The 72,089-nt window shown below is 45.0% G+C and overlaps 1 protein-coding gene across 1 annotated transcript; it reads right to left on the minus strand.

Moving 5' to 3' along the window:
- Positions 1-16,943: 16,943 nt before the first annotated feature.
- LOC150018059 (maestro heat-like repeat-containing protein family member 7) lies at positions 16,944-48,228 on the minus strand. Its single transcript, XM_090267271.1, has 19 exons — positions 48,191-48,228; positions 47,759-47,888; positions 45,867-45,962; positions 45,284-45,388; positions 44,921-45,056; positions 42,029-42,141; positions 41,511-41,687; positions 41,037-41,191; positions 38,757-38,895; positions 36,503-36,693; positions 31,655-31,792; positions 29,720-29,834; positions 25,545-25,685; positions 24,638-24,820; positions 23,865-24,023; positions 23,482-23,604; positions 19,743-19,845; positions 17,686-17,748; positions 16,944-17,152 (listed from the first exon to the last, which is right to left on the minus strand). Exons 1-19 carry the CDS (start codon positions 48,211-48,213, stop codon positions 16,944-16,946), a joined length of 2,499 nt encoding a protein of 832 aa, XP_090123397.1. The 5' UTR covers positions 48,214-48,228.
- Positions 48,229-72,089: the final 23,861 nt, after the last annotated feature.

The raw sequence follows: 72,089 nt of genomic DNA on the forward strand, positions 1-72,089 counted from the left end.
GTTGAATCTGTACATTGCTTTGAGTAGTATGGACATTTTAATGATGTGGATTCTTCCCATCCATGAACATGGTATATGCGCTCATTTATTTGTATCTTCTTTAATATTTTTCTTCAGTGTTCTGTAGTTTTCCAAGTATAGGTCTTTTATCTCTTTGGTTAAGTTTATTTTTAGGTACTTTATTTTTTGTTGTTGTTGCTATAGTATATGGGGTTTTTATTTTCTAGTTTCTATCTCTGATATTTTATTGTTGGTGTACAGGAATGCCTTTGATTTCTGAATATTGACTTTGTAGCCTGCTATTTTGCCAAACTCACTTATTATGTAGAGTAATTTTTTAGTTGAGTCTATAGGGTTTTCTATGAACACTATCATGTCATCTGCAAATAGCATAATTATTTTGAAACAATTTTCTTTATACAGTAGAATAAAAGAAGTAAGAAATTGTGTTAGTTTTCAGAGTCAATAATTTCCATTGTTACAAGAACATAATTGTAATCAAATAAACAGTGATAAATGCTATAGTATCCCAATGGAACTGGAAATATTAATTTGGATTCAACATTTTAAAACATATTTCTTTAAGGCCTATTAAAATGACTTGGAGGCAATGTCATTACAGTAGAAATGAGCACCTTTGACCCCACAACTTTTTTTCCTAATGACTTCCACTAAAAGATACCAGAATTCCTTAGAGAAATGCCTGATTCTAGGTGGGACTCTGCCATAAATTCTATTTCAAAGTGGACCTCCTGGTCTAAATGTTCACTTTGGTTTTTATATTATCAGACTCTAAGTCTAAGTAAACATTTTGTTGTTAATGCTTTGTTCTGTTTTGCCTGCTCCATTTTAGTCTTTCTTTGACTCCAGAACTGACTCAATACAAAGTATGTTGAGCTCTGGAAAAAAAGAAAAAAGAAAGGAAAAAACACATGGCTACATGGCATGGAAGTTCCTATTCTTATGATAAAACCAGTTTTCTTCTACTTAAATATTAAAGAGAGCTTCTGTGATCTTAGGTTTCCAAGAAAAAGCCCCTGACTCTTTCCAATGCTAAGACTTCATGACACCGATACCATCCCACAAAAACCCTAGAGGAGGTATGAGGCAGAGGAATTGGGCAGTTTCTCCATGAAACACACTCTGGGCGCAGATGCACAGAGCTTCTCAGAGAGAAGTTATAGGCTTTTCTGTAGGTTGAGTCTTCATTTGAAAAGCATAAAAATGTTAATCTTCACTTCAAACCGAAGGGAAGGACAAGTTTTCCCTCTGCTGCTGTTCAATGTCTTTCTGTAAACCTAAAGAAAAATATAGTTTTGTATTTGTCTCTGGCTTGGCAATCTCATTACCTAGGAAGAATCCTAAGTATCTAATGTGTGCTTTCAGTTTATTTCACAATGTGCTTATCCCAATTCTCAATCCCAACCCTCTGCAATATTATGACAAAAGTGAAATGGTGAGACAGGAATGTAAATCTGATCCAAAGTTTTTCAAGAATTATCTATTTATTTAAAATTAATTTTCTTACTACATTTGATAAATTTCAATATTGTTAATTATTTTCCTATAGGAATACTGGCTAAAACACATGTATGTGAACTCTTTCTTGAATGTCAGTCATAGATCAACCTAAGGAAAATGGGAAGATTGCAATGTAGAGTTTAAATTGAATCTCTTTTCCTGGCTTTAGTCTGGCAGGCAACTTTCTAAAGCACTACAGAAGTAAAACGGAGATAAATCAGTCATGACTAAAGAAGTAATCTTAGTTAAAACTAATGAAGAAGCTAATTGGAGTCATTCATCTTCATGTCAGGTTCATTATTATACTGTAGCTCTTCTTTGTCTTAAAGTGGAGAAAGTGTCTATGTGCATAAACAGTGTATCAGGCCCTTGCATTGTTGGATTAAGGAGAATAAAATGGAGTTTACATTGTGTTAACAATTCCCTTTGACTTTTCATTTTTAAAAGTAAAACTATATTTCTACAAACTCCCCATTAAGTATGTAATTGAACTACTTGAGTTATGTGACTTTATGAAGCAATTTCTGTTTTTTAGGAATGTTGAAATCATTCTGTTCATAGATGTTGTTTTGCTCCTAGTGAAAAAGTTTTTATGTAGTATGTTAGTGGACATTATAAAATCAAATTTAAATTTGATATGCTTTTTAAAATGTTTTTATTATACATCAAAATAAAATACTTAAAGCATTTGGTTATTTTTAAAATAACTTGTTTCCTCAAAATAACATATCAGTACTTATACAAGAAAATATTTTCCCATTATTTTTGCCTCATTTTATTAAAAAAAAGAATTTTATATTTGAGTGACATTACAGATCACCTAGTAATAATTCTCTATCTTAATTACATATTCAAATCTGTCTACCTGTAAATTTTACTTCTTAATTGAACTCAGGTGTGCAGACAGATTAGTGATAATCCTTGGTACTAAGCACTTAATTATCTTAGACCACAGTTATTTATTTACTTTACTGACATAATAAGCATTATCAAATTCACCATTAAACTCCTTTTCACTCCTGTATACATATAGGCCATTCTCATACTAATACTCTTTCTCCTCCCCCTGGCTGGTTTGGCTCAGTGGATTGAGCGTCGGCCTGCGAGCTAAGTGTCGCTGGTTCAATCTTCCAGTCAGGGCACATCAGAGAAGGAAAACTCTGACTTCAAAAACCTCCACTGCCTTGCGGCATACCTCTTTAGGGGAAAGGCTAAGGGAGTAAACCCCGACAGAAAATCCGGAGCCGGAGTCCCTAAGGCGGTTTGACGTTGTAGTCAACACCGGCAACTCCTGCGGCGCACCTGAAGCCAAGCTGTATTGACTCAGTCTTTCCCTTGGACCCTTCAGCTGCGAAGAGAGGGGGCGTCTGCTGCATGGGCAACAGCAGACCCTCCATATCACCCTGCCCAGGCTCTGTAGCTTCAGCTTCACTGGAGAGGACACTCCAGCGTCATCGCAAGATGTCGATTCAACACGGGAGGAGACAGATACCGTGTCACTCCCGAGTCGGACTGCACAGCCATTTCGGCGGTGCAGATAGACTCTTAAGAAGCTACACCATCGTCTCTCGAGACAGACGGCTGCCGACGACGACTCTTTCTCCTCCACTAATAAGATTACTATTCTGGACTGTATTTTTTCACATATGTATACATTTATATGCCTAAATGATGTATATATTTTTTGTCTCATGTGCTTTTGAACGTCATAAAATGGCAGTTTTATTATGTATTTTTCTCATCATTAGAACACTAAAATTTATTGATATTATTGCATGTTAAAGCTAATTTATTTTACTGGCTAAATTATTCAATTGCATAAATATATTACATTATTTTTTCATCTGTGGATATTTTGTAGTCATTTTTGCTGCTTTTTTTCTTGTATTTTTAAATATTTTCTTTTTTTTTTTTTTTTTTTTTGCTATTGAGTAGTGCTACTATGGACATTCTTCAGCACATCTCCTTTTTACAACTTTATTTGGAAATATACTCAGGAATTGGAATACTTCTCACCAGGAACACTTCTTTTGTCAGCAGAAGAGCTAGAATAGGATGAGTGGAATCAAGAAAGGTTGGTAGAAGAGGGGGTAATGAGTATCAGTTGCAACTCTAGTATAAACTGAAGTTGTCAAGGAGAGCTTATCTTTTGAAACTATCCTTTGTAACTTTTGTCCCAGAAATTGTGAATGAGCATCATCTTGAAGAAGCCCTGACAGTACACAGCACAGTGGACTTAATGCACAATGGAAGTGAGTCGGAGAGAGGCAAAGGTTGGAGTGTAAGAGACCCATACCTGCGACTATCCTCAGAAGACTGCTATCCTAGTCATGCATTTCTTCAGGTACAGAGATCTAGAAGAGTCTGAGTCTGCACCAATCTGGAGAGCCCTTAACCAATAAATGAGTAGTGCAGAAGTAATACATTTTAGTTCATCTGTCCCTGGTTGTGTCCAAATCTAGGACAAAATTTACTCCCAAAGTCCACAGCATGATGAAGCCAAAGCTAATATTTTGCTTGAAATGACACTTTTTCTTCTTTCTCCTGCTTCCCTCACTTCTTTATGGTTTATTGTGAGTACACCATTCATGATTACTTGCTTTCAAGTCCTCACCATATAGACAGCTTTGAAGGAACTTGACTGATGGCAACATGCTAAAAAAAATTTTTTTTAAATGGATCCAGAAATAGAACCAAAAGATTCTGCTTCCCTCTTGACAGCTTGATTTCAAATGTGTGGCTCCTAGTGTGAGAACATACATTTTTGTTGTTTTAAACCACCACATTTGTGGTAAGTTGTTATGGCAGCCCAAGGAAACTAATTTAGATACCTAAACATAACAGAATACTATAGATTCTTAAAGATTCTATTCTGAGGAACATAAAGAATATGGTATCAATAAAAAAATAATAAAGAAGTACAAATTGATTGTTACATCATGTGACTATGACCATGTCTGCGAATGCATAAAAATAAACTCAATTGTGTTGATATATTATTGTAACTTGTTATGCAACATAACCGATTCTGTCATAATACAACCTCCAATAATGGAACAAGGAGATTGAGAAAAGTATTTTATATTTGGGGAAAAAATAATTTTATATGGTTAAATCAAATGAATATTAAACCACAATTACAAGTGCTCTGAGGTTTGAAATGCATACCTGATTGAACGGAGATTAAATTTCTGGTAAATAGTCGTCGTCGGCAGCCGTCCATCTCAAGAGATGATGGTGTAGCTTCTTAAGAGTCTATCTGCACCGCCGAGAATGGCTGTGCAGTCCGACTCGGGAGTGACACGGTATCTGTCTCCTCCTGTGTTGAACTGACATCTTGCGATGACGCTGGAGTGTCCTCTCCAGTGAAGCTGAAGCTACAGAGCCTGGGCAGGGTGATATGGAGGGTCTGCTGTTGCCCATGCGGCAGACCCCCCCTCTCTTCACAGCTGAAGGGTCCAAGGGAAAGACGGAGTCAATACAGCTTGGCTTCAGGTGCGCCGCAGGAGTTGCCGGTGTTGACTACAACGTCAAACCGCCTTAGGGACTCCGGCTCCAGATTTTCTGTCGGGGTTTACTCCCTTATCCTTTCCCCTGAAGAGGTATGCCGCAAGGCAGCGGAGGATTTTTGGAGTCAGAGTTTTCCTTCTCTGATGTGCCCTGACTGGAAGATCGAACCAGCGACACTTAGCTCGCAGGCCGACGCTCAATCCACTGAGCCAAACCAGCCAGGGATTCTGGTAAATAGTACTTAAAGTCAAATTCTTTGTTATACTTCTTTCCTGGTCTTCCTTTCTGCCTCTTTCTTAATGCAGTTCCTCCAAACCTTTCTAGAAGTAGTTTTCTTGGTTATGTAACGCGGTGGGTTGAGTCAGATCACTAGGGAGTGGTGCCAGAGCAGGTGAAGGGAGGGGGTTGCAGGCAGCACAGAGGCCACCTGGATTGAAATGGCAGCCTAAATCATGCGACATACTTTCCACAACCTGGGGCTACTGTAAACAAAGGCAACACAGTTGCGCAAACCAGCTTACGTTGCCCCAGCAGCTGAGCAGCTCGTGACACAGATTGCGAAGATCCAGTGCAAGCTGTGGGGGCTTATGCCCTGCCTCAGGCTGGGACGCTTGTGCACCTGTGCGTGGCTGAGAACCTTCTGCCCCCATCCGCAAAACGGTGGCCTGAAGAGAGACAGAGACACTGTGACAAATATGGAAAACATCAGCCCACATTGTCTGAAAAGCTGGATGCTTCATCATGCATGGGTTTCTGGGCTGAGGCTTAATAAAAGAATGCACAAGGAAGCACTCTCTCTTCTTCACCCCTCGCTCCTAGTCGGGATGGGGAGCAGAGTGTTTGTGGGACGCCATGGGCTCTGGCCCTTAGAGCAGCACACAGAAACGGGCTGGGGAAGTTCCTCTGCCTCAGGGGTGCAAGCAGCCTCTTGTGCAACCAGCTGGAGTAATCTAACAGTGCCCCCACCCCCGAAGATGCAAGATGTGTGAGAGAATGGCGACTCTGAGACCCACAAGTGCATACCTCAGGGAGTTGGGGAGGAGGGGGAGAGGGAGAGATCCTGAAAGCTGCAGAGATAGAGATCCGTTCATGTAGCTGCCTTGGGATCCAAAAGGACAGAAAAGGAATGATGGGGAACTTGGGGGCATGGTTTTAGATTTCCATCTTTCTGGAAACAAGAGAATTTCTTTGTTATGCTTGTACACGGTGACAGGTAGCGGGACCCCAGGCAGCTCGGTTATGGTTACAATCTCCTTTGCAGCCTCCTCCTCTGAATTGAATGCCCCTTTCCAGCCCCTACATTTGCAGAGAGGTGGTTCTTTCCAAGGAACACATCTTTGCTTTAAGTTTCTCGGCAAAACAAGATCTGAAGTTGGGGCTCTCAACTGCCACTTCCTAGTAGCACTTGCATGATTTTTGATTGAAACTATAGAGAGCAGAGCTGAGATGTGAATTCAGATTTGTCTCACTCCAGAGTCTTTCTTCTTAACCTCTGGGCTGCTCTGCGCTTTAGATGACGTTGTAAAATAGAAAATTGATTCTGTTACATCACAGTCTGTCATTTACCACTTCTGTGCTTGGTCCATGCTATTCTCAGCCTGAAATGCCCTTTAAAATCCTCTCTATTCCATTGGCTCTAACTTTTCCTCTGAAATTCACTATATGAAACTTCCCCTCCAGGAAGCCTTTACTGAATCCTCAATTAAATTGAAAGTTCCCAATATGATTTTCAAGAGCCGTCAATAGTCCTGCATATGCCTATTTTTTTTTTAGAAATTCATTGAACACATTTTTGTTGAGCACCTATTATGTACACCAGGCACTCATCTAGGCCCTGGTTTTAGAGCAAAAAACAATACAGACAAACATCTTCACCATGTGTGCAGAGATCCTGGAGTTCCCATTACAATGCAATCAAAATAAGGAAACTACTCCATAGAGAAAATGACCAAGTTATGAGCCAAAGAACAAATCCTGTGAAGAGTAACAAGAGATTCCCTTATTGTTTAAGTCATAAAGACACAATGCAGTCCCTAGGACAGGGTCCTGTTGAGGTACCCATGCCTGAGGAAGCAAGGGTTCGCTGTCTCCCCTATTCCTTTGTGTTAAGGGAGGCAGGTCCAGGCACAGGGCATTCTGGGGGGATATGTAAGAACATTGGAAAGTCTATCCCAAGTACAATAGAATTTCCAATGAAAGCATAAAGCAATGGTTGTGCAGATTGGTTTCAATGATCAAGATGATCGTCTCCAAAATGTAAGATTATCACCACAGAAATGTTTTAATCTGTATTTTTGTTACCTACAACTGCAATATGCTCTATGTTAGGGGATACAGCCGCTTTACATATCGTTCCCACAGTAAGCACTCAATGCATGCTATTCAACGGATGGGAACTATCTCCCGTCTATGGAACAATTTGTTCCTTTCTGACGTCTAGATAATGTTTTGCCTTACAGAGTGTAAAGTTCCATCAGATAATGACAACAGGATTATAAAAACTGCTTTTCTATGTCACTTTAAAAGTTTTAATTGAAATGCTCATGCAGATTTCCATCTTTGTTATTATTTTTCTGCGTCAAATCAATTTGTTTTTTTTTACTGATTTAGCTGTTGTTTGCAAGTTTTCTGCAATTGTTTAAATGTCATTGTCGATTTCTTTCTATGTAAGTGCTTTGTGCAAATCAAAGCAGAGCCATTTTATCCACATGCACAATGGTTGCTTTTCATTAGCTATTTTAGACATTTTTTCTAAAGTTTGACAGTACAGTTCAATTGCCTATTCAACTACAAGTATGAGAATTTTTCATCACTCCCTGTACTCTGAAAATATCACCCTAGGTGTCCTTTTTAGGCAAAATGGAAAACATTTTTTTCAAACTTTATATCTGAAACTTTCATTTGTCCTAAAATAGGCTAAGTCCAAAAACCCATGCTTAATATTTAATTATTTTTCCTTTCTTGACTTAATCTCTCTCTCTCTCTCTCTCTCTCTTTTTTTTTTTGTTTAACCTTAATTTATTTCACATATCCAAAGCTAAGCACCACAACTATCAAAATGGTTCCAATTCTAATCCCCTCAGTTCAATATGATTTCTTTTAATTCAGCACTTCTTGCTGGGTCCATTCCTGTGTGTAATGTCCTGTCATCATCTCTGCCTTTTGAAGTTTTTTCCATTTTCAAGGTTCAAATCAGCCTTTTTCATCTAAATTTTCATATCACCAAAACATTGTATTAAATCTCCCCCTCCCCAACTGCTGGCCTTTCTGTCCCTTTTGCTCATTACATTGCTTGTAAATTTTATAGATGCCCTGCCTTGAAACAAAATTCCATAAATGTTCCCCCCCAAAACCCACTTAGTTATATGGTAAGTTTTGTTAGAACAATTTATTTTTCAAAGAAGAGGACAATTTTTACATACTAAGACTAGAGTGATTAGATAATGCTTCACAACCTTTAAAGACTTTTGAATAAATATTATTTGAAGATCAAAAGGTGTGTGGTGTGAGCAAGAAAAATGATTCCAGGTAAAGGGACAGGACTCAGGAGCAAAAAAGTATAGTGCCTTTTAAGGAATGCCCATTAACTTATATACTCATTTTAAATACTAATAACTTTTAGAGACCTGTGTTTTTCAGTCTACTTTAATGTTACCTGATTACATGGCAACATTAAACTCCATCATCCTTCTTTCAGGGTTACCTGAAGAGCTCCCTCCCAAGGGCATAGAGAGTGTCCAGAACATTCTTCATTGCCAAAAGGAAGACACGAGACTGCCCACTTGCTGAGCCAAGCTCCTCTGTTGGAGGTTCATTTGAAGTTTTTCTTTTTTCCTGTCAAGTGTTTTTCCTGTGGTGTCTGCATCTGCCTCTGATCTCATTTTGTTTGAAATTATTTAATTTTTCTACATGCTGAGAGTATTTATTTATTCACCCACCAGGCACCTGCATCTCTTTGATGCTGTCTTTTTGATTTGTTTATCAATAGATAAAAGAAAATCCTATTGAGAGTGAAACACATTTTATGTCTCTTGAAAATGTTTGGCCATCGCAGTAAAAAGCACATTGTTTTAATTTTACAGTCCACTGAAGACAGTCGTTCATTAACAAACTTATTCAGGAAGGGAAAGAGAGAAGTGATTTGGATTGAAGATGCTGCTTTCTCCATTCATTGTGCAATAGATCTATAAAGACAAACCAGATCTCTGTCTAACCTTCTTCAACACCTGACCCTATTAAATTTCTAGTTCTCCCTCTTCTTTTGAGTCACAAGAAATAAAATATTTTTCCTGAATGGAGGTGACAAGATGAGGATCATATTTTAGGTTAATTAATTTTTTGTCTTGAAAAATGAGAACGATAAACATAAATAATTCATTCTTTACCTCTCACCCTCCTGGCTTAAACATTTCATAAGTGTTTGCTATGTGTGAGGCATGAGTGGGATGTAGAATCTGACTCTCATTTCGGTCTAGAAGATAGATTTCTAAAATGCAACTTACAGCACTGTGTGATAATTGCAGGGACAAAGTCACGTATAATGCAAAGAAGTGGGAAGGTGAGAAGATGATTTAAAAAGTCTCCTGTAAAAGTGAATATTTAAGTTAGGCACCATTTTGTTTTTCTACAGTACTACACCAAAGTTATGAATGCATATATTATGTTTTCCTGTGACTATAACTGCATGAATAGGAGATTAAAGAAACTAATAATAGCTTACATTCATAGTTTTCTATTTGCCTGGCAGTGTTCTATGGCCTTGCAAGAATTCATTTAGTTAGTCCACATAGCAATTCCATGAGGCAAGTGCTACTTATATTGTAACAGACCCCACGGGCTGCCCAAATTGAAACAGAACCCACGGGCTGTTAAGTTATGATTGCCCGCCGCCAGAATCATAACTCTCAATACCAGAATTTGGTGAAAATAAAAATACTTATTTATTTAATGGTTATATAGATTTAGATTATTTGTGGATTTCTGCCATTAAGTCTTATTTTCCTTAAAACACCCACAATCACATAGTTCTGCCTCCCCCTACCAAACCAAGCTAGTTTTAGAAAAGTCAGAGATACAGTTTCCTACTTCCCAGACACAGTTCAGTTTTACCGGCAGCTCCCAATCATTCGATCCTGATTGGGGAGGTTTTGCCTGTGTTGCAGTGCCTTCCAGCTCTTCATGCAGAACCAGGCGTCGTTCCCAGCCTCCTTGTAAACTGCATGGAGTTCTCCCTCTCCTTTTAAAGCCGCATGGTGTTCTCCCCCAAAATGCCTGCCACCTTATTTTTAAATCCCTGACTGCGTCCTGCGACACAATAGGCTGGGTGACTAATTGCAACCACTTATAGGACTTTACATAGGCCCTGTAAGCTTTTCGACACTATTTTATGATTGAAGCCCCTCCCATCTCCTTGGGGACCCTGCTCTGTAACAATATCATCCACTTTGCCAAAAAGAAATCCGAGGCTCAGGAAGGTAACATAACTTTCCCAGAACAACACCAAGAAATTAAATAGTAGAACCATAATTCAGACTCAGGCCATCTGAAATCTATGCCTTTGCTTTCAACTTCTGTGAAATATGGAAATAAGAGCTCTTGAAAAAAGGAAAATAGGAGATTGCAGAGACAGGTATGTATCCGGGTCCAGTCAGGAAACAGATCACACAGCAGTAATTAGAATAGGGAGAATTTATCATAAAGAACTATAAAATGGGGATTCATTTGTAAGAGGGGTAAAGAGAAGTCTAAAGAACAGAGGAATGACAAATGTAGGAAGCAGCTACCACATTGAGAGCTAAGTAAACCTAAGAAAAAAAATTTTAAAGGAGAACTAAAATTTAACGATCTTGCTTCACAAGAAGTTGTGTCTGAGGCCAACTGATAGTAAAGAAATTATTGGAGTTGCCATAGACAAGAGCTGGCAAACAAATCATTTGCTGGGGTGCACGTTAAACTCACTGATAAGCTACCTGCTTTGCTGCAGGAAAAAGCTTCTGGGGTTGTACACTACGGGTTCTCTTACCCATCACTAGCCAGGAAGCTGTAAGAAAAGCTACAGACCAGGTAAAAATGTTACTACAACTTGCAGCGGCCCTTCAAGAGCCTAACACTATGGCAACTAGCAAAGCAGAAATGCTTACAGAGTTCAGATACAGTGCCACAAAACGGGGTAAAAATGGGTGGATTTGGAGTTGAGAGTCAGGACATTGATAACTGATATATAATTGAATATTTTTAGAAGCTCTAATAATATGAAAATATAGTGCCTAACCATGTGTCATTCAAAATAAAAACAATACTACTTTATAAAAAATTAATAGCATATAACAAAGCTTTGAATTCCCCCAATGCCTCCATTGATATGTTCACACACACCCCATTGTCAACAATGGACAGATCTTCGAAGCAAAGAAACATCAAAGATATTGAGGCACTGAACAACACTCTAGATCAAATGGACTTAGTCGATATATATAGAACTTTTCACCCCGAAGAGGTAAAATATACATTCTTCTCAAGTGCACATGGAACATTTTCAAAGATAGACCACATATAGGACACAAAACAAGTCTCAACAAAGTCAAGAAAATAGAAATTATATCAAGCATCTTCTCAGATCACAACGGCTTAAAATTGGAAGTCAACCTCAAGGAAAAAACTCAAAAACATTCAAACTCATGGAGAATGAATAACATGCTATTAAATAATAAATGGGTTAACAATGACATCAAGGAAGAAATCAAAAAGTTTCTGGAAAATAATGATAATGAACACACAACAGCCCAAAACCTATGGGATACAGCGAAAGCAGTTCTGAGAGGAAAGTTCATAGCAATATAGGCCTACCTAAAAAAGATAGAGAAATCTCTAAGAAAAAATTTAACCCTCCAGCTACAAGAACTAGAGAGAGAACAACAAGCAAAGCCCAGATCAAGTAGAAGGAAGGAAATCATCAAGATCAGAGCCCAATTAAATGACATAGAGACTAAACTAACAATTCAAAAAATCAACATAAGTAGGAGCTGGTTCTTTGAAAAGATAAACAAAATTGACAAACCTTTAACCAGGCTCATCAAGAAAACAAGAGAGAGGACCCAAATAAATAAAATCAGAAACGAAAGAGGAGAAATCACAACTGATACCACAGAAATACAAAGGATTGTAAGAAATTATTATGAACAACTGTATGGCAAGAAATTTGACAACCTAGAGGAAATGGACAAATTCCGGGAAACCTATAGTCTTCCCAAACTGAATCAAGAAGAAGCAGAAAGTCTGAATAGACCAATAACAGCTAGTGAAATTGAAGCAGTAATCAAAAAACTCCCAGCACACAAAAGCCCTGGGCCGGATGGCTTCACAGGGGAATTCTACAAAACATCTAGGAAAGAACTAACTCCTATCCTCCTCAGACTATTCCAAAAGATACAAGAAGAGGGAAGACTCCCAAACTCGTTCTATGAAGCCAGTATAACCCTACTTCCAAAACCAGGTCAAGACACAACAAAGAAAGAAAACTACAGGCCAATATCGCTGATGAACATAGTTGCTAAAATCCTCAACAAAATATTGGCAAACCGGATCCAGCAACACATTAGAAAGATCATACACCACGATGAAGTGGGATTCATCCCAGGGATGCAAGGATGGTTTAACATTTGCAACTCAATAAACGTAATACACCACATAAACAAAATGAAAGACAAAAACCACATGATCATATCAATAGATGCTGAAAAAGCATTTGATAAAGTACAACATCCATTTATGATGAAAACTCTCAGCAAAATGGGAATAGAGGGAGCATACCTCAACATAATAAAGGCCGTATATGAGAAACCTGAAGCCAACATCATACTCAATGGGCAAAAACTGAGAGCATTCCCCCTGAGATCAGGAACAAGACAAGGATGCCCACTCTCTCCACTCCTATTCAGCATAGTCTTGGAAGTTCTAGCCACAGCAATCAGACAAGAAAGAGAAATAAAAGGCATCCAAATTGGAAAAGAGGAAGTAAAACTGTCATTATTTGCAGATGACATGATAGCGTACATAGAAAACACTACAGACTCCACAAAGAAACTACTCAACCTAATAAGTGAATTCAGCAAAATAGCAGGGTACAAAGTCAATATTAAGAAATCGAAGGCATTTCTGTACACCAACAATAAAAACTCAGAGAGAGAAACTGAAAGAAAAATCCCATTTACCACAGCAACAAGAAAAATAAGGTACCTACGAATAAACTTAACCAAGGAGATAAAAGACCTGTACTCAGAAAACTACATAACACCGAACAAAGAAATTAAAGAAGATACAAATAAATGGAAGCATATACCATGCTCATGGATGGGAAGAATCAACATCATTAACATGGCCACACTACCCAAAGCGATTTATAGATTCAATGCGATCCCTATTAAAATGCCAATGACATATTTCTCAGACCTAGAACAAATACTTCAAAAATTTATATGGAACCAAAAAACAGCTTGAATAGCCACAGCAATTTTGAGGAAAAAGAACACAGCAGGAGGAATCACAATACCTGATATCAAACTATATTACAAGGCCACGGTAATCAAAACAGTCTGGTACTGGCATAAGAACAGACATATAGATCAATGGAACAGAATAGAGAGCCCAGAAATAAACCCAGGTCTATATGATCAACTAATATTTGACCAAGTGGGAGGGAATATCAAATGGAGTGAAAAGAGCCTCTTCAACAAATGGTGTTGGGAGAACTGGACAGGGAAATGCAAAAAAAATGAAACTAGACCACCAACTTACACCATACACCAGAATAAACTCAAAATGGATCAAAGACTTAAATGTCAGCCGTGATACCATAAAAGTCCTAGAGGAAGAAATAGGCAGGAAAATTTCAGATATCCCACGTAGCAACATTTTCACTGATATATCTCCTAAGGCAAGGGAGATAAAGGAAAGAATAAACAAGTGGGACTACATCAAACTAAAAAGTTTCTGCTCAGCTAAAGAAAACATCAGCAAGATGAAAAGGAAACCAACCATATGGGAAAATATATTCGCCAATGACATCTCAGACAAGGGATTCATCTCCAAAATATATAAAGAACTCACACGACTCAACACCAACAATACAGACAACCCGATTAAAAAATAGGCAAAGGACCTGAACAAACACTTCTCCAAAGAGGACATACAGAGGGTCCATAGACATATGAAAGAATGCTCAACATCACTAGCCATCAGAGAGATGCAAATAAAAACCACAATGAGATACCACCTCACACCAGTCAGAATGGCCACCATCAACAAATCAACAAACAACTTGTGCTGATGAGGATGCGGAGAAATGGGAACCCTGGTGCATTGCTGGTGGGAATGCAGACTGGTGCATCCACTATGGAAAACAGTTTGGAATTCCCTCAAAAAACTAAAAATGGAACTGCCTTTTGAACCAGCAATTCCATTGCTAGGATTATATCCAAAAAATCCTGAAACACCAATTCAAAAGAACCTATGCACCCCTATGTTCATAGCAGCACTATTTACAATAGCCAAGTGCTGGAAACAACCTAAGTGCCCATCTGTAGATGAGTGGATCAAAAAACTGTGGTACATTTACACAATGGAGTACTATGTAGCAGAGAGAAAGAAGGAACTTCTACCATTTGCAACAACACGGATGGAACTAGAGAGAATTATGCTTAGCGAAATAAGCCAGGCAACGAAAGAAAAATACCTTATGCTGTCACCTATTACAGGAAACTAATGAACAACACAAACAAATGAGCAAAATTGAACCACAGGTATGTAAACAAGGAGTAGACTAATAGTAACAAGGGGGGAGGCGGGAGGGAGAGAAGGGGGTAAGAAGGGGAAGGGTCTAGTCAAAGAACATATATAGATGACCCACGGACATGGACAGCTGAGTGGGGACTAAATGTTGGAGAGGGAGGGAACAGGGACAGGGAAGCAAGAGGGGGGAAAATGTGAGACAACTGTAATGGGAAAACAGACAAAAAAATTTTTAGTGGGGCAAAAATGAAAATATGAAAAATGGAAATGCCAGTTTAGTGAATATTAGAAGGACAAGGAATTTCCTTCACATTGTATATTTTTCTCCCTATCTGATCCCTCCAAAGTTTGACATTCTAAAGAAGTAAGTAATAACATAAGTTTATTTGCATAAAACTAATAAGACCAGTTGTTAATAGAGGGTTGTTTTTTTTTTTTTTTTCTTTTTTTTTTGACGAAGACTGTGACTGGAATGTCAAGCCTAAAGGAGACATGCTTTGGCTCAGGTTGTTACCAAAAAGCCCTGAGGAACTGGGAATGACTTTCGAAGGTAATAAAAGCCCGCGAGATAAAAGGCCTGGTACCATGGTTGGTTGTACGGTCCACAGCAATCTTCCCAGGGAAGGAACGAAGGTTGTTTTCCTGAAGGATGGCTAGAAGGGACCTTAAGGCACAATGAAAAACCAGAAGGACTTAGAAAAGACAGGGGTGTATAGGCAAGGCTGAATGCCAGGTGTGTGGCCCAGCTTCTGTGCCCTGAAGAGCAGACTGAAGGTCACCCTAAATGTTCCTTGGGTAAGTTTCAGCAAAGAAAAACTAAAGATCATAAGTGATCATTTGCTGCTCTTGTTGTGTATATGCAAATGAACAGAATAAATTAAAAATGGACTTAATGCAGTCCCTTTAATGACAAGGAGGGTAATCTTAGGGAAAAAAACCATTATTCAAGGAAAATCACAATGATCAGCGGTAGACTATAAAGTAGGGCAGCTAACCGTCTCTAAAGTTTCTTTTCATTTAAAATATGTTTTCACTTGAAAGTTAAACCATGTCTGTGGTATCATCAAAGATATTTAAGTTACAGGTAAGAAGAATGTCAAGTGCCTTGCAACTGGATGTCTTTCCAATAAGACAGTCTTACAGATTTAGGGACTTGTTTGTAGGTTATAATACATAAATTAACATGTGTTTTCTGTTTTCAAAGGGCATAAGCCTATGACTGCATTACCCGACTGATTGTCTGTACGTATAGGCCTCACTTAATCCTGTCTGCAGCGCTGCCTCCTGAGACTCAACGGTTTGGCTGAACTAAGTGGCTGGGTTGGCGAAGAATGGGGTGGTCTGTGGGCTTCACTTTAAAACTGGTTTCTCTTTTCTATCCTAATGGCGTGGACTGAAAGGGCCCAGAGGTCGGAGAGGGGGGAAACCTAAAATATTTCCCTCAGCCAAAACTAAGTATAATGAGCAAAAGGGTTTTGGACAAGTGAGATGTGCCTAGCACACCTTCCTCCAAAGAAGCCTTTTTTTTTTTTTTTTTTTTTTTCCCCTAATGTGGAACATTGAAAAATTAATCCCTGCCTTTTGTCATCTAGTGGTTATGGATTGAATGATGTCTTTTAACCCTTTTTGCCAAATATGTTGCCCCCAGAATACAACAAGGATGCCAGCCTGTTTAACCAAGCACGCCGTTGTCCGGAGACAGCCAACTGACCTGGAGTCTGCACGATCCTTCCCCATGTGGGAAGGCCACCCTCCCCTCCACACCCCACTCTTATTAGGGATTTCTGGACGCAAGGGTAGGTAGGATGATGACCATGTCCAGCTTGAAGCAGCTAGAGGAGCATGAGACCTTCGCCCATTGTCCTTTATAAGATTATAAAGGGTCTTAATATCTAAGAGGGAAGGGTTGTTATTTTTTATTCTTAAAATCATTAATTATTTATTAAAAAGGGAAGAATAGGAAAAAGAATAGAAGGGTGAAGCAGGAGAACTTGTACGTATGAGCCATGGGTATGGACTTGGGGGCGGATTGCTGGGGCGGGGGTGCTGGGTGGAGGGGAGTAAAGGGGAAAAAGTTGGAACCATTGTAACCATATCATATCAAAACACTACTTGAAGGACATCGATCAGAAGCCCAGTGCCCGCATGATCCAGGAGCGCCGCCGATGGCAAGTGGGCAGGTTCTCATCATTAGGACTCCCGCGATGTATGATGGCTGAGTCCCCATGTGGCAGTGGCGATGAGTTCAGCCAACAGCTGGCCAGGATGTTGTCCTGGGCCTGGGCCGCACAGATACATACTGAGGCTTCTGGGTCGTGTCTCAAGTTTTTCAGAGCTGGGTCATGGGAAGGAAAGGGGCCACTTGTGAAGACCAGGTCTCCACATGGGTCTCACACCTTACCTTCCTTCTCACTTCCATGACATGGCTTCGGCACCCTTTGTTCAACCTCCCCTCATCTTACCCTCCTCTCAGCTTCTTCAACGCCTGAAGCAAAACCTGCCTCCTCCAGGAAGTCTTCTTGGAGTGCCCCAGCCTACCTTCAGTTTTCCCATCAGCTTTCCCAGTTACAAAATTAATCTGCCCCCTTTATGAGTCTGAAGTGCTTGCCCTGAACTAAGTGATTTTGAGTCTGGTTCTCTGAGTCTGGTTTCTTAGACTATAAGCTCCCTTAGGATGGGGCTATGTCCTCTGTCTTGGCGACTCCATGGTACATAACATGTACTCTTCTGCATAAAGACTTAACACAACTGAATTGAGCTGAGGACCCTTCCCTTGGGACTTATCCCTTTCCTCTTCTATGACCCACTGTGAGCCTACGCATTCTCTCACTGGCCCCTGAAATCTCACCAACACAGAGCACAACTTACCGGCGTTAACTTCATGCAGATGCTCTTCCGTCATTACGCTCTTCATGAAGGGGACCAGGGACCCTTGAGAATAATCAGAGAGGTGAGCATACCTACCTCCTTACTCTGACCCCACCCCCATCCCACCCTCGGACCAGACCTCCTCAGAGAAGCTCTCCCTTACCCTTCTCCAGCCTTGCCTATGAGGACACAAAAGGAGAACTTCATTCTGACCCTGCAACAGAGGCCCTGGGAGAGGTGGCAGGCTCAAAGGGCAGGGATGGCACCAGGACAGGGGCACGATGTGGGCTGTAGCCAACTCTGACAGACAGCCCCAGGCAGTCACTTAGTCAGACTGGCCCTTAGTATCCTCACCTGAGACTGGAGGCGGTGCTGCCCCAGCTGCCCCTTCTCTGGGGAGTTTGAACCACAATAACATGAAAGACACCAAGTGCCTGGCATACCCTCCAGGCAGGCAGTTGGCAGGGCCCATGGAGGGGCTGAGACCCAGCTCCTCAGCGATGTTATTTAGCCCTCCCCTGCGCCCAGCCTGCATGCCTGGCTCCCAAAGTGCCACCAGATCCTTAAATGGCCTATACCTCTTGCAAGGCCCTTCCTACACTTTCTTACCTGGCTAATTCCTATTTATTTTTGAATATTCAGCTCAACATAGTTGCTCCTCCAGGAAATAGTTCCTGCCCCTGCCCCCAACCTAGGTTAAATGCTTCTCTGGGTTCCCAGAGTCCCTGTGAGTCTCTCTCTATCTGTATATGGTCTGTTGTATTTTACATGTGACTTATGAATCTCCCATCAGACCAGGGGTCCCTGGGGAGAGGTAGGGCAGTCTCCAAGGATCCTAGAGCATGGGCACAATTGTATGCAGATATGCATTTTCCTAGAATAGGTGTTCCTAACTTTCTTCAGAGTCTCACAAAAGATCGGTCACCCATGGAGGCTGGAGTCCTGCCCCACAGTGGGCGCTGTCTGTGGGCAAGGCTGGCACTGCTCAACTCTGTTCCCCCAGCACAGCGCCTGGCAGAGAGGAGACTCCTGCGGTGTTAAACACCAACACTTTTAGAAGTGATTAATTTGGAACAAGATTGAGGAAGTAATGTCACTCCCTGGGAGAAGCTGCCTCTGAACAGGCCCCCACATTCTGAGGGCTCCCCCAGTCTGGGCATGACTCCTCTGTCCCATCACTGATCATGTGAACGGCATCACCCCCTGAAGGGTTCTTTGTTTCCCTGGACTAAGCATAGTGACTGACACAGAGTAGAGGGTCAACCACCATTTGCTAAACAAACCACTGAAGGGATCCACGGATGGATGGATGGATAAAAAACTGCAACTGATTTGAGGAAAGTCAAGGAAACATCACTTTACAAAGTACAGGGCTGGGAGCATCATCCTCTCTAAGCCTCTTTGCAGCAGGGCTTCCTGGTCTTCGGTGAAGGGTATGTAATTATTTTGTGGGGAGCGGGAGTATAGCTGGGAGAAGACATACCCAGCATGTCATCAGAAGGGTCCTGCAGGGGATTCTGGGTGAGGGGACTCTGCTATTTGTTTTTTCCACACAGAGACAGAGGCTGGCACTGTGGCGAGAATGAAGGTAACTAACATTGAGTGAGTACCTTGACGTGCCAGGCTTCACATTAAAAAAAAAAAAAAAATTCTTGTCTAGTCTGTGAAACAGGAGTTGCTCCCCATCTCACAGGTGAGAAAACTGAGCTCAGAGAGGGGGCATCATGGAGCTGAGATTCGACGTCACTTTTCCACGTCCACAGTGGCAGGTCCCCGCTGCGCCTGGGCCCAGGCTGCACTCCAGGGGGAACTGTTCTGCTGTGTATAGTTGTCAAGGTTCTGACCTGCACAAGGACTCCAGGCTGAATTCAGCCTGTGGTCCACGCAGTGATCTCAGAGGAGAGAAGACCTTTCTAATTTGCACCACAACTATCTGCTAACCAACCCTCAAACCCCAGGGGAGGCACCCATCCAGGTGCCCAAAGGGCTGGCAGCTTCCTTCCACGTTGGAGATTGTGCGGAGCCCCAGGAGCAGCACTAGTGCCCAGGTAGGTTACCTATGAACATGACGGAGGACTTCCGGAGAGAGGCTCGGGAATTCTTGGCGTACTCCAGGCTCTGGTTGAGAAATGTGAAGGCGCTGTCTCGGTGGGTGTTCACCTGGGACAAAGAGAACCCCCAAAGTGCTGAGCCCTCATGAGAACTAATTACTCATCCACTCCTCCCGAAGCTGGGAATGGTGACTGTCAGGCAGCCAAGCCCTGGCCTCTTGCCTCCTGAAAATCTCTGCCTGAGCCCCCAGAGGCCAGGCCTCATCTTCTCCTGGCGGATTACAAAAATCACTTTTGTGGTCTTTCTGCCTTGAGTGTCTCCTCTTCCAACCCACCCCCCTGCTGCAGCTGGAAGGAAAATTCTAAAATGCAAGTCTATTCAGAGGTGAGGATGCACATGACGTACAAGGGACATGATCGATAAGGAGAAAGGTCTGACCAGGGTGAAGGATTCAAGTGGCAGAGCAGGTGGGAATAAACTGGAAAGTGAGGAAGTTCTTAAAGGCCCTTAAAAGCCAAGCAGGCAGAGGGCTGACTTATGCTTTAGAAAATAGGAAGCCGGCATTCATTCATTTTTTTTTCTTATTTTTAGATTTTATTTATTACTTTTAGAGAGAGGGGGAGGAAGGGAGAAAGAGGGAGGAAAACATCAACATGTGGTTGCTGCTCACGCGCCCCCAACCGGGGACCTGGCCCGCAACTCATGCATGTGCCCTGACCAGGAATTGAACCAGAGGCCCTTTAGTTTGCAGGTGAGCGCTCAATCGGCTAAGCCACACCAGCCAGGGCCCAACATTCATTCTTGATAAGGTGATGGCAAAGCAATAATTTGGGCAAAATAATCTGACAGTGGTGCTTGGGATGAATTTGATCAAGTAGAAACTAGGGGGCAGACATCTTGCTAAGAGGCTGTTGTGGGAAATGAAGAGAAATCTGATCTGATCACTCCCCTGTTGACAATCTCCACATCAGGGAGTGAACTCCTGGGCATGATGCAAAGCCTTTATGATCATGTTCCTTCTCGGCCTCAACTTCCGCACTGCCTTCACCTGCCATGCACATTATGCTCCAGTCCCAGGATGTAGCCCAGTTCTCCTCAGATCTGTGCCTGATACAAGCAGTTGCTCCTAACTGCAGCGCCCTTCCCTCTCTTCATCTGAGGAATTCCCTCTCATCCCCTGAGGCTCAGCTCAGAAGCCAGCTCCTCCCTGAAGCTCCCGCAAACCTCAGGCAGAGCTGATCCCAGCACCTGTGATGTTTCTGCAGCATCTTGCACAATCTTTGTCACAGCACCTATGACATTGTGTTGCAATTATTTATACCCGTTTCCTCCACCGGAGCCTAAGCTCCCCAGAGAGAAGGAGCCGTCTCACTGCACTCAGGGCCTCAGTGCCCTGCACAGGACTTGGCATGCTGCAGGTGCCCAGAAACTGTTGGCTGATGGATGGATGAGTGAGTGAGTGAATGAATGAATTGATGACTAGGTTCCCAACCCCTTCCTAAACCAAACGGTAGAACTTAACCTTCGCGTGAGCAAAACTAGGGACAGAGAATCCTGCAGAGTCACAAGCTGGCAGCCCACGGGCCATAAGTGACCAGCCAAGTGGTGACCCACACAGTGTTTTAAGCAAACTAAACTGATTACTGATTAATGTCTTATAAAAATCTGGGTTTCACTCTGGCCAAGTAGCTCAGTTGGTTAAAATGTCTTCCCAATATGCCAAGGTTATGGGTCAGATCCCTGGTCAGGGCATATACAAGAATCAACCAATGAATGCATCAATTAGTGGAACAATAAATCAATGTTTCTCTCTCTATTAAAAAAAAAAAAATCTGGGTTTCTAGCTTCTCTTGTGAAGGTGAGGACCTGGCAAGAGTGGCTGCACAGTGAGTTGGAGCACTCCACTCGGGCTTTCAGCAGGGACTGGGCCCTGCAGGCTGCCACAGGCACTGCCACTGCCACGTCACTCGTGATGATGTCTGCCCAGTCCCTGGGCACTGCAAGTATGTGAATTAGCGCCCCGGCCAAGCACTTCCTCCAGGGCGTTTTCTCTCTGTGTAAAATGATGGTAACGATATTAGACACTGGGTGAGGAGGTTCTGAGCATTCCTGAGAATGGTGGTCCTGAAACATCTTCCCAATCTGATATTTTGTATATATTTGTTAGGTTGGTATGGGAAATACTGACATGCTCGGTCCAAATCTCCCTTTGGGTTTGAAAAATGTATTCTCCCAGCTATGGAGATTGCTTTGGCGGAAGAAAACCGTTAACCCAAGGTCACGTCCCTTCACAGGGGGGCTGGCGGCCAGAGACAGGCAGGATGTAAAGATATGACCCCCGACTCCAATTTGGGGAATCTCACGAAGTGCTGGCTGAGGCCTCCCTGCAACCACGAGGAGGCTTGACTGCTCTGCCACTCTTGCTCCTCGCTTTCCCTTCTGCAGGTGTTAACCACAAGGGTGCACCCTCTTAAACCCCGTGCGTGCTAATCTGTCTTAGAGTCTGCATCCAGGGGAACCCTGCCCATGACAACAGGGAAGGTAAATGGGACCAGATGGCAAAGCTTCCTAAATGTTATGCGGAGGTACTGGGCCATATCCAGCACTTTACTACCTTAGGATGTTCTCAGGTGTTACCTAGAAAAGGGGTTCTGTGTGGTCAGATAAGTTTGGAAAACCGTAAATTAAACAGCCATGAAACGTGCCCTTAGCACGGAACATCTCAGAGACTTCAAAGAGCTGATGGTGCTGCAAATACCCAAGAGGAAGATGACAATGCAGTGTTTCCCAAACCTAGTTTGGGACGTCTGAGAACGTCCTTTCTCCCCAGTAGGGCATATCCTATAGAACTGGTGTCATAGCCCTGGCTGCTGCGGCTCACTTGGTTGGAGCACCATCTCATAAACCAAGAGATCTCGGGTTCTATTCCCAGTCAGCGTACGTGCCTAGGTCTGGGGGCCGGGCCTGTCAGGGTGCATACAAGAGGCAACTGATCGATGTTTCTCTCTCACATCGATGTTCCTCTCCCTCTCTCTCTCTCTCCCTCCCTTCCCTTCTCTCTAAAAACCAATAAGCATGTCCTCAGGTAAGGATAAAAAAAAAAAAAGAATTGTTGTCATAGACAAGACACTCTAGGAATTACTGTTGTAGAAAAGGGAGCCGGTAAAGCCCTTTCAGCAAGATAAACAGATGTGTGTTTTCACCAGACCACTCTGGTGGCCTGAGTGGGGAACGGATTGGAAAGGTGAGATTAAAAGCTAGGAGACCCACTGGAGGGCTAGACCCAAGTCCTAGCTGAGAGACATCCATGACCTGAACTAAAGGCAGTGACAGTGGGGGTGGGGAGGGAAAATCAGATTCAGGCGTATTTAAGATATTTAAGATTGATCCAGTGTGGAAGGTGAGGGAGATGAAGGCGTCTAGGCTGATTCTGGGTTTCAGCTTTGGGGCTCAAGAGGGACAGAGCAAAATGGCAACAGGAAGTCATAAGTTCGGAAGTGACATGCTGAGCTCGCAGTGCGTGTGGTTCAGTTTGGGGTTGGGGGTTGTGTCTGGTAAACCCCTGGAAAGGGAACACTAGGAGTGAGGAGAGAAGTTAGAGACCGAGATGAACATTCAGGAGACAACAACTCATGGGTGCTATTGGATTTCCAGTCAAGATGTAAAAAAAAAGAAGAGGAAAGGAAAGAACTGCCCATCTCCAACATACTCATAAGGAACCACTGGCGTCTTGGAAGCACTCACAAGGTAGTTGCAAATCTTGGCCACCGTCCGTTGCTGGCTGTCCCAGGGCTTCTGGCTATAAGCTCTTTTTGGCAAGTCCCACGCCATGAAGCAAGAACAGCGGGACAGGGTCTTCACACAGCACTGAGGACAAACAGAAAGAGAATACCAGAGCTGTGGAGTTCCGGGACCGCCAGAACATGTTCCAGAAGAAAGTCGTGTGAAACGGCACTTTGGAAAATCAAGTCCCATTTGAAGTGGACAAGCGCAGCTGGTGTTTGGAAGAGGAATCCTGACACAGGTGCTTTCGGAAAACAGACTTCTCACCATAGTGGTTAGTGACTCCGGATCAGTTTCCATAAAGGGAGAGGCGCCCGCAGGGCCAGGGGCCTGCGCACACTCACCGGGCCCACCTTGGCGTTGCCCTCTTGCATGGTCAGCAGCAGGGGAACCAAGGCGCTGATCAGCTGTTCCTCCATGGCAGGGGTGCGGGGCAACGACCGCAGCTTCTGGACCACCTTGCCGTACAGCTTGATGCAGGAGGAGCGCACATCTTCTCCTGACTGGGAGAGACGTGGAGGCTCAGGCACGCTCCCTCCTCCAGGAGGCAGCCTGGGCCTCTGCGCCTCACAGGGACACACCCCGGCCTTCCTTCCACTCATTCTGAGCGGCCCTCCAGGCACAGGAGGCACAGAGACAGAGAACAGCAGAGCTCCCTGGTGGGCCTGAGCTGGGGCCAGTGTCTCCCTGCTGGAGCCCAGGTCTGGAGCTCCTCCCGCTCTTCCCAGCCGGGCCTCCTGCTCACCCAAAACATGTCTTAGAGTCAAGTGGGAAAATGAGCCCTCTGCCTGGACCAATAAGAAATGCACCTCCTGCAGGTGGACCAATAGCAATGAAGCAAGTCACTGGGAGACTTGATTATAAAAGAAGAGCTCCCTCCATGCAAGCCAATTAGATAGAAAAGGACCTTTCTCTATGCAAACCTATTACAAAAAGATGCAGACAAGTTGGAATGATGAATGAGGTACCCCTTCCCCTGGGCTGACTTGGCCCTGCCCACTTGGCACTGCCCAGGTGCCAGTGGGCCATGGAGGTATTGCAACCTGCCGGGCAGTAAAGAACCATCCTCTATAGCCAACTCCCACCCCTCCCACCCACACCCAAGGGGGTCCCTTACATCACTGAAGTGTGGCAGCAGGATCTGCAGCAGCTCCACATAGGCTGAGCTGTCATTCAGTTTCCTGCGGTCCAGCCCCTTGAAGATGGTCTTGAGGTTTTCGCATGCCTCCATCAACAGCAGCCCATCCACATTCTTCAGAGCCTTCACCATGAAGGGCAGATGAGCCTGCACCTTGGTGGTCTGTGGGGCAGGAGCATTTGGGATGGGGCCTCCTACTTGGGCTAACAGGTGGGAGACCCAGCCTCTGCTTCACCAAGAAGAACTCAGTGCAACAAGGCTCACTTCCAGGCCTTTGCTTCTGCCATCCCGCCGGCCTGGGACACCCTCACTCAAGCTCTTGCTGTCCCCAGAGCCTTCTTTGGCCCTGCTGACTCCTTCCTGGCCTGAATACCCGAAGCCCTTGGCTGTCTACTCCCTTCTTTGTATAATTATCAGTTAGCTTTAGAGTCTACATCTTGCCATTTCACCTGATATATATATATATATATATATATATATATATATATATATATATATATATATATATATATATCATGAGCTGTAACAGTGCTTGGTAGAAAAAACAAAGCACTTTAAGAAATGCTAATGATGTCCCAACAATCCTAGCCTTGGTTTTCTAATCTGTAAAGCAGGAATAATTACTGCCATCCCCAGCCCCTCTCACACACGCTGCTTTTAGGGACATTGTGAAAACTCTGGATTACAAACTACTTCAAAACAAATGAAGTATTTAGGGAATTATTAAGGGATATCTATTTTACAGATGGAGCAGCTGAGGCACGGACAGAAACAGGCTCCGATTCTGATTCCAGCCATCGGCACCTGAAAGTCGATGACAGCCAGCTCCGTCCTTCCTCCAACCCAGAGTCCAGCTGGGCTGGGCTTTCCTCTGCCCTAGGCTTACCTTTCCAGTCTTGCGGGCCAGGGTGGCCAGGCCTCGGATGGACAGAATCTTCATGATGGGATCGCGGTGGTTCAGGCCTTCCACCATCCGCCCCAAAGAGTATTCCTCAGGAATCTGCTGCACCTGCTCCATCTGGAGGAGCTAAGGGAGAAACAGTGATTACTCCCTGGACGGAGGGGATAGGCAGCCCTCTGGGTCCCATGCACTGATAGCACAGGCCGGATGACCAGGGGCTGGGTGTGGGGCACGAACAATTACTGCCCAGTCAGCACCGTCCAATGCAAGCCACGTGTACAGGCCTAAATTTCCTAATAGCCACATTAAAAGAGTGAAAAGAAATAGGAAACATTAACTTTACTAATACATCTTATTTAACCCAGTATATCCAAACTAGTATCATTTCAGCATGTAATCAATATAAAACTTATTGATATATTTCACACTGAAACTTGGTGTGAATTTTATACTCCGGACACATTTCAATTCAGACTGCATTACAAGGGTCAACTAGGTCCCATGTGGCTGGTGGCAACCATATTGGACAGTCCAGGTTTGGTTGGTGAGAGCCACTGGTCTTCTGTCTCCACCCAGCACTCAGTGGTGACGGCCCTGCGCCCTGTCCTTTCTGCCCACTCTTCCCAGTGAGCCCCCCATTCTCAGAATCTTAACTGCTGTCCCCGGGTAAATAACTCCTAAGTCTGTGCCTCCAGCTCAGCCTCCATCTGGAGCTTCCAATTTGGAAAACCAACAGTTCACCGCACACCTCCACCAGATGTCCAGCACCTCATGTCAGAGCTGAACATGTCACTACCCAGCTCAGAGCCCCCATTCTCCCCCATTGCCTTCCTCCATCAACCCTAATTGCTCTGGGGCCCCATTCATGCCTGCCTGCCCTCTAGCCCCACTTGCTATAAACCAGCTTCTAAACAAGCTGCGCACCATTCATGGAATGACCCAGACTGTTTTGTCCCTTTAGGGTGGACAGGATGCCCTTCTGCCACAGCAGCCACCTCCACTCTAGCCCCTGCTTACTTTGCATGACTCCATCTAGAACTCAGCCCCTGAGAAGCCACGTCTGACGGTGCCCCCAAGACTCACCTCGGCTGCTGGCTCCCTTCTCTGGGCCCCCTAGGGCCCTGAACATGGAGACCTTAGGGCTCCCCTCTGTTAATGTGTCTGCCTGCCCTCTCCCATTGTGGGTTTCCTTGAGGACACAAACAAGTGTTTCTCCTTTGGGTCCCTTTGAGACAGCTGTGGTGTGGCATATATGCTTAGGGGACACTTGTTGCCTGAAACATGAAATTTGGTTCCTTTCCTCATTAGAATTGCCCTTCCTCCTGTGTCCCCATTGCAGGGTTAGCAACCGCCACCCCCCCAATTCTTTTCCCAGCCCCAAACCACACATCACTCTCATCTCCTTCCTTTCCCTCCTCACCCTCCCCACCCACCACAATCACCGGTCTTCATTTTCTGCCTAGTTGTCCTCATAAACACTTCTCCTACCTGTTACCCTGCCCTATATCTACTGAGACTAGTGAGACCGTGTGTCTGTGTAATGAGAAGAGAGAGCTGGGGAGAGGGGCTCCTACCCATCCATACAGGATACTCAGCCCTGCTATGCACCAGGTTCTGTGCTGGGCACTAGAAATACAGAAAAGAGTCAAGATGACGATGACGGTAATAATAGCAACAGAGTTGACTCACAGAGAGCACTTCCTGTGTCCTGGCACTGTTCTGAGTGCTGGATGTAAACTCACTGAATCCTCATCGAAACCCTATGAGATGGGCAGTTCATTATCCCCACATTACAGGTGAGGAAACTGAGGCACAGGCAGGTTCAGTGACTTGCCCAAGGTCACACAGCGCCCTAGAGGAGTTCCCTGGCAATTGGTAGAAGCAAGTACACACACGACACTCACAGCATAGGGGCCTGGGGAGCCAGGTAGGAACATCTGAGCCTCATCAAAGTTCCAGAGTGTATGCAGCAGGCCTGGCTCTGGCCAGGAGCAGACCACCACCTCTTCTGGGAAGTTGGAGAGCCTAGGGGAGGACCCTTGCTCCTGGAGGGAGGGCCGCTGCTCAGGGTTCCAGGCGAATGCTGGGGAAGATTAAGTCTAGAGTGGTGAACACAAGAGCATCCCCCGAGATCTGGCAAGGTCCGACTTCCCACCCCCTCCCCGAAGAAACTGTGCAGCAGCCTCTTAAGACTAAGGCCGATTGCAATAGAAGAGCCAGTCATGCAGACGTGGTCTGAAGCTCTCTGGACTCCCTGAGGTGCGTGACCTGGAAAAATGCCCCTAAACTTGAGCCTCACAAGTCTTCCTTTGCAGCACTGCTGTGCAGATTAGAAGGGTAACTAACAAATGAAAGCAGTCAGCACAGGGTTTGGGACATAGTAGGCTCTCAAGAAATGATATTTTCCCTTTCCACACCAGAACCATGCGGAAAATTAGAAGTAAGACCCATGTTTATCATCCTGGAGGTGATGTTCTGCTGGTGCCTGCAAAACCAGGCAAAGTGTCCATTCTGACCCTCACTTCTCTATTCAATCTCCCCATCTGGGAGCCCTCCGAGGACTGGGTCTGAGGCTGCAATGCATGGCCCCTGTTCTGCAGACTCACAGTCCAGAAGAGGACTTCTGCAGAGGCAGAAAATATGCAAGGAGTACCTGGAATGCCATGCTGCCTCCTGTGCACCTGGCAGACTTGGCTCACCTGTCAAGGCCTGTCTCAAATGGCACCTCCTCCAGGAAGCCTTCCTTAACTGAGCCTCCTGCCTCTGAGCCCCACTGTACAGACCCCAGTGATAGCCCTGACCTGCCACATGACAATCAGCAGGTCAAAAGAGGCACACAGGGGTAGCTTAAGAGAGTAGGTTTTGCAAGTGTCCGTCAACCGATGAAGGGATAAAGAAAATGTGGTATATACATACTACAAAATATGATTTAGCCTTAAAAAGGAATGAAATTCTACAACATAGGTGAATCTTAAAAGCCTTATGTTAAGTACAATAAGCCAGATAGTGTAGATTTCACTTATCCAAAACCTAGAAAAGGCAGATTCACAGAGACAGGAAGTAGAAGGTGGTTGCCAGGGGCCAGGAGAGGGGGGATGGGAAGTTTCAGTTTGGGAAGGAAGATGAAAAAGTTCGGGAGATGATGGTGGTGATGGCTGCACAACACTACGAATGCACTTAATGCCACTGTGCTGTACAGTTAAAATGATTAAAGTAGCAAGTTTTGTGATATACATGGTGGGGCAAAAGTAGGCTTACAGCTGTTCATATGGAAAATAATACAATAATTAATAAATAATAATACAAAAATAATGTACTCACAAGTGTAAACCTACTTTTGCCCCCTGTGTATTTTACCACATGCACGCACACATACATACACATACACACAGTGTTCTAAGAGCTCAGATGTCTGGGTTTGAATTCCAGATCTGCCACTTACAGACTGCATGGCCTTAGGAAAGTTATTTAAATCTGTGCCTGTTTATTCCTCTGAAATGGGAGATAGAATGGTATCTGCACCACTGGATTGCATGAGGATTACATGAATCAGTATGTGTAAGGGTCCTAGAATGTGCCTGGAAGATAGTAAGTGCTCAGTACGTGTTCTATTATTATAAGTAGGTCTCCCCTTCTGGGTCTGACCCTATCCATGTCCTGACTCATCTTTCCCCAGCAACGCCCTCCTAGTACCCCCACACACACTCGCTCACTCAGCTTAGATGTCACTTGCTCGAGGAAGCCCTCCCTGATGATCCCCATCATAGCACACATCACTCTACAGCACCCCATGTTATAATGGGGATGTCCTCTCGCTCCTTTGCTGCACCAAGGATTCATTGAGGGCAGGACAGAGTCAAACGTATGTTTATACCTCCAATCTGGTGCTTGGCACACAGAAATGCCCAGCGAAGGATAGCGGTTGCCTGGGGAACAGAAGGGGTCTGAAAAGAGTGGAATGGGGTGAAGGAGTGGAGAGAGGAGGAGAAAAGGGAGGGAAGAAGGAGCTCTTCCTATTCAAGAGAAATCATGCTCACCACAGACTGTCAGTTGTTAAGTACTATTTGCGCAGGACAAAAGACCACTAATGTGAACTGAAGCCTATGCTCAGGGGAAGGCCTGGGAGCAGCCCCACCGTGCACACAGTGCCCCATTGGTACCTCCACTAAGAAGGCGGTGGCGGTGATCTTGTGCTTCTCGTCGCCTTGCTCCAGGAGCCAGATGAGCAGGCAGAGGATGTGGTACAGTTCCTGGCAGGAGCAGTGCACCATGGCCCTGCAGGTGGGGAAGGGGAGCAGTCCCTCAGGCTCTCTGGCCCCAGGGAGGCCTGCTGTGTGGGAGTCTGGCCAAGACACTGGAAACCATGAACAAGACAGGGTCACCTGGGCTTCTGCATTCCCAGGATTTCCCACTTGGACAGGACCTCAGAGGCCATCTAGTTTAACTATTTTGTTTTACAGATGGGGAAACTGAGGCTTAGAGTAGGAATGTGGCTTGCCCAACAGCACAGGGCAAATCAGTAAGACAGCCTGACTTCAGACTGCCCACTGAACAGGACCCCCCTAGGAGGAGGAGGCCGGAAGGAGAGGGTGTGAGGACCCGCTCCTAAGCGCCCGGCAGCAGCCAGGTGCTTTCACATTGTTATTGCATTTGATCCTCCCCATTAAGCCCCGAGCACATTACCGTTATTATTCCCATTTTCATAAATAAGGAGACAGGGACTTCAAGTGTAACCTGCTCAGGATCACAGAACCGGAAATATGGCAGAGCTGGCGCCCCACCCCAGGGCCCCCCACTCCATCTGCCTTGTTCGTTGTACCAAGTCAGTGGTTCTCAAAACGTGGCCCCTTGATCAGCAGTATCAGCATCCCTGGAAACGTGTCAAAAGTGCACATTCTCGGGCCCCCATCCCAGACCGACTGAATCAGAAACTCTGAGAGTGGGGCCCAGCAATCAGTGTTGAAACAAGCCCTGCTTGCTCAAGTCTGGGGACCACTGCACTATGCTCCATTATCAGCGAACCCAGGAAGTGTGGCAGCTGTGCACAGAGACTGGAGTAAGGCAGCTCGGGCTCAAATCCTGGCCCCACCACTAGCTGTGTGACTTTGGCAAGTCACTTAACTTCTCTGTGCCTTGGTTTCCTCTTTGGTAACACTGGGATAACAGTAGTACTATTTCATCGGTCACGGTGAGAATTAAATGGAATAATCCACATACATACAGCTCTTTGCACGGTGCCTCAAGCATAGTAAGTGCTCAATAAATGTGCTTGTATCCTGAGACCCCAAGGAGACCCCATCCTGGGCACTTGGTGCAGGGCTGAGGCAGGCATTCCTGCAGGACTCACATCTTTAAAATCAAGGTGTCTGTCCTCTCCTGACCCCACGGGAGGCTGTGTGTAGTTGTAGGGAAGAGCCCCAGTTGGGGTCAGCAGGTCATTTCCCAGCTTTGCCACTTCCTGGCTCTGTGACCTTTGGTACACAACTGTCCCTCTCTGGCATCCTCCTCTGCATCAGTAATTCCTGCCCCACCAGGCAGCATGACGATAGTAAGAGCTAACCTGTGTGTCTGAGCTCTGACCATATGCCAGAGGCTGTTCCGAGTGCTTTACTTAACCCTCACCCCAAATCTTGGCTGTGGGTCCTATTGTTACTTCCTTACGACTGAAGGGAAAGCCGAGACATGGACAGGGATGTAACTTGCCCTGGGTCACACAGATGGGACGCAGCAAGCGGGCATTCAGACGCAGGCAGACCACCTCCAAGGCCACACTCTGACCCTCTCAGCCATCCCATCATTTCTGTAGCACTGGGGGTATTAAATTCATGATGCTGTGAGGAAAGGTGCTTTATAAACAACCTAAGTGCTCTGCGGTTGCCAGGTCCTGTGATACCCGGTTTGCTCTGAAGAGCGTGCACCGTCGTTCACATCTGTGTTGTCTACCCACCAAGGCAGACGGGATCTGCTGGTTTTAGAGGAGAGGTGATGGACTGAGGGAAGGGTTTTGCCCAGAGGCCTGCAAACCCAAGTCTGTCTGAAGACGCTGAGGTCCCTCCCCTCCCTCCAACCCCTGCCTTGGGGGCCCCTGGCCTCACCTAGCCAGCAGGGACACTCCTCGGTGGTGGTTCTCCGCTTGTCCCAAGAGCTCCCAGCCACCGTGGTCATCCAGAAAGGCGGCCTCGGACGAGCAGCCCATCTTCAGCAGCAGGGTTTTCACCACTTTGACCACCCAACTGCCAAGATAAGGGGACTGAGACCTCATGTCACCCCGCCCCCAGCAGGCTGGGCCGCCCTCCACCCAGGACTCTCCCACCATCAGCTCCCATCTAGCCAGACAAGCTCCTCTCTGTCATGCTAATCATTAGCTAGTGGTGTCCAGTGGATCCACAAAAAGTGGCTTTTTTACAAACTATTATTAGCTTTGAGAACAAGAGTGTAAACAGAAGCAAGATGTCCCTCTCTTTGGAGCTGCTGCTTTACCCTCCCTTTTCCCCTGAGTTTCTTTACTGAATGGAGAGGTCGGATTGGAGCCTCCCGCCTCCCAGGTCCTGCCTCAAGCTTGCCCTCCACCCCCATCAAGCCCATGGCGGGGGGAGCTCCATGGGACAGTCCTTTCTGCTCCTTCAGACACAGTCTCCTGTCCAACCCTGAGTACTTCATTCGCTCAGGACACTTAAGGAGTGAGTCCCAAGTCTAGGTGCACAACAAAAGTCCCTGGGGAGCCTGCACCACCCGGGGACTATCAGGCTGGGACGCCGGTCTGTGCTTTGAAGGCCCTGGGTGAGCCTGAGGAGCCCCGGTACGAGGGAACAGGAGGAGGGCTCCGCCAGGGGCTGTCATCCCCCTGCATGCACGGCCCCGGCTGCTCATGGGTATATATTGTATATGTGTGTGTGTGCGGACATGCACGTGTGTAGATCTGTGAGTGTGTGTATGAGCCTTTAGTAAAATAAAAACTGACAATGTGTGGAATAAAGTTTACATTTAAACAGTTTTCCAGAAAGCCAAACCCTTGCTTTAAGAGTTTAAGACACGGTTTTGTGGGCATAGTTCAGCTGATGCTCAGGGCTGGTGGTTCTCAGGATGCAGGACAAGGCATCAAAGCATTTTGGAACTCAGGTGATGTTCAGGAATTTGCTCTGAATTTTTCTCTTTGGGGTTTTGTAATGAATATGAGTCCAGTGTAAAAATTCAAGTCATGCAATCTTTGTGTGGATTCTTTGAAACACATGCTGTCGGGGACAGTCCTTCACTAGCCATGCCGTTAAGAGTTTAAAGTTACACACACATGTGCATACATGCACACACATGCATACACACACACACACACACACACACACACACACGAGGGGATAGAGTGGGGCAGGCCCCAGGTGTTGTTCACCCTAACAGCCGAGGGCTCACCCTCCCCAACTCTCCCATCCACTGTCCTCCCTCTGCCCCTGAAACTCCCAGCATGGGCTAAGCTGAGACTTATGCATTTTGTTTAGAGAAGGAAGGTTATATCTTCCAGTTCAAGTATTAGCAGCACCTTTAACTAAAACAGAACGAACCACCTGCGTGTGCTCTCTGTTATGTGTCTCCATCTCCAGTGGCAGTTGGTCACCTCTCACTAACTGGTTCGGGGACGGCATTGAGCTCAAGGCTCAGAAGCTCCACAGGAAAGAATGTGACTTAGAGGTTTCAGACAGTCACAGCAGACCCCTGACCTCATCTGTGCAGCCCACAAAGAATGTAGATTTAGGCCAAAACTTCCAAACACAGAGCTACATCATTCATAGATTGTCTTCTCCCACTTCACCACTTTCTCAATAAGGCTCCAAAGTTTAACAAAAATGACCTTCTCCATCACCCTTCCTCCCCACCTCACTCCCGAAGAGACACCTGGAAAAGCCCAAAGAAGGCCGTCCTGTTCTGCTTCGTAAAAAGGCAGAGGTACACTGTTGGGAGAAAGCTGCGGGTAGGGGGTGCATTTCCTTCAGCTCCCCAAACACCAACTCTGCGAGCTTCACCTTCCTGGAAGGTTCTTGGCTTTTCCCAGCAAATGGAGCCAGTGTTGCCCTGTTCCTGCACTGGGATGGGGGGTGGGAAGCGGGCAGGGAGCAAGGATCTAACACCAGCTGCTTCAGAGCCCGAGGCTGCTGCAGAGCATGGAAGCTGAACTGCACGGGATGCACTGTCAAGCTCTATCTATGGTGTCTGTTCCAGCAGGACGCCCCCACCCCCTTCAAACCCAAGTCCGTGTGACAGAGCTGGGGCCCACACTCATCGCCTCCACCCACCTCTCCTCACGGGAGGCTGTGACAGTCTCTGTGCACTTAGCCATCTCCTTAGAGCTTTTCCTTTCCTTCACCGGGGCCTGGAGCACCCACGACCCACTTGGCTTCCACGCCCCGGTGCCTAGTTTCCTCGGGCTGCCCTAACCAACGGCCAAATAATTGGTGGCTTAAAACAACAGAAATTTATTCTCTCTCCATTCTGGACACCACAAGTCCCAAATCCAGTTGCCGGCAGGGCCCTGCTCCCTCTGAGGGTCGAGGAGAGGACCCGTCCCGGCCTCCGCCTGCTTCCGGTGACTCATGGCGTTCCTTGGCTTGTGGCTGCGGCTCTCCGGTCTCTGCCTCTCTTCACGTGGCCTTCCCCTCCGTGTGCGTCTTTTCCTCTTCGTATAACAACACTTATTGCTGCATTTAGGACCCACCTGGCTCATCCAAGATGATGTCATCTCAAGCTCCTCAATTATCTTCAAAGACTCTTTTTCCAAATAAGGTCACACTTGGAGGTTCCAGGTGGGACCCGCCATGCAGCCCTCTCCACCCAGGTACCACCTTGTGGCTTTTCTGGTCCCCTTCAGCGTGGCACTTGCCCACCTCTGGTTTTCTGTCTCAGATGCTGCCTCCTGCGAGGCAGAGGTGAGGGTGGACGCTCAGGCTCTCTTCCAGCTCCCTGGTGCAAGCATCAACAGATTGAAGCCCTCCATGTCAGGAGTTTGCACCTTCACTCGGCAGCCCAGGACTTTTCCACGATGTGTTCCTCTTCTTCCTCTTCCATTTCCCCCTCCACTTTCCTCTGGTTTTGTTTTCCCTCCAGCCACCAGCTTTCTGAGTCAGGGGTGACACCCTCATGGCAGCACCTGTGAGCGCCAGGGGAGTGAGTGCCAGTGTCCCGCTGTGATGCCATCCTATTTAGTCCTTACAACACACCTAGGGGGTAGAAATCTCTTACCCCATTTTATAGGCAAAGGAACAAGCCACCAAGACGTTAAGGTAGTTTCCCTAAAGTACAAAGCACAAAGTGGTGGAAGCCTGACTCAAATCCAAGCCCAGCTGCAAAACTGCTTGCCCTGTGCCCCTCAAAGTGCACCTCTGTGAGCATAACACGCAAGAGAAGCCAAAAAGGAAAAAGCTAACAAACTGGTCTACATACATTTAAAATTTCTGAGTGGCAAAAACAAACAGACAAAAAATAAATAAACAGTAAAATCGTTGCCCGTCACGTAACAAACTAGAATACGAATGACAAAGAGTAGTGTCCTTAATATATAAAGCACTTCTACAAATAATTAAGGAAAATTCCCAACAGTTTTGTATAAAATTGGACAAAGGACAAGAACAAGTGGCTCACAGAAAACATAAACAGCATCTCACCCTTAACCCCACTCACTATAAGAGAAACACAAACTAAAATTGCAGCAAAATACAGTATTCTCTCACTTATCGCAGGTATTACGTTCTAGACCCCCCTCCCATGAAGTAGGAACCTTACATTTATTCTACACTCTTAAATCTATGTAACTTTAACACCATACGTATACAGTACCGCAAAATCCCATGATACAGCGAAAAATCCGCGATAAATAATTAAATATAATATTTTTTTAAATTCCGCGATGCAGTGAGGCTGCGATAAGTGAACTGCGATATAGAGAGGGACTACTGTACCTTTTGTTCCCCAGTTCTCAGACTGGCTGAGATGAAAATGTTTTATACAGTATTGTGCTGGCAAAATGCGAGGAGACAGACACTCATACACCACTGGTGGCGGTGCCCTTGTTGGAGGCTATTTGGCAAGTTCGGTGCTTTAGGATATATTGCAATTCCTCTTCCATCACATCACTGGTCAAGAACCATTTTCCCCAGACATTCCTATTCCACCTGACTATTTAGATGCAGAGACCTTCTTTGCTGCAGCCATCCTGCTGTCAGGAATTCCTCCTATACATACGATCGCATGTGTGCACATACAGACATGTGGACAAGCAAACTCACTGCAGCATTGTTTGTAATCACAAAGGGCTTCAAAGTGCCTAAATGAAGAGGACTCTGGTGAAATAAATTACGGTACATTGAAATTAATATTGAAATTAATTTTTTTACATGGAAATATTATGCAGCTGTGAAAAATGATGGGTGGCACTATATGTAGTTATCTCTAAGACATAATATATGCTAAAAGCAAAAATGTGTAACTGCGTACGGGTCACAGTTCCATTGGTAGAAAAACAGAGAAATAAATGTGTGCTTATCTTTGTACACACCACCTCTGAAAGGTCATGAAAGAACTCTGTCCTTCTGGGGAGGGTGACTGGGTGAAGAAAATATCTTTTGAGATTTTTACCATGTGCATATATTACCTATTCCAATTAACCATTTAAAACTGGATGTCCAGGCTTTAGATAAAACCCCCCTGGGGAGGGCCGATTCTCTCCCGCAGCCCAGCACTAAGCAGAGTCTGACACACAGCAAGGGCTCACAAATAGTTGCTGAACAGATGATTGCCTCTCACAGAAGTTTGGTTCTGTTTTCTCTTCCAGTCTCACAGCTGATTTCTACTTATCGATTGCCCTAAAGACTTTCAGAAGGGCCCTTGGCGGGGGGGGTGGGGGGGGGGCGGGGGAGTGGGTCGGGGTGGCCCTCCCTGAGCCAGGAACAGCAGGAGCATACCACACAGGTACGAAGGCAGAGAGCTGTGCATCCTTCTTGGCGTCCTCGTGGGAACCCACGAGCTCAGACAGGTTGAGGCCGATGTGGTGATGCACCTGAACGAGCAAGGCCAGAAGCAGATGGGGATAGATGTGCCTCACATGGTCCAGGCAGCTGTCGACGGACAGGAGCTCACACAGGCCGCTGGCTGCCTGGGGGCAGAGAAGAGGCGTGTGAGAAGTCCTGGCCCACTGTCTCAGCATTGCTGGCAGGGGGTGGACTGCTTCTCTAGGAGGTCAGACCTGGATCTTTGCTCTACTCTGGCGTGGCCTGGGAAAGCCCAGATCTCCCTGAATCCCGACTCCCACTCCTGGCTTTGTGGGTGGGCCCTGCACTGGAGCAATAACAAAAGCCTGCCTCTTTGATGTTGACACACCCCTGGAAGATCATGGTGGTGGTCTTGATCCCACTGTGCCAGTGAGAAGATCAGAGGGGTGATGGGACTTGCCCAAGGTCACTTAGCCCCTGGGGTGCAGGGTTGAGTCTTGAACCTAGGGTTTCAGATATGGCTGGAGCGTGCCCTTCCTCTTCCTCTTCCTCTTTTGTACCACAGGCACACAGACCGCAAAGGGGCACCAGCTGACCCTTTACTTTGGGCCATTAAGGTGGACTGCCCTCACTGCCTCCCCATGTGGCCAGCAGCTAAAAGAAACAAGCCACAGCCTGGTGCAGGAGCCAGGAAGGACCTGTTCTGAACTCCATGACAACCTGCCTCACACACCTTCCTCGACACCAACCCTCCCAAGCCCTGGGAATTTGGCTTCGTTGGCATTTGTCCCACCAGGTTCCCAAGGACCAAATTTGCACTCACTGCTGCCCCCCTCCAACTTCCCCACCTACATTCACTCTGGTCCTGGCCTGGGCCCACCCCTCACACTTGGCCCACTGAGTCCTCCCTAACTTGCAGGACAAGGTGGGGGCAGGGAGCAGGCAGTGATGGGTTGGGGTCACAAGACCTGATGGCTCATTCTGGCTCCACCGCTCCCTGCCCCCCTTTGAGCCTCAGATTCATCCTCCATAAGGTGAGGTTACTGGGCCTCGTCCAGCCAGCCCCACAGCTGTGGTGAGAAGTGACTGAAGGAGAAGGGAGACTCCTTCCTAAAGAAATGATTGAAATCTGTGCCACCATGCAGCTGGCCCATTTAATTGTGAAGTGAAAGAGCCCATGACTTGTTCCCATGGAAATAAATGACATAATGTGGGCTGGAGGAGAACAATAAACAGCCCTTATTTGTAATTCACGGCTTAGGAAACCCTTTCACATCCACTATCTCACTCTTCTCAACAGGTAAGACAGAGAGGCAGGAGTTATTACTACTCATTTTACAGATTTTACTATGAAAGCTAAGGAGGGGGAAGTGACTGGCCAAGGTTACACAGAGAGGCAGTGGCAGAGCTAAGATGAGTCTCTTGGACTCAAAGCCTTTCCACTTGTCAGCAGCCCAAAACTAATACTTTATTCAAAGAAAACAGTCTGCGGTGTAGAGAAAAGCCTCTGGTGATGTGCCATGAGGCTCTGCTCTTGGCTTAATCTTGCTCAAATGGTGTATTAATGCCACAAGGTAAAAATCTGCCCACGCCGTATCTATGCTCAAACTATGCTTGTTCAGCAAGACGCATGGATGAGTGACTGGAGAATACATGGGAGGAGTGAATTAAATGCCAAAATCATGGAGGGCACGGGGTGCCTGATCCATAGAGCTCGATGCTGGGAGAGAGAGGCAGAGAGACCCGATGGGGAAGCACGGGATCTGGGTTTGAGTCTTGACATCGCCACTCAATGGCTGTGTGACCTTGGGCAAGACGCAGACTGTTCCTGAACAGGAGGATCTCCCTCTGTAAAGGAGAATAGCACCCACTCCTCCATTCCCCATATCTTTGCTTATTTGCTTCCCTCCCTCAGAATGTCTTGCTCTCTGCTGAGTCTCCAGAACTTACGTGTGCTCAATAAACAATTGTTAAATATATCAGTTGAAATTTCTTGAATATCTGCTCTGTGCCAGGTAAATGTTAGACGTTTACTATTCCAGGCCCCTGACGTAACTGTAAGTAGCAGCACTGCTGCCATCGATGGATCACAAACAAGAGCAGACAGACAGACACTTATCCAAGGCCACACAACTAGCTGCTCGCAGAGCAGCACCCTAGAAGCTGGGCGGGTTGAGTCTAGCAGGAGGGGGGAGGAGAAGAAAAGGGGCAGGCAGACAGGTCTCACCGCTAGTGGCTTGCTGGAGGCCCCGCCCTTCTTGGTGACAGGCTCCTCCTTCAGGATGAGCAGGAGCAGGTCCAGGAGCTTTTGGACATCACGGCTGGGCTTGTGCAGTATCAGCTGCCTCCACATCTCTGCTCCATTGCTGGGAGGTCGGGGGTAAGATAGTTATGGGGACCAGGCCCAAGCTGGGGCAACCCAGCTTCCCACTGGTACCCATGGGCATGCTAGCAAATTCCTGGAATGGTCCAGAAAACACTTCCTATGAGGCAGGGGGCTAACAGCGATACAAAACCCTATTTCCCAGGTATTATGCCAGGTGCTTTACAGACAATTTATTACTTCAGCAAATATCGATCATCTGCTATCGTCCAGGCACTGAGCACATCTCTGGGGATACAGATACGAAAAGACATTTAAGACATTCAGGGTCACTGAATTCTCACAATGACCCTCAAGGTGGGTTGTTATTGCCATTTTAGACATGGAGAGTTGAGGCTCAGAGACGTGCAATCACCAGTATAAGACAACACAGCTCATGAGTTGCATCATCAAGAAGTGACCGGGTCTGGTGTCCCAAAGCCTGTGCTTCTTCCCCCAGGCCAAGGAGCCCTTTGGGGCCTGGACCCTGCATCTGTCACATGATATCAAGAAGCCCACGCCCCTGCCCCTTGGGAGGCAGTACCCCAGGCAGGGGAAGGCACCTGCGCCAGGCGGCACCGGCCTGCTGGCATTCTGATGGGCCGGTGAGCTATAGAGTTAACCCAGCCCTTTCTACCTTCTGCAGGAACACGTGAGCCTCCCATTAACTTTCCAGCTCTGTTCCCCTAGAAATCTGATAAAGACAGTATGTCAACTATGTTGCTAGGTAACATTGTTTATGGTAAAAGTGACACAACTGGTAAATTGCATCTGAGCTGGGAGGAACTATAAATTAACTGTAAGAACCGATGGGGACATTGTAGCATTGAGCTTCCTGGGGCGACTGGGCTTGTCCCTGTGGGGACCCTGGAAGCCAAGTCTATAGAGTTGTTAGAAGAAATGCTAGTTCCCGTGTGGCCTGAGCCACTTAAGCTAAGGCAGCTCCCGCACCTTCCGCCTGAGACCCACGAGACCAACTCTTGGAACCAGGGCCAAGGCTGGGGTAAGGGAAGTGAAGCATCCAGGGCACAAAACGTAAGGAGTCCCTCACTCTCAGGCTCACACAAGTGCAGGCAGGCATGTCACCTGAGAGCAAGGGCCTCCTTGAATTTTGTTCCTGCTCCGTCTGGCCAGCTTCATGGCCTGCTGCAAGGTCTCCTGCAAAGAGGAGCCCCTGATGCCATCCTGTCCTATATCCTGAGTGACTCTGATTTCAAGTGTGGCTTCCGCAGCCTTGTGAGTCTGCATGTCTAGTGGCTCCAAGAAGCAAACCCTCTGGTGGGCAGTGCAGTCACAAGGTTTAAATTCTTGCAGGTGGGAGGACAGATATGTGTCACCCCAGCCCTCACCACTGATGTCCTTGGCTTCTGTGAATGACACCAACTCTCCTTAGAGACACACCCCATTTGCATAGCTCTGCACAATTCTGTTACCTTCACTCTCGACCAACCATCTTAAGATGTGGACCACATGCTTTCTGCCTTGATTTAGTCATTCAAAGGTGTGGGAGCATTTCCAGGGCCAGGAGGCTGCACCAGTCACACTGGTCTCTCCTGGCCATGAGCTCACCATTGGCCACAGTCCCCTCGGCCCATAGACCACCTGCTCCCTGAAGGCTGAGGACACGGTGCGCCCTCCTGCACAGGCCCGGCACAACTGGCTGCATTACTCGGCACAACCACCCATATGGAGTGGGAATGCAGGGATTATTTCTTCCTTTGGCCTGTGGGGGAAAACTGAAGCCCAGAGAGGACAAGCAGGCTGCCCAAGACCACACAGCAGCTGAAAGCTGAGTAAGGACTGTCACTCAGGCCTCCTTTCTATGGCATCATTATAGAGCTCTGGGCTTGGAGTTGGTCAGATCTGAGTTCAGGTCCTCATTTTGTTGCTGGCTTGGTGGATCCCTAGGGTAAGAAACTTCCCCTGAGCCTCAGTTTCCTCATCTGTAGAATGGGGTTATTGCACTATTAATGCTGAGCAAAGACAGCTAGCAGTGTTTGGGAAGTGCCTAATGGTTGTCGTAGTACCACAGATCACAGAAGAGGGGCCGTCTAGAAGGGCAAGGGATTCCTCTGGGTAGAAGGAGAGTCCCAGGCCAGCGTGGGGGCTGCTTCAACCCTCTGAGGCCAACCCCCACCTTGGTACCTGTCTATTGGGAGAGGGCACAGGAGCAGGGCCTCCACGACCTCGGGCATAAAGGAGCGGGCCAGGAGAGAGACGGGCAGCAGGGCCACCTTGCGGGCCTGTGGCTCCTGGATGTGGCTCAGCTGCACGTAGACAGCCTCCGTGATTTCTGGGATCTGGAGGATGGCGGGAAGCCATGAGCACGCAGAGGGCCAATGGCGAGGCCAAGAGAGTTGTGGGGGCGGGGAGACGGAGGAGGAAAGGAGTGAGAGGATAGAAGGGGACACACAGGAGAGAAATGGGGAAGTGGGCAGAGTGCCTGCTCCTTCCCTGAAAGCGAGTTACTTTGTCTTCACTGCCCACCCCCACTGCCCCACACTGGATGGGTGAGTTCTTCCTCGCCTTGAACTCAGCCACCACCACCCCTGCCTTACCTGAGGGACCAGCAGGCCCTGTGGGGTCTCCCAGCCCAGCCCCCACTCCCAGGGGCCTTACCACTTCCCGTGTCCTGTGTTTGTACCACTGCAGCACTGAGCGGAGTGTCACCTCTGAGGCCAGCCGCATCGTCTCCCCTGAGTCTTTCCCCTGAGCCTCCGAGGCACCCTTCAGCCCTTCCAGGGCTGCTAGCAACAGGTCCTTTACCTCCTCGGGCCCCAGGAAGCTTCTGAATTCCTGAAACAAAGGCACAGAGATGCTGGCACACATGGACAGACCCTGAATGAGCCATACACAGATGCATAAACACCGCCAAGCACACCCAGAGGTCAGCAGAGAGAGCCCGCAATCTCTGGGGAGGAGCTGCAAAACAAGAGGCGACGTGGCCTCAGAGCTGAGTGACTCAGCCCACTCACTGTGGCTCAGACCAGAGGGGTCATGGGCACTCAGGATGGCCCGTGTGGTCAGGGAAGCCTTCCTGGAAGATGGGATAGGAGGGGAGGGCATTGGGCAGGCTGGTGCTGCCCTTCTCCCCCATTCCCGGGAAGGCCCAGGGCTGGCAGGCAGCAAGCAGTCACCGTGATCACACGCAGAATGTTCTGGTGTGGCCTGACGGGGTTGTAGGGCCCCAGGAAACGCTTGTTGCTCTCATACAGTTCCACCTTGTTGATCTCGTTCTCATCCCTGGCTCCTGTAAAAAGAGGACCTTCTCAGTGAGACCTGATCACCCTTTCTCTAAAACTTCTTGTTAAACATAGATGTAGCAAGTGCATAAATCATAGGTACCCAGCTAAATGGATTTTCAAATGCTCAACCTATACACGTAACTGGCGCCTAGGTCAAGAAACAGAATGTGATCAGCACCCCAGAAGCCCCTCGCATGCCCTCTTTCAGTCCACTCTGTCCCTCCCCTACCCTGGGGTAACCACTATTCCGACTTCTCAGCCCACAGATTAGATATCCTTACTGTTGGACTTCTACAAATGGACTCATATATTATGCGATCCTTGATGTCTGGCCTTCACTCAACATCATGTGGGTGAGCTTCATGGCCCCTGTTGCAAGCAGCATTGCTTCATTCATCCTCAGTGCTGCCCAATTTCCCATGGTATGAATATACTACAATTTATGTATCTGTTCTACCTCTGATGGACATTTGGGTTGGTTCCAGCTATTGTGCATAGTGCTGCTATAAACACTCTAGTATGTCTAGTCATGTCTTTTGCTGACTATATGTACACATTTGCTAGGCAGATAAGTAGGAGAGAAATTGCTGTGTCCTTGGGTAAACATAGATTCAGCTTCAGGGGATACTGACAAACAGCTCTCCACGGTGGAGGCCAGTGATGCTCCCACCGCAGATCCCGAGAGCTCCAGTGGCTCAGGTTTCACCAGCGTGCGGCACCGTCCCTTTCATTTTTGCCATTCCGGCAGGCATATGGCAATGCCTCTTAATCGGCAATCCCCCTGCTCCTGGCATTCCCAATTCCCCTTTTCCACTTCCTTTTTTCTTTAGGACTCATCATCATCTGACTTACTATAGGTATTACTTTTTTATTTTGTTGTCTACTGACAACAAGAAGGTAAGTTCAACAGGGTGGATTATTTGATTAATTGAATTGATATTTATTTCTTCACTGCTGTGTCCCAGGGCATAGAATAGTATCTGGCACATGATGGTTTCTGTTTTCTACTGAAGGAAACACATTTCAGATGCATTTTATGAGCCCTTACTATGGCCTGGCCTGGGTCCTTCCTGGATCTGCCAGTGTAGGCAAGACATGGGCATGAGAAAGGTCCATCAGGTGGAGTGACCACATGAACCAAGTGTGTGGGTTTTTGTAAAGGGAAGGAGCTTGGGACCTGGAATCAGGCAAACGCACGTTTTGTATTCTAGCTTTGCTGCTTCCTACGGTCAGGGGGTCCAGACAAACCACTTTTCTCCTGCAGAATCTAACAGAGTGGATTTGGCCTAGGCTTGCCAGATAAAATACAGGATAACCACTTAAATATGAATTTCAGGTAAACAAATAATTTTTAGTGAAAATATCTCTCAAATATATAATACTTTCAATCAGATTATTCATTGTTTATCTGAAATTCACATTTAAATGAGTGTTCTGTGTTTTTATTTGCAAAATCTAGCAATACTAACTTGGTTTATGCTATTCCTGACGTTAAGGCTGATTATTGACATGACTTATATCACTTTTACCCATTACACAGGAGGTCTGAGTGGTTCCTGGGCAGCAGCAAAAATAGTCCGGGGGCCAAATCTTTGTCCCAAATGTTAGAGGTCAAGAAAAGCAGGGACACCAGACAGATCCCAAAGGCCTGAAACTAATAAGACCATCATTGTAGGCATGGAGAAAAGAAAACTTGCCCTGGCTGGTGTGGTTCAGTGGATTGTGCACCGGCCTACAAGCCAAACGGTCACTGGTTCAATGCCCAGTCAGGGCGCATGCCTGGGTTGCAGGCCAGGTCACCAGTTGGGGGTGCGCAAGAGGCACCCACATGTTGATGTTTCTCTCCCCCTCTTTCTCCTTCCCTTCCCCTGCCTCTAAAAACAAGGAAATAAAGTCTTTAAGAAAGAAAAAAAAAAGCTCTATTTGACAAGTGCCATATATGATCTCATTTAATTTTTCAAAAAGCTTGCGAGTTATATGCTATTTTACCCTTTTCTACAGATGAATAAATCTAGACCTGGACAAGGAAAGTGCTTGTCTGAAGTCATACAGCTAGGGAGGGCCAGAGCCAGGTCTTGTACCCAGGTCACTCTGCCTCCAGAGCCAGGGCAGTTTAAACAACATGCCAAAGTCCCTTGGTTTGAGGCAGTGTTGGGACTGTGGACAAAAGAAGGACACAAGTAATCGATGATACGGTGCACTTCTAGGTGCAGTGCCTTCTGGGCACCTGTGTCAGCCCATGCTGCAACACTAGCTCCCTGGAAGAACATCCCAGGAATGTTCCCCACTTACAGGTTTGAACCACTGTGGTTCTAAGATAGAATCTGTTCTTTGTTCATTCATTCCATAAATATTCACTGAGCACCCACCACGTGCCTGGCCCATGGCTAGCCCTTGGGGGTTCATTGGTGAACAAGACACAGCCTTGCCCTGTCCTCAAGTGAGATTATAGTCTAGTGGAGAAGACAGACCAGGAATTAAGAGATTAGGGCTATCATGCCTGAGTATACATGGTTCCATGGGAATGTGAAAAGGAGAGTCACAGATTAAATTTGGAAGGATGAGGAAAAGCTTAGATAGAAGGATTGCTTCAATCAAAATAGGTTTGTTTATAGCCTTTGTCCCTGGTCCTGTGGGGACTAATTCTTTGTACCTCCGCATACCCCATCAGACCCTGTGCTGGTCTCCACCATCTCCCACCAGTGCCTTACTACTACTGCCTTAGTCAAGTGCCTAGCTGAATGCCTGCTCAGAAGCTTTGCTTCAGAGGTGCTCTAGACTTACCTTTTCGGAGGTTCAGGATGGTATAAAGGATGGTGATGCCCTCCAGAGCCTCCCGGCCAATATCCTCATCGGGATCCCCGACGCGAAGGGCGAGTCTTCCCAGCACAAGCCCCAGGCCCGTGGATCCGAAACATACCTATTTGTGTTGTAATAATCTTAGGGACTGAGTCTTAAAGGTTCAATAGTGCTATACAGTAAATGGTAAAAAGAGGTGGAATGTCTGTCCCTGATAGCGGAGCCCTCTGAGGATGGTAAGGGCCACCTGGGAATCTCTGGACAGGTTGGACAGGTACACAGGCTCCCTCAGAACTGGGAATATTCTCCCCAGGAGGCCCCCCGCCCCACCTCCCAGAGGCCACTCACAAAGTAAGGCACGGTGAGAAGCGCGCACTTCAACAGAGAGACATTGCTGCTCACAGCACGAGCTCGTTCATGGGCCTTTCCAGAGTTCATCCAGGGCCCCAGGGGCTGTGAGGACAAGGGTAAGGCTCAGAGCTACAGGCTGGCTGCCAGCCCCTACTGCCTGGGTGGGCAGGCCAATCTTCACTGATCAGCTTCTGGGGAGAGCATAAAGACCACTCCCCGTAGTTCTTCTCTTCTTCTTAGAGCATAGGGAGTCATGGGGTCCAGAAGCTGAGAATAGGACTGAAAGACCAGAGGGAGGATGGTCAATGAGGAGAGAGATGAAAGATGGAGAATCGTGAGGCTCAAAGAAGAAGACAGGGGCATGAATGAACGGAGCAAAGATACGGGGGCCGCTACCATGGGAGTATGGAGGGGAGGGAGAGAGTGAAGAGGCACGGGTCTGGGACAGGGAGGCAGAACACTGGCACAAGATCACGTCCTGAAGTCAAATCACTCCTTCTGGGTCCAGCCCCCACCACCCCCTCCTCCTAAGCCAATCCTCCTTTCTTCTCCACCCTTCCCCTCCTCCCCGTCCCCTCACCTCCAAAATGCTCGTCAGCCCAGCAGCGATGGGACACTCAACAAAGAGAGCATTGAGCAGTGTCTGCAGGGCTTCCAAGGTATGACAGTAAAGGGTCTGTAGACAGGAGAAGGACCAAGCTACTAGCAGGCCTCTGGAGCAGACCCTCACCCCAGGCAACCCCTTGTGTGGACACAGGAAGCTGCTCTTTGGTCCCACCCGAGACTAACTTAACGTATGATACTGGACACATTACTTCCCCTCCATGGGTTACAGTTTCCTTATCCACAAATTGGTCGTTATTATCCCTGCACTTTTTACCTTATAGTGAAGGAAGCAGACACCCAACATTCACTAAGAATCTACCATAGGCCAAGTAAGCAACAAATGAGAGGGTGAGTGGGAAAATGCTCCAGAACTCTAAGAGCTAGGTAAACTTTTATTATTGTCTCTAGGGAAGCGCTCTGGTTCTTTTTTAATTTGCTACTCCTAGACTTAAATAGGTTTTCCAAGTCGCCTCTTCAGGGCCGCCATTTCTTCCACGCCCGGGCTCCTCCCCTGTCAATCACACCACAGGCCTGGGTTTTAGGAAGGTGCGGGCATTACACATACACAAGGCTGAGCTATGGGTTTGAGCCACTCTGGAAAGGCCCTCTCTCCTCCGCCTTCCCTTGTCCTGCCAGTTCCCCATGTCTGCCTCTCACATTGTTGTTGCCCAGGCTTCCTGAGTCTGTTCATTCACACCAGGGTTGCACCACAATCACCAAGCAAACCTCACTCTCCAGCTACGCCCCCTGCCCCGGTCCTTCTCATCTGCAGCCCGGCACTGTGCAGCGCTGACCTCTGCTGGCTGGACCTGTTACTACAAGGGGGCCTCTGTCTTCCTGGGCCCAAACAAGGATTGCCCGCCCTTCCTCTGGGTCTTATCTCAGGGCACCACCTCTGGGACCCAGAGCCCTCTTACCGCCACATGCTCTGCCCCCACAGCTCTCAGCCTCACTTCTCAGCACTCTCACCCGACCCTGGGCTCCAGCCACACCGCCTCAGTGTCATCCTTGCTGTTGCCATGTTCTCTCCATCCTCAGGCCTCTGCACAGGCTGTTCCCTCTGCCTGGCATGCTTTTCCTTCTGCCAGTGCCACTCCCTTCAGCTAACAAGCTCTTCTTTAACCTCGCAGCTCCAGCACCAAGAATCCTGAACCTCCGCCCACCTAGGCCAGGTCCCCTCCATTCCAGGCTCTTCATAGCAGCAGTACTGCTTGCTCGCAGCATTTACCAGTGTTGTAATTTTGCATTAACTGCATAATTCTCTGATAAGGTCTATCTCACCCCTGCCCTTGCCCCTACTCTATCCCACCCCTGTGCTTCTAGTAGGCCCTCCATTAATATTCAATGAATGAAAGGATGAATGAATGAATTAATGAATGAGCTTTACTCTGAGCTGAAACACCACTCCCTTGACTTCCCCCACTGACCCTACACCCTACACTAAAGGAAACCTCTGACCGCTCCTCCTAGGACAACTGCAGAGGTTGAAAGGTTTCCATGTGTTTGAGCTCCTTGAGGTCCTGCTTCTCTGGGCCACAGCCAGTCTTTCTTCCTTGTGACCTAGCCCTCAACCAGCCTCCTGTCAATCCTGGCTACCTCCTCTGGCCATGCCAATGCCTGTCCACCGGCCTCTCACTGGACAGGGCTCAGAAGTCAATAGAACCCTCCAGATGAGGGACTGATCCCTATTCCAAAAATCCGTTCACTCACCAAACATCCCTCTCACACCAAGAGAGGGTCAGCACATTGCCCCAGGCCCTGCAACTCGAGCAAGCACCCTTCCTTTCCCTGCTGGGAGTCCTACCATGTACCTCACTCTGAGGACCCTGGACCACCCTAGGACCCACCGGGGAGGGCCCTGCTTACCCGTACGGTCTCAGCCTTGGCCTCATCTTTCTCCTGCATGGCCTGCACAGAAGGCAGGGAGAACACACTCTTCACACACGTGTTTACCAGCTCTGACATTTCCCAAAGATCCAGCACAGGATGGCTGTGACTGGTGAGGAGACAGAAAGCAAAGGCATAGAGTGAGGGCAGCTGGAGCTATGAATGCAGGGCTGGGGCGAGGGTACCTCGACGGGGTGCCAGGCGTGGGCCTGAGATTCAGATCCACGAAGGTGAGGTGGGGGGAGGAGGGAAGTGGGTGTGGAGGGCAGACAGCCCTGGGAGGGACTGGGCACGGGGAGAGGAGAAGACCCAGGAGTGGGATTAGGGCACAGCAGAGAGGCTCCAGAAGACAGAGGCAGAGCCCATGGCAAGAAGAAGAGGAGATGGGGGTCGGGGAGGGGCTGTGGACACCTCAGCTGCGTCAGGGTCTCCATGGCCTGCTGGCGGACGGGGCTGGAGAGGGAATCCAGTGGCTCCTCCTGGATCTGCCTCTGAGCAGGGCACACAGAAGGGCTGATGAGGGGAGCAGGCCACTGCAGACCACCAGGGCTGCGGCTACCCCTCCAGGAGCAGCTACAGCAGCAGCCCCTCAGCCTGGGCAGAACTCCCCACCTCCACGCTCTGGCAGCCTCCAGTCGGGGGGAGCCAGTTCACTGCTCAGACCTGTCTGGAGCCTCAGTTCAAAGTCACCAAAACACCCCACGTTCTAACCAGCTGCGTCTCTGAAGCCTCATGGTGGGGAGGTTTATTTAAACCACAGACCAGCCCAAAGCAAAAACACCACAAAGGGCCCTCGAAAGAAATCCAGTTGAATTCCTTTTAAAATGTTCTTCTAATTACTTCTCACTTTTGATTTAGTACCTACAGACAATAGGTGCTCAATTAATATTAGTTAAATGAAGGTATCAAGGGCAAGGATATTTTCCCTCTTTAAGGGACTCAAAGCTAAGTATGATTTTAGAAACTTCTCTGCTTATCCCCACCCAGCACATGCTGGTGGATAACTGAGAAATGACTGTATTTAGCAAAATGATAAGAAAATTCCCCACCAGAACTAACTTTTGGTATTAAGTAATAAAACTGCTCCCAGGTACACAATGCTTTACAGTGGACCATTGGATTGTATCCTCCCCCCCCCCCCCCCCCCCAAGCAGTGACACAGTCATTGTCACGGATGAGCAGAGTGAGGCTCAGAGAAGGGACCTGACTTGCCTGGGCTCCCTCTAGACAGGCAGAGAGCAGTTAGAGGTGGAGCTGAGACTCAAGGCCAAGTGCCCTGCCTCCTCGTCTCTCCTCTCCCCGCCTAGCCCCCTGTCTCATCAGTGGGTAGACTCAGGACTTCCGCTCCTCCCACCCCAATGCCACAGACCAGATGTGGCTCTCGCACCATCATCTTCTTCACCATAGTCTTCTTCTCTCCTTCACCTTCCAGCACATCCTGGCTCTTCTGGAGGGTGACGACATTCTCAGCCTCGGGGGCAGCAGAGGGCAAAGACACAGGGTGAGAGGCGCACTGAACCCAGCTTTCAGGGGCTGTCCTCACCCCTGCATCAGCCACCCACCACCTGCAGGCATGCCAGCTTGCTCCTCGCCAGCTGCCAGCCCCAGCGTTGCTCAAGAGAAATGAGAAACCACAAAGGGAACATCTGGGGAGTGGGTGAGACTTGAGAAGGTGACCGCAGGGGTGTGTGGATAATCCTTGAAGTCCAGCGTTTGGAAGAGGACAGATATCAGGGGCTGCAGAACTCTCCCCCTTTGCCAGTCAACTAAGGGAGAAGCAGCGGCTGTGGGGACAGAAAGGGTCCCCCACACCTCAAGCTGAAATATCACCATAAGTAATACCTCCTATGGGCCCTCTGCTATCTACCCTTCTTAAGGACACGTCCTAATCAGATTAAGGCACTCTGCTACCTGAGAGAGGCAACACATTTACTAATGTCCAATTCATCTATCATTCTCCTTATCTTAGGGCAGAAGAAGGAGAAAAAAACATGAAATAAATAAAATAATGAATAAAATAACTTCATATAGTAAAGAAAGCAAAACCAGGTAATCAGATGAACAGTGTGGTGGGTTCAAGATCCCACAAGTTCTTTCTTACTCTGCCTATCAAGATGGCTCTGGGCTCATCCCACCACTCGTTTGGACCAACACAAGGCCATGCCAGTGCTGCTGTGCAGTTTCTGGCCTGACCCTTACAGGAACTGGCAACTCTTCCCCTCTGGAACCCAGCTGCCATGGAATGGCAACATCAGGTACACAGAGACTTGGGAAGATGGGGCCATCTTGGATGTTCCAGGCCCCCTCCCCCAGTGATCTCTGTCTACACCACACAGAGCAGAAGAACCACGCGCTGAGCCCAGTCACACTTTAGAATCATGAGAAATTGGGCCCTTTCCATCCTTACTTCCCCGGCTGTCAGAGTGAACTTTTAAACCACTAAGTGTTGAGGCAGTTTGTTAAACAGCGATTAATGACTTTGGCTACTAAAGTGACGGGAGAGGGATGGCTCACTTAGTACCAACTGTCCAGGAAAGCCTCTCAGGGCAGATAATATTTCGACTGAGTCCTGAATGACAAGAAAGAGGTAGCCATGTGAAAAACAAGAAGGAGCGTCTGTCTGTCTCTCCAAAGTAGAACATCATTTCGCTAGTATATCTCTAGTGCCTGAAACAGTGCCTGGCACATAGCAAGGGCTCACCTAAATTTGCTGAGTGATTGCAGTAACAAACTCTTTCTGTGCAGGGACCGTGCTCAGTGCTGTGCCTACATTATGTAACACAGACCTCACTTACTTAGGCCTATCTTATAGGAAGAACCTTCCTGACAGAATAACAAGTGCAAAGGCCCTGAGGTAAGAATGAGTTTGGTATGGAACAGAAGAAGGCTAGTGTGGCAAGGGCAAGGTGGACAACTGGAAGAATGCCGTGGGGTAAAGACAGATGCTTCCCAAATGCAAGACCTCTTCATAGTTCTGTCCCCTTCTCCCCACCCCCACCCACATGCTGCATTGAGCTGGCCTCTGAATCAGCCTGAGGGCAGGGCAGGGCCTCCCCCCTATAAGTTCTGACCTGGGTGGATCCCCTACCTCCAGACTCTGTCCGTCAGCCAGCCTTGCCCACATTCTGTGTGTCATACTCGTGTCCACCAGCCTGTCCTGTCTGCCCCAACTGGCCCTCAACAAGTCCTGCAGACACTGGCTTTCTCTGGCCTCCCGAGGCCTGGTGCGTGGCCAAGACCTGGGTCAGGCCTATGTCCTGAAACAGGCCATTTCCAGCCTTTCTGTCACCATTACAGACCCTCTCACAATTCATTTAGTTGTTTAGAAAACTTACTGAGCACCTCTGATATGCCAGGCACCACAGCAGATGCTGGGAATACAGCTGGGAATAAGACAGATGAAAATGCCCAGTGCACAGGAGATACATATAGCGAGAGAGACTGATAAAAGATGGAAAGCATCTTGTGCTTTGGATGGTGATGAACACCATGGAGAAAAGAGGAGCTGGGCAGAGAAACAGGGATGGCTGGGGCTGGGGAGTGGGGGCTGGGGCTGGGGGGCATCCCAGGAAGTCAGCTGTTTGTTGGGCAGGATGCATACCAGAGTCATTTTGTTGCCATCCTCTCCCTTCCCTGCCATGTTCACCAGGCATGAGGCCACTTCATCAAAGGCTTCTGCATGTCATTGTTTCGATGAGGGAAGAAAAGAGTAGAAAGATATAACATACCTAGGGGGCCACAGTCCCTTCTCCCCTCCCCAACTGGGCTTCTCTAATCCTCACTCTCCCGGCAGCCAGACTGGGCTCCCCCTACCCTAACCCTTCAATGGCGCCCAGTTCACTGAGCATAAAATCAGCATCCTTGTCAGTGCCTTCAAGGCCCTGCCAGGTCAGCCTCCCTGACCCCACCCCCAGCCTTACTGCCGCTGCTCTCCCTCACTCACCATGCTCTGGCCACACTGGCCAGACAAGCTTCCAGGCTCAGGGCCTTTGCACAAGGCAGTTTCCTCTACCTGGACCAATTCACTGCCACGCCCCCTTGCCCAGGTCCTACACCTGTCCTTCAGGTCTAAGCTTGCCTGCCTCTCCTCAAAGAGGCCTCCCCTGACCTTTGGGTTAATGGGGGTCCCACGGTGATCCTCTTGTGCATCATCTTACTCTCTTTTTTCAACCATTATCACAATTTATAATTAAACTCTCATTTGTTATAGTAGATACCTGCTATTTTGTCAGCCCCAGGTTTGCTCATCTTTCCTTTGGTAAAAAAGAATTCCTGCCTTCCCTGTGGGTTACCCATTCCATATAGTTAGATGAAGCTGAACCCTTGAAGCCCCACCTATCCCCCTCTTCAAACAGGCGCGGGCCTGCAACCCAAGCTTGGCCAATAAAAAGAGTCCTGTGCCCACAGCCACAGTGACTGGTCCAGGGATGGGCTCTTGGGTGAGCAGGGCAATAGAGCTCTTTATTTAAGAAAGTGTGTGTCTTCTCCTTCTGAGGACCTAGGAGAGCCTAGAACTTCAGGGCCCTCTTGGCCACCAGAGGCTGCTGGAGGATTAAGCCAAGAGAAAGAAGCAGAGACATCCCAATAGTAGTAAATACAGCCAGCACCAAGATCTTGGCTTCTAAGTACCATTCTCCACTAAAAGGAACAAGTCTCCTTGGGCTGATTCTAGGACTTGGGCAGGAAAAATATAAGATGAGCTAGAAGACAAGGAAGAGACATCTTGAAACAGAGAACAAGAGAACTCAAGCAACAATGAGGCTATGTCAAAGGGCACAAAAGCTTGCTTGAAGAGGAGTCCACTGGTCAAACTGCGGAAAGTTTCGGTATCACAATAAATAATGGCAGCAACACATGATACAGTCCATTGAATAAACTAGGAAGCCACAACTCCATACTAATATAAACAAGTAAATGAATAAATAGAAAGTTTGATGAAGAATGGGGTATTTACATAGTTTCAGATAACCTCCTCACAGGATATTTATTACGAAGGGGTAAATAGTGACTTCACAGTGGTGACCTTGGCAGCAACCATCTCACTCACGTGACTGAAGTGAGCATCATCAGTAACGGAACAAGCCAAAATCACACACCAGCAGGTGGGACGCTATGAGAAAAGGCTAGCTTCCCTTCCATGCTCTTCCTGCCAAAGGCGCATGACACGAAGGTGATCATGGGAAGCATCAGACAAACCCAAACCTGGGTACAACTTACAAAACAGCTGGCCTGTAATCTTCAAGTGTATCAAGAACACGAGTGTCAGGAGATCCAATGTGGCTTCAGCTACCCTTGACTCCTCAGAGGTCCCCTGCAGCCATAGCCAGCAAGGGCTTGCAGGACCTGAAGCAGCAAGTGGAAGGGGTAGCCCAGGCTGCAGCCATGGATGGGGTGGCCAAATACACCCAGAAAAGCATCGACAAGACTGCTAGCCAAGCCTCTGACACTTTCTCAGGGTTGAAAGGAAAAAAATAGGCTTCCTGAGGTGACAAAGGGGAGCCATGGGTGACTCCCCTCTAGGCCCTGAGCTCTGCTCAGCTGCTGCCCCCTTGGCCTGACAGCTCATTAAAGCACATGTTCAGAAAGAAAAAAAAAGAACATGGAAGTCAAGGAAAGGCTGAGGTGAGGACTGAGGAAACAAAACAAACTAGACAAAAAAGTGCAGTGAGTTATTCTGCACTGGATCTCTTTCTTCCAGAAAAAATTACCGGGACAATCAGTGACATTTGAATGGGGTCTGCAAATTAGATGGTAACAGTGTATTAATACCGATTTCTTGATTTTGATGGTTAACCTTTGTTCTTTTTTGTAAGAAATAAAAAACAAAATTCAGGGATGTGGGACATCACTTGGCCACTTCATCAAATTATTCACAGACAAAAAATTTTATACTGTGCTTTCAATTTTTCTTCAAGTTTTCATTGTTTTAACATTTTTTAAAGGAATGAAAGAGAACTAGAGGCAATTTTTTTCAGACAAAAAACGATAAAAGTTTACAATCAGCAGAATTCACTAAAGGAAATTCTAAAGTATGCTCTACAAGCAACAGGAAATCAATGTCAGATGGAAGGTCTGAGATGCAATAAGCAATGAAATAAAAGAAAGATTAATATTTGGGTAACTATAAGAACATTAACTACATAAAATAATAATAATGTTATAGGATTGAGAAAATAATGAATATGCATTACCAGGACAGCATATAAATTAGGGGGAAGGAATTAAGTGGGGTTACTGTGTTTCAATCACAAAGGACCACATATTTATATGAAAAGTCCAAAACAGGTAAATTTATACAGGGAGTAGATTAGTGGTTGCCTAGAACTGGGGGACAATGGGTTTGGGGTGATATCTAAGAGGTTTGGGTATGTTTTTTTGGGGCGGGGACGTTGATGAAAATGTTCTACAATTGATTGTGGTGATAGTTGCACAATTCTGTGTGTATTTTAGTACCATTAAATTATACACTTAAAGTGGGGAAATTTTATGATATCTAAATTATAACTCAATAAAGTTGTATTTTAAAAAGTTCAACATACAGAAACAAAATTTCTCTACACCATCAAGCATCATCAGTACAAAAGAGGAATTGTATTAAAAAATAAGATATGATTCATGCAAGCAATAAAAACTATAAAGTACATAGGAATTAACCTATCAAAAAATACAATAGATCTTGATGGAGAATTTTTCAGTTCTAGTAAAAGCTATATCCTATATAAAGGAAAACTTCAATAGATGGATAAATCAATAGCATTCTAATAAAAATGCCAGCAAGATTTTTCTGAAGACCTAGACAAACATATTCTAAAATATACATGGACCTTGCCCGGTGTGGCTCAGTGGATTGAGCACCGGCCTGCAAACCAAAAGGTCGCCGGTTTGATTCCAGTCAGAGTACATGTCTGGGTTGCAGGCCAGGTTCCCGCTTGGGGGCATGAGAGAGGTAACCACACATTGATGTTTCTCTCCCTATCTTTCTCCCTCCCTTCCTTTCTCCCTAAAAATAAATAAATAAAATCTTTTTAAAAAGAGAAATACTTTTAAGAAGAGAAATATCTACAGAATAGAGAAAATATTTGTAAATCATATATCTCACAAGAGTTTAGAATCCACCACTTGGCATGGTGAATACACAATACAATATACAGTTGATGCATATAGAATTATACACCTGAAACCTATATGATTTTATTGACCAATGTCTCCCCAAGAAATTCAATAAATAAATAAATAAAAATATAGAGAGAAAATTAAAAATTAAAAAACTCTAACAACTTAACAACAAAAAGATAAACAACCCAATTTTTAAATCAGCGAATGACTTAAACAGGACACTTCTCCAAAGGAAGTGGGGGGGTGTATATACACACACACACACATACACATATATACTTGAAAAATAGTCCGTCTGGAAAAAGTCCAGCCATGGTTAAAGAACAAGAAAGGTTTGTGCAACATCAATGTAAGCTGGTAGCCAAGGCAAGTGGACTGGAATACACATGTGTAAATAATGACGACTTCACTGTACTAGTCAGTGAAGGTGGTAGCCACCGCTGAGGGAGCATGTGTACTGCGTGGCTGTCACATCCAAAGGGACTGAGCGAGTAGAGCATGAATCTGCATCGGTTCTGCATTCAGCTTGAACACGCCTCCAAAGAGACTATTCAGATGACTCAGAAGGCTGCGGCTACGAGCGGCAGGTGATTGCAGCTTCATGAGGACGATGTGCTCGCTCATTCATCACATCCTGTGCAGAGTTTTTGGTGAAACATCAAATCACCCAGGTGACCCGGCCCCACTACAGCCCAGGTTTGGTACTTCTGGCTTTCCCCAAAACTAAAACCAATGAGTTTCAGGAAAATACCACAGGGCAGCTGATGGTGATTGGGAGAACTGTGTGAGGTCCCAAGGTGCCTACTTTGAAGGGAACTGGGGCATCATTGCCCTGTGTACAATGTCTCTTGTAACCTGTATCTTCTTCAATAAATGTCTCTGTTTTTCATATTACATGGCCAGATATCTTCTGAACAGGCCATATATATAAAATATTTTTTAAATATTTTATATATATATATATATATATATATATATATATATATATAACCAACAAGCACATGAAAAGATGCTCAACATCATTAGTCATTAAGGAAATGCAAATCAAAACCAAAAACAGATACTACTTCACACCCATTAGGATGGTTATAATTTTTTAATGGAAAATAACAAGTGTTGGCAAGGATGTATAGTAATTGGAGCCCTCAAATTGGATGTGGGAAATTGGAATCCCACTGCTGGTGGGAATGTAAAATGATGTAACTTCTGTAAAAACCAACTGGGTAATTCTTCAAGAAGTTAAGCATAGAATTATCATACAATCCAGCAATTCTACTCTTATGTATATACTCAAAAGAATTGGAAATTGGTATCCCAACAAAAACTTGTACACACATGTTCATAGCAGCACTATTAACAACAGCCAAAGGTAGAAATACCCCTAATGTTTGTCAGCTGGTGAATGGATAAACAAAAATGGTATATCCATACAATGGAATTTTATTCAGCCATAGAAAAGAATTAAATACATGCTAAACATAAACTTTGAAAATGTGCTAAGTGAAAGAAGCCAGACACAAAAGGTCACTTATTGTATGCTTCCGTTTATATAAAATAACTAGAATAATCAAATCTAGAGATGCTGAAAGCACATTAAAGCAGACAAAAAAGTTGCCAGTGCAGAGAAAGGAGGGACTGGGAAGTGATGCTTCATGGGTACACAGTTTCCTTCTGGACTGACAAAAAACATCCTGGAACTAGGTAGTGGTGTTACCCAACATTGCGAAGGTACTAAATGTCACTAACAATACATTTTATGCTAAGTGTATTGTATCACAATTTTTAAATGCTTGTAACAGACAACAGGGGATAGACCCACTTTTCCCTACTCCTGCCTCCTAAATACAACTAAATACCCTGAAAATAGCTCAACAGACAAGTCAGTGAACTAGCTAGAAACCTCAGGACTTAAGGGATGACATGATAGTGAGTGCTCCCAGGTTTCCTTTTTATCTCCCATAAAACCCAGACAGTTCTGCCAAGAATGCATACAAACACACACACACACATGCACACAGAGAGAGAAAAAGGAGAAGAAAAGCTTGCTTTCTGGCCAAAAGATCAGGAAAGGAGAAGTCCAATAGAGGGGAAGTCCCAGTGAGGTGCCCCAATCCCCACTCTTCATCTACATGTAGGCAGTGACAGGCCAATCCAACTTCAGTGTCAGTGTTAGCAGAGCCCTGCATCTCTGGGCCCTCCACCCAGTGGCAGAGAACTTGCCAGGTCCCACAGTTCCTGGATCTCCAAGGACAACATATGTCCCAGGGAAGCACCGTCTGCCCCTACAGGCAGCCCCAGCAGTGCCAGAAGAACAAAGCAGACCAAGGTTGACTCCCTGCTGAAACAGAAGATTCAAGTAGGGTCGAGAGCCTTTTTATGTCCAAAGCACCAACGATACAATCAAAAATCACTCATCATACCAAAAAATAGGAAAATCTTATCTTAAGAAAAGGTAATCAACTAATGCCAACACTGAGATGAATCAGAAGTACAGAATTTGTGATTTTAAAAGTGTCAAAAATGCCTCAAAAAGCAATTTTGAGTATTCTTGAAACATATAAACATACAAAATCTCAATCAGTAAATAAAGTTATTAAAAATACAATAACTGGAATTAAAGTAGAAGTTATTGTAAAGGCACAATAACTAAAAAAGAATTTTTAACTCACTAGATGAGCTCAATAGCAGAGTAGAGATGACAGAGGATAAATCAATGAACTTGATGAACAGATCAATAAATTTACTTAATTTCATTGACAAAGAGAAAATAGGCTGAAGAAAATAGAGACTCAGAGATCTGTAGGAGGAAATATATATATATATATAATTTTTATCATGAGAATTCCAGATGGAGAAGAGAAAGAATGCTGAAAAAATTTTTTTCCTAAGAAATAGTAGCTGAAAATAAACCAAATTTAGTGAAAGATACAAACATACAGATTCAGGAAGGTGAGAAAATCCAAAATGGGATAAACCCAAAGAAATCCATTTCAAAACATCATGATTAAACTTGTGACAACTAAAAGAAAAAGAAAAAGAAAAGAAATAAAAAACATCTTCAGAGAAACCAGAGAACATTACCTATAAGAGAACATCCCTTTGAATGGCAGTGGATTTCTTATGTGAAACCATGAGGCCAAAGAGAAGTGCTATACATTTTTCAGCTGCTGAAAGAAAAGAACCGCCAACTACAGATTTTCTGTCAAGACTCTTTCAGGAATTAGGTGGAAATATTGATATTCTCAAATAAAGAAAAAATGCTTGTAAATCCAACTACACCATTTCCCTCTCGTACTTCCTCTGTGACTTCTCATAGGCTTTCAGATTCTGGGGTGGGGGTATAGTTTATATATTTTTTAAAAAGACAGATTGCTGGACCTTGCTCTCAGAAACTCTACTTTGTAGCTCTGAAGGGGCCCAGGAATCAGCCTTTTTATCAAGCTCTTCCCTACCTCCTCTCCCCAAAGTGATGATCACATAGCTGGTGGATGGACACCCTGATCTGCTGTCTGATATGTGTATCCTTTACCAGTGAGCTCTGCCCATATGCCTCACCCCTCCATCTCTTCAGCGACATCCATCCCCGTCCCTGGTGCAATCCTTGAGTCATTCTCAATTAAGTTGCACCCCGTGCTCAAGCCATTCACAACTTCTCCCAGTGCCCCAAGTGCATTGACTTGGGGACTTTGCAAATACTCTTCTTTCTTCCTATAAACTTACCCAAGGCTACCCAACTAAACTTCCGTCACTTCCCCGGCTAACATATAGTCACATATTAGATGCCAGCTTAAGAATCTCTTTCTTCAAGGAGTCTTCCTGAGACCCTCAAATGTGGGTGAGGAACCTTCCTCACATGAGCGACTCTCTTATCAGAGGATTGCTGTTTATTTACTTGTACATATACTTCTCCATCTAGAAAATGAGCTTAGTGAGTGTCTAGCTGTCCAGTTATCCCTGTTCTCCCAGAACATGACATAGTGCCTAGCACACAGGGGAAGTTCAGAAAATATTCATAAAATAAAAAATTGAATGAATGAATGAATGACAGCTCTTCAAGGTGTCATTAACCTTATTTACTGGCATATTAATTCAGACTGTTCACAGATATAAAGTGATTTTTGCAAAGTCCCCAGCAAGTGGCAGAGGCAGGATTCAAGCCCAGGTCCTCTAAACTCAGGTTTCCCTACAATATTTCAGAGATTCTCCAAGCATGAATCACTGAGTGAATCTATGTCTTCCCATTTCTCATTCTCTAATCCATCTGCCACTATTAGGCCTCTATCCTAAAGGAAAAGACCAATGAAAGCAACAAAACTCTCCCAATGCTTATAATACACAAACCCTGGGCTTTGGAATTAGATAGACCTGAATTCAAAACCTGCTCTGTCTCCCACCAGCTGTGTTAGCCTGGGCACGTAGCCTTACCACAATGAGCATCAATCTTAATATGCAATCCACAAGATTACTGTAGGGAACAAAGTGAACAATGCAGAGAGTGATGCTCACAGGGCCTGGCCCCCAGTAGGCCCTCAATAAATATTCATCCTCACCATCTCTTCCTCCCCTTGGGTAAGGGTACAGTGGGGGCAGGGGGACTTGAGAAAAAGACCAAGACTTGCTTCCAGGTTGTCTGCCTTCTCTGTCCCCCAACCTATGGTACTGCCTCCTTGAGTCTTCTTCTCACTCTCTTCCCCCTCACCTGCCCCCAACTCCCACCCACCACACTCACAAAATTTTCTCCCTGAGCTTTAAGTTCCTGGTGTTAAGTTCAATGCGTTACCTCCATCTGGAGGATCCATGTGGTAACAGAAAATTCAGCTTTAAGACAAAGGTATGAAGTTCCAACTGTCGAATTAAAATCTCAGGAGAGAGACTTTTACCCAGGAAGGGTGGGGTTAAGTCCTTAACTGCCTTGTGAAGGCTGTGAAGGCTGCCCCCACTCCTGGAATGTTTCCAGAGTCACCTCTCAGGTTACCTAGGCTACCCCAAGCCCAGGCCAGTATTACAGTCTTTGTGAGGTCGACATGATGACACAGGAGTTCCCAGCCAATGGGGCCCTTGCTCATGCCAATGCACCAGTGAAAAGCAGTTAAGGGTTCCTCTGAGACAGGCTTGTAGACCAGGACAAGTGGAACAGGCAAACTGAGATAGTTAAATGACCAAGCAGTTTACAGCCATCTGGTAAATCGTGAAATCCTTGGTTTCCTAAGCAGAAGATAAATAACTTAAATCACCGTACTCACAGAGACAGATAACAGAAATCCAATTAGTGCCAACCACACCCAAGGACAGATGAAGTCAGGGGAATAAATCTCATCTTGGCTCCTCAGCAGAAAGCTAATGAACATTCTATTGAGATCTCCCCTAGACCTCCCCCAAATCTCCCAGCCTTTAAAACCCTCAAGAGGAAGGACCCAGCACACACTCTCCCACTGCTGAGTGGCCCAGGCCTTTTCCTTTTCCCTCATCTTCCCCCTGTAAGGGATAAGAAGCCAGTGACTCTCAAACCAGTAGGAGATAATTAACAGATGAATCGTGAAAACAGGGAGAGGAAATGACATTCCGAAGCTCCTCACACCTATCTCTGGGATCAAAAGGAGGAAGATTGTCATCACCAAACACAGAGAAATAGGAAGATGTAGCTACATAACTGCAAATAAGTTGGAGATAGACCTATAAGTAGATTACCCTTAATTAATCACACCCTGAGTTAAGTAGTTAATTGCATTAGATTGTGAACCCAGATTAACCAGTAATGGAGAAACAGGGAAGAAGGAGAAGGGTGGGGGAGCTAATCGCGTTAGGGAGGGGAGCTAATCGCATTCCTATAAAACCAGTTTTCTTTGTCTACTTCGCACGCACAGGCTCCTGGCTGGCTTTGCACCCGACTCTGCAGACTCGTGAATAACTGCCTCACTTAGCTGCTGAAGTCCTGTGTCCTGGTGTTTTACTGTGAGCCTTTCTCACACCCCTCAGGTACCGTACCTTTTTGCCTTTCCCTCTCCTAAGCTCCAAGGGCTCTTCTTTTGCTTCTGTAACTTGTTTTCTGAGCCTGTGCAACCCAGCTGGCTCACTTCTACTACCTCTGTAACTTTCTAAATAAACTTTCTCTTATCATCTGAGTTCTTGGCTCAGGATTCTTCACTGAAACCAAGAGCCGAGGTCCAATTTTGCTTCCAACACCACCAGTAACACTTCCAAAAGAAGGATCTGTCTTCAGACCCTCCACCACTGCCTGGCAATGACCTCACTCAAATGAAGACAAAGTTCCTTGCCCTGTGCTCAAGCCTCCCCATAAAAGCCCCACTGGCTGTATGCCTCTGTTTATCTTGGGGTGGCAGCCTGGTTCTAAGGAACATTGCAGTGTGGGGTGCAGCAGACCTGATGTGGAGCCCCATGCATAGTGTGTGGGCAAAGGGTTTTGCAATCAAGTAGTCTGTGATGAGGTAACAGACCCACAGAGGGAAAAGACTGGCCCAGAGTCAAGAGCGAGGACACTGTCCGGGCACCTTATCTTCCTCCTACTCCACCCTGCCTCCCCAGGAGACTCGGAAATCAAACCTACATTCTACGACAAGAAAAAGCTTTTTAAAGGATGAGCAATAACGAAGCTATTAAGATAACCAGTGACTAGACAGAAAAACGAGCCCTGGCTGGTTTGGCTCAGTGGATTGAGCGTCGGCCTGCGAGCTAAGTGTCGCTGGTTCGATCTTCCAGTCAGGGCACATCAGAGAAGGAAAACTCTGACTCCAAAAAACCTCCGCTGCCTTGCGGCATACCTCTTCAGGGGAAAGGCTAAGGGAGTAAACCCCGACAGAAAATCCGGAGCCGGAGTCCCTAAGGCGGTTTGACATTGTAGTCAACACCGGCAACTCCTGCGGCGCACCTGAAGCCAAGCTGTATTGACTCCGTCTTTCCCTTGGACCCTTCAGCTGCGAAGAGAGGGGGGGTCTGCTGCATGGGCAACAGCAGACCCTCCATATCACCCTGCCCAGGCTCTGTAGCTTCAGCTTCACTGGAGAGGACACTCCAGCGTCATCGCAAGATGTCGATTCAACACGGGAGGAGACAGATACCGTGTCACTCCCGAGTTGGACTGCACAGCCATTCTCGGCGGTGCAGATAGACTCTTAAGAAGCTACACCATCGTCTCTCGAGACGGACGGCTGCCGCCGCCGACAACATCACTAAGAAGCACCATATTAGGAGATTTAACCTTCAGTCTGTATCATTCCTTGGAATATTTCAAGGCCCAGAAGTTTATTTTATGAAAAGAGTGATAATTCTTAATATTCAGTTATCTGTACTTGCAATCAGCTTGTTTAATTTTATTTTAGCTTGTTTAATTTTAATTAATTAATTCTTTGGTCTGCCTCATGAATATTTTTACATTTTTATCTAAGCATATTTCACAAAATTCAGATCAGACATTGGGTTGTATAACAAATAAGCTCTGTTTATGTGAGAAAGATTATTTTCTATTTAATCAATTGTGTTATTATATATGAGAAATATTTGTCTTGAAATTCATCAGTTCTTAAAATGGGCATAACTTCTGCCTTTAGTCTTAGTTTGGTAAGAGGTTCTGGAATCTCAGTTCAACAAACTCTAATCCCATTATTTTGTTTATTTTAGTCCACCATGACACTGACTTCATCGGTCAGGCCTCTATTCCAATTCACACTGAGTTGATCTGATCAAAAAGAAATTGTTTTAATTAAAATTGGAAGATGTCCCTGAAAAGGATAGAACTATGTAAGTATTTGAAGGAGCTGCTTCTTTCAAATAATACATAGATATTTGTCTGAGATTATTCTTGCCAGAAAAAAGAACACATGATCTTAGAGGTAATTATGTAAGGACACAAGAGACTATGTGGAATTATTCCTTCTTAGCAATAGTTCTATTTTCATTCAACAGAAAATGTTCATGGATTTTACAGATATAAGGAATTATTTATACAGATATCTTTTGTTCCTTTGTTTAAATTTGATATATACTATACAGTTTTAACTCTCTTGTTGTTTGACATCTGTACATCTCTTAAAATGTCACTTATTTTTAATAAAATAATATGAATAATTAATACCTAATTTTAATCCAAGATTTAAGAAATACACAATAAATGATATATCGATTTTAAATACTAATACATTTTAGACACCTGTTTTAGGATGTTAGGTCTAGACTTGAACAAACACTTCAAAAATTTATATAGAACCACAAAAGGTCCCAAATAGCAACAGCAGTTTTGAGAAAGAAGAACAAAGTTGAAGGAATCACCCTACCTAATATCACACTATATTATAATTGAGACAGCATGGTACTGGCATAAAAACAGACACATAGATCAATGGAACAGGCTAGAAAGCCCAGAAATAAACCCACAGCTCTATAGTCAATATTTGACAGAGGAAGCAAAGATATACAATAGGCTAAAGATAGTTTATTTAATAAGTGGTGTTGGAATTGGACAGATACATGCAGAAAAAGTAAACTAAACCACCTTCTTATGCCACACACAAGAATAAATTCAAAATGGATTAAACATTTAAATGTTAGACATAAAACCATAAAAATCCTAGAAGAACTCATAGGCAGTAAAATCTCAGACATCATTCATAGCAATATTTTATCTGATATATCTCGTCAGCAAGGAAGACAATAGAAAAAATAAACAAATGGGACTGCATCAAACTAAAAGGTTTTGCATAGCAAAGGAAACCATCAACAATTTTTTTTAAAAAATTGAATAGGAAAACATATTTACCAATGCATCTGATTAGGGGTTAATATCCAATATATATAAAGAACTTACAAAACTCAACACTGATAAAATAAACAATCCAATCAATAAATGGGCAAAGGACCTAAATAGACACTTTTCCAAAAAAGACATATAGATGGCCAATAGCCATACAAAATGATGCTCAACATCACTAGCCATTAGAGAGATGCAAATAAAAACCACAATGAGATACCACCTCATGCTAGTCAGAATGGCCATAATCAACAAATCAACAAACAACAGGTGCTGGCGAGGATGTGGAGAAAAGGGAACACTACTGCACTGTTGGTGGGAATGCAGACTGGTGCAGCCACTATGGGAAACAGTATGGAATTTCCTCAAAAAATTAAAAATGGAACTGTCTTATGATCTAGTAATTGCACTTCTTGGAATTTATCTGTATACTGTTGAAACATTTAAAAGGAAAACTTGCATTATAAACATTCAAGATATTAGTGTTTACAAATACTTCTTGCTACCACAAATATTCAATTACTAACAGTTCACTTGGCTGGAAGCCTTACTGATAACATAAACAGTTGACTAACACATAGTTTTTTATGTTATATTTATATATTACATATTGCATTTTTGTAATAAAATAAGCTAGAGAAAATGTTAATAAAAATTATAAGGAAGAGAAAATACATTTAGAGTACTATATGTATTTATTGAAAAAAATCCATGAGTAAGTGAAGCCCTATAGTTCAAACTCATGTTGTTCAAGCGTCAACTGTATATAAAACTGAAGGATAAAATAGCACAGATAAATAATCTAAAATATCAAAATATTAAAATTATATTTCTGTATTTATTAAGATACAATTTACTTTAATTTGTACAATTTTACAGAATTTTAAAAAAATATTAACTACATAGCTTGATGAATTATCTCAAAGTAGACATGCCTATGTAACCACTGCTCAAGTCAGGGAGTGGAATTTTACCAATATTCCAGAAGTTTCCCTCACGTTTGCTCAAATCACTACTACTTCTCTTCTCCCCAAATGTAACTACTATCCTGATTTCTAATAGCATGGATTAATTCTACATGTTTTTCATATTTGTAGTGAAATCTCACAGTGTGTATATTCTGTATCTTTATATGTATTTTTCACTCAACATTATGTAAGAGAGACACTTCCATATGCTGCAAATTCTCACTACTATATACACTTTATTAGTGCTGTGAAAATCAGTTGCATTAAACAAGAATTGTATTACTCTCACTGATACTGTGTGGGACAGGAATGTGGCCTGGTTACAGTAAGGGCCATTTTTTCTGCCTTATGAATGTCTGGATCCTCAGCAGGGAATGTTTGAAGGCCAGGGTTGATTCCATGGCTTGGGCTGGAGCCATTCGGAGGCTTCTACACATGTCTAACAGTTGATGCTGGTTGTTCAGCTAGGACCCCCACTGGGAAGTTGGCTAGAACATTACATGTCATCTCTCCATGTAGTCTAGCTAGTTGGTTTTCCACATGGTAGGATGGCTGGGTTCCAAGAGTTGGCATCCTGAGGAATCAAGATGAAATTTGGCACCTTCGCAATCTCCTCAGAAGTCACATAACGTATTGTGAAATCAACTTTTCTCACATTCTGTTGTTAAAGACATTAAAAAAAGAAAGCAGGCTTAAGGGAAGGAACTATAGAAAGCATTGCTAGATGGGAGGAGCACCAATGTCTTGTTTTAAGGAGGGCATATAGGAAGGGAATCATTTTTTTGTAGCTCTTTTTGGAATATACACTCTGCCACACATTATATTTAAATATAATGCAATAAAATGCAAATAAAAATATGCATATTCATTTAAATACTAATGGATTTGAAGTTTTGGATTTATTTTCAGTTTGGGGTTATTATGAGACATATTGCTATCAACATTCTATACATGTTATATGATGTAAAAATGTATGCATTTTTTCCTTGTGTATAGCCTAGAAATAGTATTGCTGGGTTATAGAATGTCTCAGGTGTGTTTTCCAGAAGCAGTGACTGGAACAAATATTCAGATGCATTTCATTTATTTAAGGAGTGCTTTCCAGGAAAATCTTCATGAAAGTAAGGACAGCAAAATAGGGAGTGGAAAAACCCATGTAGAATGCCATCATCTCAGAAACTGTTAGTCCTTCCTTGGCCTCATTCACAGGAGGGTCTGAAGCATAAATCTCATTGCAGACTAGCCTTCCCCTCAAGGCCAGAGACACAATGATATCAGTTGATTGCCACCTGTGAGCTGTCAGCTGCAGTGAGTGTGATGAGGAAGACTGAGCAGTAGCGGGTACCTTCCTGCGGAGAACTGAGAGCAATTCTCCAAAGCAAAGAGTGGTTGTGAACTGATAAAAACCAATGCTCACACTAACTGGGGGATGATACACAAATGAAGGTCTAGATTGAATCATTAAGTGCATTTACTACAGTAGACTCTTCGCACTTGAATCTCACATTAAGTCATTTTATCCATTAGTATCTGGATTCTGACATCACAATTCCTTAAAAATTTTACAGAAGATCAGTCAGTGGTATGAACTACAAGCTCCTGCTCTTTTTTTTTTTTTTTTTAGATTTAATGTGTTTTATTGATTAAATTATTACATTTGTGCCAATTTCCCTTCCCTCTGCTCCCCTCCACCCGGTGGCCCCCCTCCCTCCAGTTGTCCCCCCCTTTTAGATTATGTCCATTAGTTGTGCATACAGTTCCTCCCAACCTCTCTCCGTCTATTCCATTCCCTCCTATCTTGATCCCCAATTCCTATATCATCTCCCTCCCTTTCCCCATTCCCCCTCCCTGTTGACCTCCCCCCAATATGCTTCCCGTACCCACAGTTCCTCTTCCCCTCTCGTTGCCTATTTAGTTTGCCTTTGTTTCATCTCCCTAGCTTCTGTTTTTTTTTTTTAAACCAGTCCCTTTAACATCTCATATAACAGTGGTTTGGATCTAATGAACTCTTTCAGTTTTATTTTGTCCTGGAAACACTTTCTCTGTCCTTCTATTCTGAATGACAATTTCACTGGATAGAGTATTCGTGGTTGTAGGTTTTGGATTTTCATTACTTTGAATATTTCTTGCCAGTCTCTTCTTGCCTGTAGGGTTTCCCTTGAGAAGTCAGCTGATAGTCTAATTGGGACCCCTTTGTACATAATTCTTTTCTTCTCTCTTGCTGCTTTTAAGATTCTCTCTTTATCTTTAATTTTTGACATTTTGATTATAATGTGTCTTGGAGTGGTTCTCCCTGGGTCCAGTCTCTTGGGAACTCTCCTTGCTTCCTGGACCTGCAGGTCTATTCCCTTTCCCAAGTCTGGGAAGTTCTCCTTTATTATATTTTCACTCAATTTTTCAAGTTCTAGTTCATCTTCCTCATTCTCTGGCAAACCAATGATTCTTATGTTGGGCCTTTTATAGCTGTCCCAGAGGTTTCTGATCCTTTCGTTGTTGCTTCCCATTACCTCTCGCTGCATTGGTTGACTGCTTGTTCCTTCTCCATATTCCAGTTTGTTGAAATGAACTCTGGATTTTATTTCCTTTCCTTCTGTCTCGTATGTTGTTTTGTTCCTTTCGTTATGAAAGTTTTTCGCTTCTTTCATATCTTTTTCCTGCTCTTTTGTGAATTCTGTAAGCCACCTGATAACAATGGCCCAGAACTGAGCCTCTGACAGGTTTCTTATCTGTTCATCTGTCAGGTTCTCTATCTGCTGTCTGGTGAGTTGTGTTACCGGTATTTCTAAAGTTGCCTGCCTCATTTTGACAGATGCGTTTTGTTTTCTTGGGCTGGCTGTCGGGGGCAGTGCCTGTGTACGCGTCACAAATTAGCGACCGGCGCCTGCTTGTCCGCGACCTATTTCGCAGCCCTGTGGTGCTTTCTTTGGGGGCGGGGGTCCAAGATGGATTCACACAGTTATTCAGCTAGGAGACCGGGATCCGTCCTCCCGCCCCCCTGGGCCTCACTGTTCAAGGCGATGTGGCGGTCGCTCTCCCCAGCTCCGGAGTCGCGCACCGCCAGGGGCTTGGCCACTGGGACTCCTCGCCGGGGTCGCGCACCGCCAGGGGCTTGCGTAGCCGCTCTCCCCAGCTCCGGAGTCGCACACCGCCAGGGGCTTGGCCACCGGGACTCCTCGCCGGGGTCGCGCACCGCCAGGGGCTTGCGTAGCCGCTCTCCCCAGCTCCGGAGTCGCGCACCGCCAGGGGCTTGGCCACCGGGACTCCTCGCTGCCCGCCGCTCCAGGTGCGACCGCAAACAGCACTGCCCACTTTAACTCTTACCTGCCCAAATGGCACCGCTGGTTTATAACTTCATATGTTGGACTTCCGTGTAGTTTTATTTTCTGGAATTTCTAGTTATCCTTTGTTTTGAAGTAGTTGTATTCCTCTATAGTTGTAGAGGGAGACCTAGCGTGTCCGTCTAAGCCTCCATCTTGGCCGGAAGTCCGATGTTTCCCAAGCTCCTGCTCTTAATTACTTCCCGCTCTTAAGTTATTTTCAAGGATCTGACTATTGCTATCTTCTCCCCCTACTCTTAACCATTCTCAACTCTTCTTCACTAATCCTTTGGCTAGCATATCTCCTTGTCTATGGTACTTGCCTGGTGGACTGACCCTCATCTCTGAAGTGTTAGAGACCTTGGTTACCATACATTTATTATATCATGTTGCTATCCTTGCCAGTTTAAAATTAAACCTGGGCTTGGGAGTAAAATAGATGCCTTGATCGATGGCATAAAAAACAGATTCCTCCATGCCCCCACTATGTAGTATCAGTCCTGTCTCCTCGAGATTATCAAAGCTAATTACTCTTGTCAGTAGTGAATGTTTGGTAATGGTTGTTACTTTTTCCTTTTAATTTCCTGGCCTACTGATTCAAAGTTAATGACCAAGTGATATCCTCAACTTTATATTTAACGGAAATCTTACTAGTTCCCCTGGTGACAACCAGAATTTTCTGGTCAAGTAAAATTGAAAGAGTAAAATTCCCTGGGTCACTGGAAGTGTTGGTAAGCCATGTCACTGCAGCTGTTACTTCTTGGTTCCTTCGCTTATGAATTCTACCTGTTTAGTCCAAAGTATCACCTAATAGTTATTCCTTTAGAGAGTCTAAACACAGTCAGGAAGAATACTGCCCTGTTCTTGATGGTGTCATTGTCATCCTAATGATCTGTTGCAACTCATAAGGCTGTCTATTACACAGAGGACTCTAACAGACCAATAGTGACTAGTTAGCTTGGTGTGTGGAAGGACCTGTCAATCACATGGTTATGGTTAGGACCTGCTTTGCTAACCCTTGTTCTGATATGATGTGAGCAGACACTCAGCTCACAAATGGTGGTTTTGGATAAAAATGAAGACAGAGGCAAACCAATTCCTGGAATATATGACAATTCTGGTTAGGATTAATGACTAAACTTTGTAGGATGGAAGGAGTTTGAGGAAATCAATTTGATGATAGGTAACTAGTAATCATCTAAGGAATAGGTCCCGATTCACAGCCATTGTTGCAGAGGTAGTATCTCAATTATCTTTGGTAAGAAGGAATTCATGTAGTTGCATTCAAGTATAGCCTTCATCCCTGGCACCTAATCATTCCATTCATTAGCTAACTGCCAAACTCTAGCACGGTGAAGGGGCAAGGGGGCTGAATGACCTTACCAACCTCCAAAACTAATTTCTACTGCTCTAAAGTCTCTGGACATGTTTACCTTGGACCACTTATCTATATAGTGCTCAAAGTAATGCCTGTCCTGAGAACTTCCCCACACCATTGTTTTGCAATCCATTTCCCTTTCTCACATATATTGGGTGTATCCATTTGTAAAGTGAACTCAGCCCTGCCACCCTCTCTTCTCAATAGTCATAAGATAACTTCCCATTAACTCTCAGGTACTAACTGAGAGATAGACATTGTTGCAACAGGGGTAGGCAAACTGAGGGTCTGGACCACGTGTTCATGCAGCTTAATTGTTGTGTTTTGGACAATCTCTGGCTGACTGCTAAGCATACTATTTCCATCAGTAATTTAGTAAAGGAAATGAAGGTGAGTGGGATTAAGTATGTGTATGTTCTTATCTGGTAGATAATGTTTGGACATTAGTAGGGTATGAGAGTTTTACTTACTCAACCAAAACTAAACACAGTGTCACTGAAACTTGTAATTATTAGCCTTTTAATTTTAGTTATTTTGATTGGTGTTTAAAGTTATCTCTTTTGGTTTTTATATAGTTCTTGTGGTTATTCATCTTTTTATATTTTTATTGACCATTTAAATACCTTCTGTTGCAAATGCCTGTTCATGCCTCTTGATCATTTTTCTAACTGTATTAACTACTTTTTCTTATTAATTTATGTAATCTTTATATATTATGGATACAGGGCCTCTATCATCTAAATGTGTTTCCATACCTACTGATGTGTAGTTTGTCATTTCACTTTTTAAAATGAATAAAAGTACTTAATTTTAATTTTGCATAATTTGTCAATCCTTTTATATGTGGTTATTACATTTGATATTGTGATTAAGAAATACTTACTTACACTGAGGTAATAAAGATTTCCATTATTATTTTTAAAGTTTCTTAGTAATTCATTGTTTTACCTTTCATATATAGATCTACAATCTATACAATGTCCCATGTCTTAGAGAGTTTTTAAGGGAGATTACAAATGAAAGAATTTTGGGATTAATATAACTTTAATAAATGAAATAATTTGGTCACTAATATAACCCTTAATTCTCCTTTTTGTACTTATTGATGAGATAGTCTTCATTCCATTTGAATCTTTTAATGAAAATAAAATTGAGTTATTTATAAAACACTTTGAATTATTATACATGTTAACTATTTTGTAATAAATTTATTAATATTATTACAAATAATTAATAATTTATGAATTTCCTTTTACAATAGAATGGCTTATTTAGAATACTAGACACATCACCCATCTATATAATGGGAATTTTATTTTATCTCCTCCAACATTTTTACATTCAGATATTGTTTTTTAGTCTATAGCATCATAGTTCTTATGTGTTGACTTAAACAAATTCCAAAAGCTTTTGTTTTTATATTTTATAATTAAATGAGTGTTCTCAATGGAAACTCTTCATATGTATATAATCAAGACCAATAATGTGTTCAATATCTCCTGATAAAAAAACAAATTAATAAGAACATATGACCCACTGTGGTAAACAGTTGGAATTATTTTTTCAGAACTTGGTTTTAGATGTGACATTATTGCTTTTGTCAATAAAATATAGATTTACTAATAGCAAGAGTATAAAGTATCTTAATATCGGGCTACGTGCTTGTTATGTTGCTATGACTTAACAATGATTAGTAGAAAACACTGGACTCTGAGAGCTGCATGTTACAAACAGGTGTTGGTGCATCTATGATAGTAGACAGGAACAGTACAGCATTAAGGTACCCAAAGCTGTTTCTAAGAAATAAATAAATGGCTCCGACTGACCTAATCCCTTACCCTCCATCTACTACCTCCTTGTTTATTCCCTTTTGCTTTCCTGCCACAGAGAAGCACCCAATCTAACTCCCTCCACCTTTACATTCTCCATGGTATATCCCCTCTCTTTACTTGATAATGATCACATGCACAAATATACTCTGACTGCTTGAACCAACTATCGGTATATGTCTTTCTAGAATTTTGAATGGCATATCACTTCTGATTTCTTGTCTCCTTTTCTACTTCAGTGCTAAGAAAATTCTCTACCACCATACAATTCTGATAAAATATGACAGGATATCTGTGAGCTCTTTGGCTTCTATAAGGCTAAGTGTCCATTCTACTCACATAAGCACATTATTGCTCTGTAATATTTCTTGATATAAAGTACCTGTCACTACTTGTGACATGGGATCATAGACTAAAGATGAGCCTGAAGCTTTGGCATAAATGGGCCGGGAGCCCCTGAGTGCTTCTCTTTGTCACAGCAGGCCCTCAGGCTTGTCTATCCCAGGTTGGGTCTCTCCTGCCACACAGGCTGCCTTGTTTGAGGCAAGGCTGTCATTTATAGATTTTCAGATGAAAGAGAGAAAGGAAGCCTCAACAGACAGGTTTTACAAAGCATGTAATCATACACCCATTTTGAGAATTATAATCTATTATTGGTTCTCTGGTTGGTTCATTTCTCCTAGGTCAAATTGTGAAAGCATACTTACCCAATTTTTAAATTGCAGTACCAAGTTAATGGTATATGACTAAAAATAATTAGATTAATAACTAAATAAAAGAATGATGAGCTATGACAGAATTTTAAAAATTATATTGTATAAAACTCAGCATAAAAATGACTAGCCTTTTGGACAGTGGTGAGCTTTATGATAAAACAAATCAGTGACAAAAGTAGTAAAATATTTTGATGAATTTTCCATATAGCAAACCATATCTAAATT

The sequence above is a fragment of the Furipterus horrens genome, unplaced genomic scaffold, assembly GCF_987537825.1.
Source record: "Furipterus horrens unplaced genomic scaffold, mFurHor1.1.pri manual_scaffold_2, whole genome shotgun sequence".
Taxonomy (NCBI): Eukaryota; Metazoa; Chordata; class Mammalia; order Chiroptera; family Furipteridae; genus Furipterus; species Furipterus horrens.

Coding starts and splice junctions, on each gene's coding strand:
- LOC150018059 (XM_090267271.1), bottom strand. CDS start 48,213: ATGGAGACCCTGACGCAGCTGAG. Junction 36,694..38,756: donor CCTCCAGCAAGCCACTAGCG/GTGAGACCTGTC, acceptor CTCTGCCCCCAG/GCAGCCAGCGGCCTGTGTGA. Junction 24,821..25,544: donor TGGCCCGCAAGACTGGAAAG/GTAAGCCTAGGG, acceptor CCTGCCCCACAG/ACCACCAAGGTGCAGGCTCA.